This window comes from Triticum urartu, chromosome 7A, assembly GCF_056163025.1.
Source record: "Triticum urartu cultivar PI428250 chromosome 7A, HENAU_Tu73, whole genome shotgun sequence".
Taxonomy (NCBI): Eukaryota; Viridiplantae; Streptophyta; class Magnoliopsida; order Poales; family Poaceae; genus Triticum; species Triticum urartu.
In genome coordinates, this window is record NC_141879.1 from 205,275,926 (window position 1) to 205,348,014 (window position 72,089).

General features: G+C 44.2%; 2 protein-coding genes across 3 annotated transcripts; one reads left to right on the top strand and one right to left on the bottom strand.

Annotated features, from left to right (window-relative positions):
* Positions 1–24,922: 24,922 nt before the first annotated feature.
* On the top strand, positions 24,923–32,403 carry LOC125519020 (C2 calcium/lipid-binding and GRAM domain containing protein). The gene is made up of 9 exons (XM_048683903.2): positions 24,923–26,022; positions 26,790–28,061; positions 28,380–28,562; positions 28,937–29,220; positions 29,585–29,701; positions 30,259–30,521; positions 30,672–30,840; positions 30,951–31,223; positions 31,821–32,403. The coding sequence occupies exons 1-9, from the start codon at positions 25,674–25,676 to the stop codon at positions 32,013–32,015; spliced, it is 3,105 nt and encodes a 1,034-aa protein (XP_048539860.1). The 5' UTR covers positions 24,923–25,673; the 3' UTR covers positions 32,016–32,403.
* Positions 32,404–32,758: 355 nt separating this feature from the next.
* On the bottom strand, positions 32,759–38,089 carry LOC125519023 (zinc finger protein CONSTANS-LIKE 9-like). 2 transcript variants are annotated; one of them, XM_048683909.2, is made up of 5 exons: positions 37,779–38,089; positions 35,590–36,271; positions 34,285–34,479; positions 33,753–34,039; positions 32,759–33,538 (listed from the first exon to the last, which is right to left on the bottom strand). In XM_048683909.2, the coding sequence occupies exons 2-5, from the start codon at positions 36,166–36,168 to the stop codon at positions 33,412–33,414; spliced, it is 1,188 nt and encodes a 395-aa protein (XP_048539866.1). In that variant the 5' UTR covers positions 36,169–36,271; positions 37,779–38,089; the 3' UTR covers positions 32,759–33,411. The 2 variants fall into 2 exon arrangements, with proteins under 2 accessions (XP_048539866.1, XP_048539865.1); XM_048683908.2 differs by having other exon boundaries at positions 33,753–34,042; positions 37,779–38,087.
* Positions 38,090–72,089: the final 34,000 nt, after the last annotated feature.

Here is a 72,089-nt window from a genome sequence, read left to right on the forward strand (position 1 = left end):
CAGCGCGCCCGATGCCTCCTCCTGCCGGATCTAACGCGCCCCGTGTCCTCGGCCTCGTCCCCATCTCCAGGGCGTCGCGCCGCACCACCTGCGCCGCCCGCAAGCCCCTGCTTCGCCCCTGCATCCCCTTCTTCGAGCAGGAGGACGAATGCGCACCTCAGGCGTTGACTGCGACCACTCCATGCGCCTGGGCCGCCTCTTCTTTGCCTGGTTGACCAAGGCCCAGTCGCGCCAGATCCGGCCCAAAGCCTATAGTGAGCCTCAGCCCAGCCACTGATTGTCCCTGTGCACTGTTAGGCCGTGTTCAGTTTCAGCCCGATAGTGTTTTTTTCCTCTGTTGCGATTTTAGCTATTTATCCAGAGGTTTGGCAGTTTTACAGAAAAGACCCTCATGTTCATACATTTAATACCTCACAAACTATGCATCGCATGTAAAAACTTTATATATGAAATATGACTAGAATTTCATATAGTTTCATAATATCCAACTTTCATGCATGTTTAAAATGTTGTTTGATTAAATTTGCTCATATAGCATGCTAAAATGGTTTAATTCATAACTTAATAACCATAGCTCCTTTTTAAATAAACTTTATATGTAAATGGGGTAGAAAAATGCCTAGTTTAACATGGTGGCTTTAATTTGCATGTTTAAAAACTCTAAAATATGGTTTAGGGCAGAACAGTACCAAATCCATAAATATGCACATGAGGATTTTCCGGACTTGTTGCTTGTTGTTCCGGCCTCATTTAAACTTGCCTAGATGTGTAGTTTACTTATGCTTCACCTCTTGCCATGCTAACCAACATTTAATATTGTTGGGTAAATAAACAAGAGTGAACTGAATAAGTCATGTGGTGTTCCGTCAATATGCAACTCGTTGCATATTGAGCTCCACTTAATTTGTAGGATTGTTTGAGCACTTTGCCATGACATGCTTCATTAAACCGGACATGCATCATACTTGGTTGTGCATCATGCCATGTTGATGTGATGGTTGTTTACTATGTTGTTTGCTTCTTTCCGGTGTTGCTTCTTCGTGTTAGTTCCGATAACGTCGCGTTTGTGAGGATCCGTTCGACTTCGTCCGTTTGTCTTCTTCATGGACTCGTTCTTCTTCCTTGCGGGATCTTAGGCAAGATGACCATACCCTCGAAATCACTACTATCTTTGCTTGCTAGTTGCTCGCTCTATTGCTATGTCGCGATACCTACCACTTGCTTTATCATGCCTCCCATATTGCCATGTTAGGCCTCTAACCCACCTTTCCTAGCAAACCGTTGTTTGGCTATGTTACCGCTTTGCTCAGCCCCTCTTATAGCGTTGCTAGTTGCAGTTGAAGATGGAGTTTGTTCCTTGTTGGAACATGATTATTGTTGGGATATCATTATTATATCTTGTTTACTTTAATGCACCTATATACTTGGTAAAGGGTGGAAGGCTTGGCCTTATGCCTGGTGTTTTTTTCCACTCTTGCCGCCCTAGTTTCTGTTATACCGGTGTTATGTTCCTTGATTTTGCGTTCCTTACGCGGTTGGGTGTTATGGGAACCCCTTGACAGTTCGCTTTGAATAAAACTCCTCCAACAAGGCCCAACCTTGGTTTTATCATTTGCCTACCTACCACCATATACCTTCCCTTGGGTTCTGCAGACTCAAGGGTCATCTTATTTTAAACTCCCCCACCCCCGGGCCAGTGCTCCTCTGAGTGTTGGTCCGAACTGAGCTGCCTGCGGGGCTACCTCGGAGAAACTTGAGGTTTGGTTTTACTCGTAGCTAGTCTCATCCGGTGTGCCCTGAGAATGAGATATGTGCACCTCTTATCGGGATTTGTCAGCACATCCGGGTGGCTTTGCTGGTCTTGTTTTACCATTGTTGAAATGTCTTGTAACCGAGATTCTGAGTCTGATCGGGTCTTCCTGGGAGAAGGAATATCCTTCGTTAACCGTGAGAGCTTGTGATGGGCTAAGTTGGGACACCCCTGCAGGGTTTTGAATTTTTGAAAGCCATGCCCGCGGTTATGGACAGATGGGAATTTGTTAATGTCCGCTTGTAGAGAACTTGACACTTAACTTAATTAAAATGCATCAACCGCGTGTGTAGCCGTGATGGTCTCTTTCCGGCGGAGTCCGGGAAGTGAACACGGTTCTTGTGTTATGCTTGAACGTAAGTAGTTTCAGGATCACTACTTGATCACTTCTAGGTCACGACCGTGCTTTGCTTCTTGATAACCCACAAGTATAGGGGATCGCAACAGTTTTCGAGGGTAGAGTATTCAACCCAAATTTATTGATTCGACACAAGGGGAGCCAAAGGATACTCTCAAGTATTAGCAGCTGAGTTATCAATTCAACCACACCTAGAAACTTAATATCTGCAGCAAAGTGTTTAGTAGCAAAGGATTATATGATAGTAGTGATAACGGTAGCAAAAGGTAACGGTAGTAAAAGTAATGTTTTTGGTTTTTTGTAGTGATGATAGCAATAACAACGGAAAAGTAAATAAGCGAAGAACAATATATGGAAAGCTCGTAGGCAATGGATCGGTGATGGAGAATTATGCCTGATGCGGTTCATCATGTAACAATCATAACCTAGGGTGACACAGAACTAGCTCCAGTTCATTGATATAATGTAGGCATGTATTCCGAACATAGTCATACGTGCTTATGGAAAAGAACTTGCATGACATCTTTTGTCCTACCCTCCCATGGTAGCGGGGTCCTTATGGAAACTAAGGGATATTAAGGTCTCCTTTTAATAGAGAACCGGAACAAAGCATTAACACATAGTGAATACATGAACTCCTCAAACTACGGTCATCACCGGTAAGTATCCCGATTATTGTCACTTCGGAGTTAACGGATCATAACACATAATTGAAGGAAATATGCCCTAGAGGCAATAATAAAGTTATTATTTATTTCCTTATATCATGATAAATGTTTATTATTCATGCTAGAATTGTATTAACCGGAAACATAATACATGTGTGAATACATAGACAAACTTAGTGTCACTAGTATGACTCTACTTGACTAGCTCGTTAATCAAAGATGGTTATGTTTCCTAACCATGAACAAGGTGTTGTTATTTGATTAACGAGGTCACATCATTAGTTGAATGATCTGATTGAAATGACCCATTTCATTAGCTTAGCACCCGATCGTTTAGTATGTTGCTATTGCTTTCTTCATGACTTATACATGTTCCTATGACTATGAGATTATGCAACTCCCGTTTACCGGAGGAACACTTTGTGTGCTACCAAACGTCACAACGTTACTGGGTGATTATAAAGGAGCTCTATATGTGTCTCCAAAGGTAGATGTTGGGTTGGCGTATTTCGAGATTAGGATTTGTCACTCCGATTGTCGGAGAGGTATCTCTGGGCCCTCTCGGTAATGCACATCACATAAGCCTTGCAAGCATTACAACTAATGAGTTAGTTGCGAGATGATGTATTACGGAACGAGTAAAGAGACTTGCCGGTAACGAGATTGAACTAGGTATTGGATACCGACGATCGAATCTTGGGCAAGTAACATACCGATGACAAAGGGAACAACGTATGTTGTTATGCGGTCTGACCGATAAAGATCTTCGTAGAATATGTAGGAGCCAATATGGGCATCCAGGTCCCGCTATTGGTTATTGACCGGAGACGTGTCTCGGTCATGTCTACATTGTTCTCGAACCGTAGGGTCCGCACGCTTAACGTTACGATGACAGTTATTATGAGTTTATGCATTTTGATGTACCGAAGTTAGTTCGGAGTCCCGGATGTGATCACGGACATGACGAGGAGTCTCGAAATGGTCGAGACATAAAGATTGATATATTGAAAGCCTATGTTTGGATATCGGAAGTGTTCCGGGTGAAATCGAGATTTTACCGGAGTACCGGGAGGTTACCGGAACCCCCCAGGAGCTATATGGGCCTTAGTGGGCTTTAGTGGAAAGGAGAAAGGGGCAGCCCAAGGTGGCCGCGTGCCTCCCCCCTTCCCTAGTCCTATTAGGACTAGGAGAGGTGGTCGGCCCCCTCTCTCTCTTTCCCCCCTCAAGGAGTCCTATTCCAACTAGGATTGGGGGGGGGGGGAATCCTACTCCCAGAGGGAGTAGGACTCTCCTGGCGCGCCCCCCTTGGCCGGCCAGCCCCTCCCCTTGGATCCTTTATATACGGAGGCAGAGGGGCACCTCTAGACACACAAGTTGATCCTTGAGATCGTTCCTTAGCCGTGTGCGGTGCCCCCTGCCACCATATTCCACCTCGATCATATTGTAGCGGTGCTTAGGCGAAGCCCTGCGACAGTAGAACATCAAGATCGTCACCACGCCATCGTGCTGACGGAACTCCTCCCCGACGCTTTGCTGGATCGGAGCCCGGGGATCGTCACCGAGCTGTACGTGTGCTAAGAACTCGGAGGTGCCGTAGTAACGGTGCTTGGATCGGTCGGATCGGGAAGACGTACGACTACTTCCTCTACGTTGCGTCAACGCTTCCGCAGTCGGTCTGCGTGGGTACGTAGACAACACTCTCCCCTCTCGTTGCAATGCATCACCATGGTCTTGCGTGTGCGTAGGAAAATTTTGAAATTACTGCGTTCCCCAACAGTGGCATCCGAGCCTAGGTTTTATGGTTTGATGTTATATGCACGAGTAGAACACAAGTGAGTTGTGGGCGATATAAGTCATACTACCTACCAGCATGTCATACTTTGGTTCGGCGGTATTGTTGGACGAGACGACCCGGACCGACATTACGCGTACGCTTACGCGAGACCGGTTCTCCCGACGTGCTTTGCACATAGGTGGCTTGCGGGCGACAGTCTCTCCAACTTTAGTTGAACCAAGTGTGGCTACGCTCGGTCCTTGCGAAGGTTAAAACGGAGTCTATTTGACAAACTATCGTTGTGGTTTTGATGCGTAGGTGAGATTGGTTCTTGCTTAAGCCTGTTGCAGCCACGTAAAACTTGCAACAACAAAGTAGAGGACGTCTAACTTGTTTTTGCAGGGCATGTTGTGATGTGATATGGTCAAGGCATGATGATGAATTTTATTGTATGAGATGATCATGTTTTGTAACCGAGTTATCGGCAACTGGTAGGAGCCATATGGTTGTCACTTTATTGTATGCAATGCAATCGCGATGTAATGCTTTACTTTATCACTAAGCGGTAGCGATAGTCGTGGAAGCATAAGATTGGCGAGACGACAACGATGCTACGATGGAGATCAAGGTGTCGCGCCGGTGACGATGGTGATCATGACGGTGCTCCGGAGATGGAGATCACAAGCACAAGATGATGATGGCCATATCATATCACTTATATTGATTGCATGTGATGTTTATCTTTTTATGCATCTTATCTTGCTTTGATTGACGGTAGCATTATAAGATGATCTCTCACCAAATTATCAAGAAGTGTTCTCCCTGAGTATGCACCGTTGCCAAAGTTCGTCGTGCCCAGACACCACGTGATGATCGGGTGTGATAAGCTCTACGTCCATCTACAACGGGTGCAAGCCAGTTTTGCACACGCAGAATACTCAGGTTAAACTTGACGAGCCTAGCATATGCAGATATGGCCTCGGAACACAGAGACCGAAAGGTCGAGCGTGAATCATATAGTAGATATGGTCAACATAACGATGTTCACCATTGAAAACTACTCCATCTCACGTGATGATCGGTTATGGGTTAGTTGATTTGGATCACGTGATCACTTAGAGGATTAGAGGGATGTCTATCTAAGTGGGAGTTCTTAAGTAATTTGATTAATTGAACTTAAACTTATCATGAACTTAGTACCTGATAGTATCTTGCTTGTTTATGTTGATTGTAGATAGATGGCTCGTGCTGTTGTTCCGTTGAATTTTAATGCGTTCCTTGAGAAAGCAAAGTTGAAAGATGATGGTAGCAATTACACGGACTGGGTCCGTAACTTGAGGATTATCCTCATTGCTGCTCAGAAGAATTACGTCCTGGAAGCACCGCTGGGTGCCAGGCCTGCTGCTGGAGCAACACCAGATGTTATGAACGTCTGGCAGAGCAAAGCTGATGACTACTCGATAGTTCAGTGTGCCATGCTTTACGGCTTAGAATCGGGACTTCAACGACGTTTTGAACGTCATGGAGCATATGAGATGTTTCAGGAGTTGAAGTTAATATTTCAAGCAAATGCCCGAATTGAGAGATATGAAGTCTCCAATAAGTTCTATAGCTGCAAGATGGAGGAGAACAGTTATGTCAGTGAGCATATACTCAAAATGTCTGGGTATAATAATCACTTGATTCAGATGGGAGTTAATCTTCCAGATGATTGTGTCATTGACAGAATTCTCCAATCACTGCCACCAAGCTACAAGAGCTTCGTGATGAACTATAATATGCAAGGGATGAACAAGACTATTCCCGAGCTCTTCGCAATGCTGAAAGCTGCGGAGGTAGAAATCAAGAAGGAGCATCAAGTGTTGATGGTTAACAAGACCAGTAGTTTCAAGAAAAGGGGCAAAGGGAAAAAGAAGGGAAACTTCAAAAAGAACAGCAAGCAAGTTGCTGCTCAGGAGAAGAAACCCAAGTCTGGACCTAAGCCTGAAACTGAGTGCTTCTACTGCAGGCAGACTGGTCACTGGAAGCGGAACTGCCCCAAGTATTTGGCGGATAAGAAGGATGGCAAGGTGAACAAAGGTATATGTGATATACATGTTATTGATGTGTACCTTACTAGAGCTCGCAGTAGCACCTGGGTATTTGATACTGGTTCTGTTGCTAATATTTGCAACTCGAAATAGGGACTACGGATTAAGCGAACACTGGCGAAGGACGAGGTGACGATGCGCGTGGGAAACGGTTCCAAAGTCGATGTGATCGCGGTCGGCACGCTACCTTTACATCTACCTTCGGGATTAATATTAGACCTAAATAATTGTTATTTGGTGCCAGCGTTGAGCATGAACATTATATCTGGATCTTGTTTAATGCGAGACGGTTATTCATTTAAATCAGAGAATAATGGTTGTTCTATTTATATGAGTAATATCTTTTATGGTCATGCACCCTTGAAGAGTGGTCTATTCTTATTGAATCTCGATAGTAGTAATACACATATTCATAATGTTGAAGCCAAAAGATGTAGAGTTGATAATGATAGTGCAACTTATTTGTGGCACTGCCGTTTAGGTCATATCAATGTAAAGCGCATGAAGAAACTCCATACTGATGGACTTTTGGAACCACTTGATTATGAATCACTTGGTACTTGCGAACCGTGCCTCATGGGCAAGATGACTAAAACACCGTTCTCCGGTACTATGGAGAGAGCAACAGATTTGTTGGAAATCATACATACAGATGTATGTGGTCCGATGAATATTGAGGCTCGTGGCGGATATCGTTATTTTCTCACCTTCACAGATGACTTAAGCAGATATGGGTATATCTACTTAATGAAACATAAGTCTGAAACATTTGAAAAGTTCAAAGAATTTCAGACTGAAGTTGAAAATCATCGTAACAAGAAAATAAAGTTTCTACGATCTGATCGTGGAGGAGAATATTTGAGTTACGAGTTTGGTGTACATTTGAAAAATTGTGGAATAGTTTCGCAACTCACGCCACCCGGAACACCACAGCGCAATGGTGTTTCCGAACATCGTAATCGTACTTTACTAGATATGGTGCGATCTATGATGTCTCTTACTGATTTACCGCTATCGTTTTGGGGTTATGCTTTAGAGACGGCCGCATTCACGTTAAATAGGGCACCATCAAAATCCGTTGAGACGACGCCTTATGAACTGTGGTTTGGCAAGAAACCAAAGTTGTCGTTTCTTAAAGTTTGGGGCTGCGATGCTTATGTGAAAAAGCTTCAACCTGATAAGCTCGAACCCAAATCGGAGAAATGTGTCTTCATAGGATACCCAAAGGAGACTGTTGGGTACACCTTCTATCACAGATCCGAAGGCAAGACATTCGTTGCTAAGAATGGATCCTTTCTAGAGAAGGAGTTTCTCTCGAAAGAAGTGAGTGGGAGGAAAGTAGAACTTGACGAGGTAACTGTACCTGCTCCCTTATTGGAAAGTAGTACATCACAGAAAACTGTTTCTGCGACACCTATACCAATTAGTGAGGAAGCTAATGATGATGATCATGAAACTTCAGGACAAGATACTACTGAACCTCGTAGATCAACCAGAGCGAGATCCGCACCAGAGTGGTACGGTAATCCTGTTCTGGAAATCATGCTACTAGATCATGATGAACCTACGAACTATGAAGAAGCGATGGTGAGCCCAGATTCCGCAAAGTGGCTTGAAGCCATGAAATCTGAGATGGGATCCATGTATGAGAACAAAGTATGGACTTTGGTTGACTTGCCCGATGATCGGCAAGCAACTGAGAATAAATGGATCTTCAAGAAGAAGACTGACGCTGATGGTAATGTTACTGTCTACAAAGCTCGACTTGTCGCAAAAGGTTTTCGACAAGTTCAAGGGGTTGACTACGATGAGACCTTCTCACCCGTAGCGATGCTTAAGTCTGTCCGAATCATGTTAGCAATTGCCGCATTTTATGATTATGAAATTTGGCAGATGGATGTCAAAACTGCATTCCTGAATGGATTTCTGGAAGAAGAGTTGTATATGATGCAACCAGAAGGTTTTGTCAATCCAAAGGGAGCTAACAAAGTGTGCAAGCTCCAGCGATCCATTTATGGACTGGTGCAAGCCTCTCAGAGTTGGAATAAACGCTTTGATAGTGTGATCAAAGCATTTGGTTTTATACAGACTTTTGGAGAAGCCTATATTTACAAGAAAGTGAGTGAGAGCTCTGTAGCATTTCTGATATTATATGTGGATGACATATTACTAATTGGAAATGATATGGAATTTCTGGATAGCATAAAGGGATACTTGAATAAAAGTTTTTCAATGAAAGACCTCGGTGAAGCTGCTTACATATTAGGCATTAAGATCTATAGAGATAGATCAAGACGCTTAATTGGACTTTCACAAAGCACATACCTTGACAAAGTTTTGAAGAAGTTCAAAATGGATCAAGCAAAGAAAGGGTTCTTGCCTGTGTTACAAGGTGTGAAGTTGAGTAAGACTCAATGCCCGACCACTGCAGAAGATAGAGAGAAAATGAAAGATGTTCCCTATGCTTCAGCCATAGGCTCTATCATGTATGCAATGCTGTGTACCAGACCTGATGTGTGCCTTGCTATAAGTTTAGCAGGGAGGTACCAAAGTAATCCAGGAGTGGATCACTGGACAGCGGTCAAGAACATCCTGAAATACCTGAAAAGGACTAAGGATATGTTTCTCGTATATGGAGGTGACAAAGAGCTCATCGTAAAAGGTTACGTTGATGCGAGCTTTGACACTGATCCGGATGATTCTAAATCGCAAACCGGATACGTGTTTACATTAAACGGTGGAGCTGTCAGTTGGTGCAGTTCTAAACAAAGCGTCGTAGCGGGATCTACATGTGAAGCAGAGTACATAGCTGCTTCGGAAGCAACAAACGAAGGAGTCTAGATGAAGGAGTTCATATCCGATCTAGGTGTCATACCTAGTGCATCGGGTCCAATGAAAATCTTTTGTGACAATACTGGTGCAATTGCCTTGGAAAAGGAATCCAGATTTCACAAGAGGACCAAGCACATCAAGAGACGCTTCAATTCCATCCGGGATCTAGTCCAGGTGGGAGACATAGAGATTTGCAAGATACATACGGATCTGAATGTTGCAGACCCGTTGACTAAGCCTCTTCCACGAGCAAAACATGATCAGCACCAAGGCTCCATGGGTGTTAGAATCATTACTGTGTAATCTAGATTATTGACTCTAGTGCAAGTGGGAGACTGAAGGAAATATGCCCTAGAGGCAATAATAAAGTTATTATTTATTTCCTTATATCATGATAAATGTTTATTATTCATGCTAGAATTGTATTAACCGGAAACATAATACATGTGTGAATACATAGACAAACTTAGTGTCACTAGTATGCCTCTACTTGACTAGCTCGTTAATCAAAGATGGTTATGTTTCCTAACCATGAACAAGGTGTTGTTATTTGATTAACGAGGTCACATCATTAGTTGAATGATCTGATTGACATGACCCATTTCATTAGCTTAGCACCCGATCGTTTAGTATGTTGCTATTGCTTTCTTCATGACTTATACATGTTCCTATGACTATGAGATTATGCAACTCCCGTTTACCGGAGGAACACTTTGTGTGCTACCAAACGTCACAACGTTACTGGGTGATTATAAAGGAGCTCTATAGGTGTCTCCAAAGGTAGATGTTGGGTTGGCGTATTTCGAGATTAGGATTTGTCACTCCGATTGTCGGAGAGGTATCTCTGGGCCCTCTCGGTAATGCACATCACATAAGCCTTGCAAGCATTACAACTAATGAGTTAGTTGCGAGATGATGTATTACGGAACGAGCAAAGAGACTTGCCGGTAACGAGATTGAACTAGGTATTGGATACCGACGATCGAATCTCGGGCAAGTAACATACCGATGACAAAGGGAACAACGTATGTTGTTATGCGGTCTGACCGATAAAGATCTTCGTAGAATATGTAGGAGCCAATATGGGCATCCAGGTCCCGCTATTGGTTATTGACCGGAGACGTGTCTCGGTCATGTCTACATTGTTCTCGAACCGTAGGGTCCGCACGCTTAACGTTACGATGACAGTTATTATGAGTTTATGCATTTTGATGTACCGAAGTTAGTTCGGAGTCCCGGATGTGATCACGGACATGACGAGGAGTCTCGAAATGGTCGAGACATAAAGATTGATATATTGGAAGCCTATGTTTGGATATCGGAAGTGTTCCGGGTGAAATCGAGATTTTACCGGAGTACCGGGAGGTTACCGGAACCCCCCGGGAGCTATATGGGCCTTAGTGGGCTTTAGTGGAAAGGAGAAAGGGGCAGCCCAAGGTGGCCGCGTGCCTCCCCCCTTCCCTATTCCTATTAGGACTAGGAGAGGTGGCCGGCCCCCCTCTCTCTCTTTCCCCCCCTCAAGGAGTCCTATTCCAACTAGGATTGGGGGGGGGGGGGGAATCCTACTCCCAGAGGGAGTAGGACTCTCCTGGCGCGCCCCCCTTGGCCGGCCAGCCCCTCCCCTTGGATCCTTTATATACGGAGGCAGAGGGGAACCTCTAGACACACAAGTTGATCCTTGAGATCGTTCCTTAGCCGTGTGCGGTGCCCCCTGCCACCATATTCCACCTCGATCATATTGTAGCGGTGCTTAGGCGAAGCCCTGCGACAGTAGAACATCAAGATCGTCACCACGCCGTCGTGCTGACGGAACTCCTCCCTGACGCTTTGCTGGATCGGAGCCCGGGGATCGTCATCGAGCTGTACGTGTGCTAAGAACTCGGAGGTGCCGGAGTAACGGTGCTTGGATCAGTCGGATCGGGAAGACGTACGACTACTTCCTCTACGTTGCGTCAACGCTTCCGCAGTCGGTCTGCGTGGGTACGTAGACAACACTCTCCCCTCTCTTTGCAATGCATCACCATGGTCTTGCGTGTGCGTAGGAAAATTTTGAAATTACTGCGTTCCCCAACAATAATAGGTGACTATAGACTTGCAAGATAGGATCAAGAACACTCATATATTGATGAAAACATAATAGGTTCAGATCTGAAATCATGTCACTCGGGCCCTAGTGACAAGCATTAAGCATAGCAAAGTCATAGCAACATCAATCTCTGAACATAGTGGACACTAGGGATCAAACCCTAACAAAACTAACTCGATTACATGATAGATCCCATCCAACCCATCACCGTCCAGCAAGCCTACGATGGAATTACTCATGCACGGCGGTGAGCATCATGAAATTGGTGATGGACGATGGTTGATGATGACGATGGCAATGGATTCCCCTCTCCGGGGCCCCGAACGGACTCGAGATCAGCCCTCCCGAGAGGTTTTAGGGCTTGGCGGCGGCTCCGTATCGTAAAACGTGATGATTTCTTCTCCTTGATTTTTTTCTCCCCAAAACTCAATATATGGAGGTGGAGTTGGAGTCGGAGAGGCAACAGGGGGCCCACGAGGTAGGGGGCGCGCCCTAAGGGGGCAGACGCGCCCCCCACCCTCATGGCAAGGTGGTGCCCCCCTGGCTTTCATCTTTGGCAGGTATTTTTCTTATTTTCTGAAAAGTGTCTCCGTGAAGTTTCAGGTCATTCCGAGAACGTTTGCTCCTGCACATAAATAACACCATGGTAATTCTGCTGAAAACAGCGTCAGTCCGGGTTAGTTCCATTCAAATCATGCAAGTTAGAGTCCAAAACAAGGGCAAAAGTGTTTGGAAAAGTAGATACGTTGGAGACGTATCAACTCCCCCAAGCTAAACCTTTGTTTGTCCTCAAGCAATTCAGTTGACAAACTGAAAGTGATAAAGAAAAACTTTTACAAACTCTGTTTGCTCATGTTGTTGTAAATATGTAAAGCTAGCATTCAAGTTTTCAGCAAAGATTATAGCTAACCACATTCGCAATAACGCATAGGTCTCAAGTTTACTCATATCAATGGCATAATCAACTAACGAGCCATAATAATAAAACTTGGATGACAACACTTTCTCAAAACAATCACAATATGATATAACAGGATGGTATCTCGCTAGCCCTTTCTGAGACCGCAAAACATAAATGCAGAGCACCTTTAAAGACCAGGGACTCACTAGACATTGTAATTCATGGTAAAAGAGATCCAGTCAAGTCATACTCAATGTAAACTAACAGTAATGAATGCAAATGACAGCGGTGCTCTTCAACTGGTGTTTTTTAAATAGAGGATGATGACTCAGCATAAAAGTAAATAGATAGGCCCTTCGCAGAGGGAAGCAGGGATTTGTAGAGGTGCCAGAGATCGGTTTTGAAACAGAGGTGAATAATATTTTGAGCGGTATACTTTCATTGTCAACATAACAACCAAGAGATGGCGATATCTTACATGCTACACACATTATATGCGGTTCCCAAACAGAATGGTAAAGTTTATACTCCCCCTTCCACCAACAAGCATCAATCCATGGCTTGCTCGAAAAAACGAGTGCCTCCAACTAACAAGAGTCCCAGGGGGAGTTTTGTTTGCAATTATTTTGATTTAGTTTGCATAAAGCATGGGACTGGGCATCCCGGTGACCAACCATTTATCTCGTGAGTGAGGAGCGGAGTCCACTCCTCTTGAGAATAACCCGCCTAACATGGAAGATACAGACAGCCCTAGTTGATACATGAGCTATTCGAGCATACAAACAGGATATTTATTTGAAGGTTTAGAGTTTGGCACATACAAATTTACTTGGAACGGCAGGTAGATACCGTATGTAGGTAGGTATAGTGGACTCATGTGGAATAACTTTGGGGTTTAAGGAGTTTGGATGCACAAGCAGTATTCTCGCTTAGTACAGGTGAAGGCTAGCAAAAGACTGGGAAGCGACCAGCTAGAGAGCGACAACAGTCATGAACATGCATTAAAATTAATCAACACTGAATGCAAGCATGAGTAGGATATAATCCACCATGAACATAAATATCGTGAAGGCTATGTTGATTTTGTTTTAACTACATGCATGAACATGTGCCAAGTCAAGTCACTTAAATCATTCAGAGGAGGATACCACCCTATCATACCACATCATAACCATTTTAATAGCATGTTGGCACGCAAGGTAAACCATTATAACTCATAGCTAATCAAGCATGGCGTAAGAAACTATGATCTCTAGTTGTCATTGCAAACATGTTTATTCATAATAGGTTGAATCAAGAATGATGAACTAATCATATTTACAAAAACAAAAGAGGTCGAGTTCATACCAGCTTTTCTCATCTCAGCCAGTGAATGATGTGAATAATAATAATAATGCACGTGCATTGGACTAAGCTGGAATCTGCAGGCATTCAATAAATAGGAGAAGACAAGGTAATATGGGCTCTTTTGTCAGATCAACAATAATGCATATAAGAGCCACTTCAACAATTTAATTATGGTCATCTCCTATTGACCCCCAAAGAAAAGAAAAGAAATAAAACTATTTACACGGGAAAGCTCCCAACAAGCAAAAGAAGAAAATAAAATCTTTTTGGGTTTTCTTTTTAATTACTACTGCAAGCATGGAAATTAAACTGATTAAAAGCTACAAATAATTTTTTTGGTTTTTCTTAAGGTTTATTAAACACACAAGACGAAAGCATAAAAAAAAGGAAAATAAACTAGCATGGATGATACAATGAAAAAGTATAAGCACCGACATCTAGCAATGAGTGTGTGAGCATAAATGTAATGTTGGTGAGAAATATGTACTCCCCCAAGCTTAGGCTTTGGCCTAAGTTGGTCTATGGCCACGGCTGGCCTGGCTGATATCCATAATAATAGTTGGGGTCGTATTGTGGTGCAGACGAGGAAGACTCCGATTGCCACTGGCTGACAATCATCTCCGGATCCCACTAATAATTAGACTGTCGTGAAAGATCAAATTGTGGTTCCGGCTCTGGCTCCTCGGCTGGTGCAGGGTTCCGGTAGGTGTGAATAGCCGTCAACGGAACAAGGTACATGCCTACAGTCAAATCAAACAAAGAAGGAGCATGCAAGGTAATAGTCTCATGATGATGTTTATTAAAGAACAATTGATATTTAAGCTCTCCTTCCCTATTCTTAACAATAAAATCATGTGCTACCATACTTTTATAATCTAAATAAACACGAGGCAGCACCTTTTCTTTCTTCTCATAATGCTTAATAGGTATGTTAAAATGTGCAGCTAGGCGTGTGGCATAGATGCCTCCAAAGATGGGGCCCTTGGTACGGTTCAGACTTAACCGTTTGGCAATAATGCCGCCCATACTAAAAGAGTTATCACCGTATAAACCGTGGTGCAAAATAATAATATCAGGGATACTCAGGTTTCCACAGTTTATGCGACCAATTAAGCAACGACTAGCAAATAATGCAAAATAACGTAAAACAGGAAAGTGAATGCTAGTGATTCGTGCATCGGAAACCTTCCTTGTTTCCCCTACAGTGATAGTGTCAATAAATCCCTCCACATCATCACGATGTGGTTCTTCTGTATTGCCCTCAAAAGGGACTAAACAAATCCGACAGAAATCATAAAATGACATCTCCTTATGCTCATCATATAAATGAAACTCCACCGTAGGTGGTGAGTTCCTAGAATGAAAATGAAAGATTTGCACAAAGGTATTTGTGAGCAAGAGATACTGATCGCATTGGTCGTGGAGGAAAGCGGTAAGGCCCGCAGTCTGAGCCAACTCATGAAAATCTTCATAAATCCCGGCTGCTCTTAAGAAATCCTCGGAAGGCCATTCACACGCCCGAACCTCCGCGGTGCGAGGCATATACTTAGGCTTCGGTGCCTTTTCCTTCGAGCTTTGGCTCGATGAGCCACTCAAAAGTCTCCTCATCATTTTCTGAAAAATTCTGAAATTTTTAGTAACTTCAAAATAAAAGTAAATCAAACTCAATAATATTGATAACAACTGCTCCTACAAGTGTCTAGGGCCTATATCATGCATCAAAACTACTTTTGACCATATAAATTTGACATGCAAGCTCAAGAACAGGGTCACCTAAGCAGCAAAAATTTGCAATGAATAAAGCACTAGAACAAAAACTAATTAGACCAATGGATGAGTCACATACCAAGGAACAATCTCCCCAAGCAGTTTTGTGAGAGGTGCTTTGAGCAAGGAGATCGAAAATGGCAGCAAAACGAGCTTGGACTCGGGTTTGAGCTGGTTATTCATGTTTAGGGGAGGAAGAAGGAGTGTATGGGTGAAAGGATAAGTGGAAGAGGGCCACCATGGGCCCACGAGGCAGGGGGCGCGCCCTAGAGGGGTGGGCGCGCCCTCCACCCTCGTGGGCAGGTGGTTGGCCCCCTGGTGTGTTCTCAGTTCCATAAATCCTCAATTATTCTAGAAAAAATCATATTTAATTTTCAGGGCATTTGGAGAACTTTTATTTTCGAGGTATTTTTATATTGCACGGATAATCAGATAAAAGACAGACAAATATTTATTTTTATTTTATTTAATATAAATAACAGAAATTAAAAGTGGGGTATAGAAGGTTGTGCCTTCTAATTTCATCCATCTCATGATCATCAAAAGGAATCCACTAACAAGGTTGATCAAGTCTTGTTAACGAACTCATTCCGAATAACATGGAATAGGAGAAATTTCGAATAACACTATGTTACCTCAACGGGGATATGCACATCCCCAATAATAAGAATATCATATTTCTTCTTGACAGTAGGAAGAGGAAATTCAAAACGTCCAAATATAATCGATGGCATTTTTCCAATAGAGTTGATACTATGAACTTGAGGTTGTTTCCTCGGGAAGTGTACCGTATGCTCATTACCATTAACATGAAAAGTGACATTGCCTTTAGTGCAATCAATAACAGCCCCTGCAGTATTCAAAAAGGTTCTTCCAAAAATAATATACATACTATAGTCCTCGGGAATATCAAGAATAACAAAGTCCGTTAAAATAGTAACATTTGCAACTACAACAGGCACATCCTCACAAATACCGACAGGTATAGCAGTTGATTTATCAGCCATTTGCAAAGATATTTCAGTAGGTGTCAACTTATTCAAATCAAGTCTACGATATAAAGAGAGAGGCATAACACTAACACCGGCTCCAAGATCACATAAAACAGATTTAACATAGTTTCTGTTAATGGAGCATGGTATAGTGGGTACTCCTGGATCTTCAAGTTTCTTTGGTATTCCACCCTTAAAAGTATAATTAGCAAGCATGGTGGAAATTTCAGCTTTCGGTATCTTTCTTTTATTTGTAATAATATCTTTCATGTACTTAGCATAAGGATTGGTTTTGAGCATATCAGTTAATCACATACGTAAAAAGATAGGTCTAATCATTTCAGCAAAGCGCTCAAAATCCTCATCATCCTTTTTCTTGGATGGTTTTGGAGGAAAGGGCATGGGTTTCTGAACCCAAGGTTCTCTTTCTTTACCATGTTTCCTAGCAACAAAATCTTTCTTATCATAACATTGATTCTTTGATCGTGGGTTATCAAGATCAACAACAGGTTCAATTTCTATAACATTATCATTACTAGGTGGAGCATCATCATGAACATTATTATTAGCATTATCACTAGTTTCAGGTTCATTACCAGGTTGTGTTTCAGCATCAGAAATAGAAATATCATTCGGATTCTCAGGTGTTTCAACAATAGGATCACTAGGAGCATGCAAAGTCCTATCATTTTTCTTTTTCTTCCTTTTAGAAGGACTAGGTGCATCTATATTATTTCTCTGAGAATCTTGCTCAATTCTCTTAGGATGGCCTTCTGGATACAAAGGTTCCTGAGTCATTCTACCAGTTCTAGTAGCCACTCTAACATCATTATCATTATCTTTACTATTCAATTCATTGAGCAAATCATTTTGAGCTTTAAGTACTTGTTCTACTTGAGTGGTAACCATAGAAGCATGTTTACTAATAAGTTTAAGTTCACCTTTGACATTAGCCATATAATCACCCAAGTGTCCAAGCATATTTGAATTGTATTTCAATTGTCTACCAAAATAAGCATTAAAATCTTCTTGCTTAACCATAAATTTATCAAACTCATCTAAGCATGGGCTAGCAATTTTAGTAAATGGGATTACAACTTTATCATATCTATAGAGAGATTTTACCTTTACTACCTGTGTCAGGTTATCAAGACCATGAGTTTCTTCAATAGGTAAAGGATTTGGATTATATGTTTCTTCAACAGGCGGTAAAATTAAGACCGTGTATTTCTTCAATAGGAGGTAAATTCTTGACATCTTCAGCTTTAATACCCTTTTCTTTCATAGATTTCTTTGACTCTTGCATATCTTCAGGACTGAGAAATAGAATACCCCTCTTCTTTGGAGTTGGTTTAGAAATAGGCTCAGGAATTGGCTCCGGAGGTGTCCAATTATTTTCATTTGTCAACATATTATTCAACAGAATTTCAGCTTCATCCGGTGTTCTTTCCCTGAAAACAGAACCAGCACAACTATCCAGGTAATCTCTGGAGGCATCGGTTAGTCCATTATAAAAGATATCAAGTATTTCATTTTTCTTAAGAGGATGATCAGGCAAAGCATTAAGTAATTGGAGAAGCCCCCCCCAAGCTTGTGGGAGACTCTCTTCTTCAATTTGCACAAAATTATATATATCCCTTAAAGCAGCTTGTTTCTTATGAGCAGGGAAATATTTAGCAGAGAAGTAATAAATCATATCCTGGGGACTACGCACACTACCAGGATCAAGAGAATTAAATCATATCTTAGCATCACCCTTTAATGAGAACGGAAATATTTTAAGGATATAAAAGTAGTGAGTTCTCTCATCTTTAGTGAATAGGGTAGCTATATCATTCAATTTAATAAGATGTGCCACAACAGTTTCAGATTCATAACCATGAAAAGGATCAGATTCAACCAAAGTAATTATATCAGGATCAACAGAGAATTCATAATCCTTATCAGTAACAAAGATAGGTGAAGTAGCAAAAGCAGGGTCAGGTTTCATTCTAGCATTTAGAGATTGCTTACTCCATTTAGCTAATAATTTTTTAATTTCAGTTCTATTTCTGCAAGCTAAAATAGCTAAAGAAGCATCTTGATCAAAAACATAACCCTTAGGATTGGCAAGTGGTTCTTCATCATCACTTTCATCAGTATCATCAGATTCAATATTTTCTATCTCTCTAGCCCTAGCAAGTTGTTCATCAAGAAAAGCACTAAGTGGCATAGTAGTATCAGGCATAGAGGTAGTTTCATCATAAGTGTCATGCATAGAAGAAGTGGCATCATCAATAACATGCGGCATATCAGAACGAATAGCAGAAGCAGGTGTAGGTGTCGCAAGCTTACTCAAAACAGAAGGTGAATCAAGTGCAGAGCTAGATGGCAGTTCCTTACCTCCCCTCGTAGTTGAGGGATAGATCTTGGTTTTTGGATCTCTCAAGTTCTTCATAATGATAAGCAGATATATATCCCAAGTGACTCAAAGAATAGAGCTATGCTCCCCGGCAACGGCGCCAGAAAATAGTCTTGATAACCCACAAGTATAGGGGATCGCAACAGTTTTCAAGGGTAGAGTATTCAACCCAAATTTATTGATTCGACACAAGGGAAGCTAAAGAATACTCTCAAGTATTAGCAACTGAGTTGTCAATTCAACCATACCTAGAAACTTAATATCTGCAGCAAAGTGTTTAGTAGCAAAGTAATATGATAGTAGCGATAACGGTAGCAAAAGGTAACAGTAGTAAAAGTAATGTTTTTGGTATTTTATAGTGATGATAGCAATAGCAACGGAAAAGTAAAAAAGGGAAGAACAATATATGGAAAGCTCGTAGGCAATGGATCGGTGATGGAGAATTATGCCAGATGTGGTTCATCATGTAACAGTCATAACCTAGGGTGACACAGAACTAGCTCCAGTTCATTGATATAATGTAGGCATGTATTCCGAACATAGTCATACGTGCTTATGGAAAAGAACTTGCATGACATCTTTTGTCCTACCCTCCCGTGGCAGCGGGGTCCTTACGCAAACTAAGGGATATTAAGGTCTCCTTTTAATAGAGAACCGGAACAAAGCATTAACACATAGTGAATACATGAACTCCTCAAACTACGGTCATCACCGGTAAGTATCCCGATTATTGTCACTTCGGGGTTAACGGATCATAACACATAATAGGTGACTATAGACTTGCAAGATAGGATCAAGAACACTCATATATTGATGAAAACATAATATGTTCAGATCTAAAATCATGGCACTCGGGCCCTAGTGACAAGCATTAAGCATAGCAAAGTCATAGCAACATCAATCTCAGAACATAGTGGACACCAGGGATCAAACCCTAACAAAACTAACTCGATTGCATGATTGATCCCATCCAACCCATCACCGTCCAGCAAGCCTACGATGGAATTACTCATGCACGGCGGTGAGCATCATGAAATTGGTGATGGAGGATGGTTGATGATGACGATGGCGACGGATTCCCCTCTTCGGGGCCCCGAACGGACTCCAGATCAGCCCTCCCGAGAGATTTTAGGGCTTGGCGGCGGCTCCGTATCGTAAAACGCGATGATTTCTTCTCCTTGATTTTTTCTCCCCGAAACTCAATATATAGAGGTGGAGTTGGAGTCGGAGAGGCAACAGGGGGCCCACGAGGTAGGGGGGCGCGCCCTAGGGGGGCAGGCATGCCCCCCACCCTCGTGGCAAGGTGGTGGCCCCCCTGGCCTTCATCTTTGGCAGTTATTTTTTTATTTTCCGAAAAGTGTCTCCGTGAAGTTTCGGGTCATTCCGAGAACGTTTGCTCCTGCACATAAATAACACCATGGTAATTCTGCTGAAAACAGCGTCAGTCCGGGTTAGTTCCATTCAAATCATGCAAGTTAGAGTCCAAAACAAGGGCAAAAGTGTTTGGAAAAGTAGATACGTTGGAGATGTATCACTTCTCTTCTCGCTCTCATTTGCGTAAGTTAGCCACCATATATGCTAGTGCTTGTTGCAGCTCCACCTCACTACCTTTTCTTATCCATAAGCTTAAATAGTCTTGATCGCGAGGGTGTGAGATTGTTGTGTCCCCGTGACTCACAGATTACTTCCAAAACCAGTTGCAGGTGCCGATGATACCAGTGCAGGTGACGCAACCCAACTCAAGTGGGAGCCCGATGAAGATCGTGTTCGTAGTCTTGTTTCGTTTCCAGTTGATCAGTAGTGGAGCCCAGTCGGGGCGATCGGGGATCTAGCATTAGGAGTTGTCTTTCTTTATTTGGTTCCGTAGTCGGACCTTGATTCTGGATGATGTAATGCTATATTTATGTATTGTGTGAAGTGGCGATTGTAAGCCAACTCTTTATCCCTTTCATATTCAGTACATGGGATGTGTAAAGATTACCCCTCTTGCGACATGCTCTATGTGGTTATGCCTCTAAGTCATGCTCCGACACGTGGGAGATATAGCCGCATCATGTGTGTTGCACTTACTTTTAAAGAAGATGCAAGGTCAGAGCACATCATCAAATTTATAGGTGTACGGTAGGGATCGTCTGGTGTCTTTGAATTGATTCATATGTTTGTTATGTCAAACTTTGTTGAATAATTTAATAAAGATGAACCTATATGCAGAGGCGACGGGTTTCAACCTCTTTTAAAAAAACTAATGATGAATAGCTGTTTTGAGAAGCGTTATTTTTATCCTATTCGGATCATGATTAGAGATTTCAAGGGAAGAAAAACATAGTGGTTCTTCCTTCGGAATAAATGTACTTTAAGCCAATCCTCTTTGTCTTCGAGCCAATCAAGTGTCGCTAGGACTTGTGTATCTTGTCATGAATCTAGATTAGTCAAATTAAGTTGTGGTCAAACAGAAGGTATCCATTTTAACATGGCATTGATCTCTTTTCTTGAAAGTGAAAGGAACTGAGCAAGGTTGGCGGCTTGAGTACACCGTTCAGTATAATATTAGCTGTCAGCACAATAATTAAGTATTTTCACCCTCATCATTTTTGTTAGGCATACGCGGCTTACTGTGCCGCCGATAAGCTCACATGTTCTACTACATGTCATGGTGCCATGTTTGTTTACATGCTAGAGCTCCTTTGATCAATTTCATAGTAGAATGTTTTGGATGATGGATACTTAGGAATATTTCATACGTAGCTCGTTTGATTCGCGGGATTGGCTATCCTAAGTATTGCTTTGCACCCTATTTTAGAGAAAAGGGATTGTTTGGACGGGAGCCATCGCTGCCCTGCCAATAAATTGGCGTTGACTGAGGCGTCGCTGCTTGTTTGGTTGCATGCCAAAATTTTGGCACACCAGCAGGCTTCAGCCATTTCTCTCTGCCTTTTACGCCAAATCACGGGCGGAACAAGGACCAAATCGGCCGCCAATCATTTGGCGTACCCATGACACCAATTATTTGGAAGGGCGAGGCTAGGGTAGAAACCAAACAACCCCAAAGTTTCATCCATCCAAAACTCAGTTTTTGTTTTCTTGTGGGGTAAACACTATTTGATCAAACATAAAGTGGTTTTCTAACCCTATAGCATTTGAGTGAGAGGACGTGCCGCTCAAATCTTATCATGTATTATCTCTTAATAGTCATGGAGAACAAAGATGCATATGTTGCGTGATATGAATGAGAATTTAGGTTTGAGATTGAAAAAGCTAAGCCAACTTTTTGAGATGACAATGAAAGCTTTTATTGCCCCCCAACCACTACACTGCATCATAGATGAATCTAGACATACTTATCGCAATATTCGTCACAAAATTATCTATCAAGATATGGCCTCGAATAAAAAGGAAAGCCGGACACCGACAAAAAGCGATAGAGATAGGAAGAGGGAGGAGAAAAGAAATGGTTGTAATTAGACAACCCTTGCGTTATAGTGAATGCATCAACAACGTGATTTGTTTGTACAATGATACCGGGAGAGATTTATATGTGTACGGGCCTACGGTCGAGGAAGTCAAATGTTTTATTCTCATCCACGGAAGGCTATAGGATTGGTTGGTTTAGATGTGTTCTACTAATGGGAGTAGTTCATGCGTTTAGCTTAATGATGTAGATCATGCTTTAGCTAAGAAAGGTAGCCGAAATGAGCCGTGCAAAAGATGGTTCGAGGTCCCCCAGTTGTGTATTATGAATACTTAACCGATTTTTTTGGGCGGCTTAAAAGATAAGTTGTCACTCTCAGTTAGAAAAATAAATAAATAGTCATCTAAATTTGTTGAGACTTTTAAATCAATTATTTCATAAATAGTTTTTTTAAGGAATATTTCATAACTAGTTTGGAAGCCCCAATAAATAAAAACGACGTCTCATATAAAGAAACTATGGAGACGGCTTATTTTTTAAGCCCCTAAAAGAACTGAGCAAATCTCGAATTTAGCCCAGCACCATGGATAGGGGACAACAATTTCAACTCGGAAAAAAGAGATAATAATCATCATGTATTTTTTTTGAATTCTCAAGGGAGGACTCCCCCACCTGAATTGTATTCATTTGCCTATAAGGCTTTGCAGCCTGTCGCAAGATAGGTTCAAGTGAACCAGAGGTACATGGGATACAAGGGAGGAGAGATAAAATAAAACAACACAACATACCGACGACACACAAGACGCCACACACAACAGGAGAGAACAAGGAGGGAAACACAACACAACACAACAAAGAGCACCGCCGGTGTAATCGAATGGCATCGGCCAGCCGAGACTAAACCAAGACACTGCACCGTCGATGTAATCGAAAGGCTCCACACAACCGAGACTGCACAACGCCGTGACACCACCTGCGTCACGGGGCACATTCGAAGGGTCACACGAGGCCGAGACGACGCCACACCACCTGTGTGCCACCGGCGTCGTCAGGGGGCATCACCAAGCAGACCAAACCACGGCACTGCACCGTCGACACAATCGAAAGGCACCGCGCATCCGAGACTGCACAACGCCACAACACCACCTGTGTCGGGGGTACATTCGAAAGGACACGTGAGGCCGAGACGACGCCACGGCACCTGTGTGCCACCGGCGAAATCGCAGGACGCCGCCTAGCAGAGACACACCAAGAAGCACTCGAGCACGAACATCACCGAAGACACAAACCCACCGTCGACCCCCAAGCCGGCCGCAACACCATCAACATCAACCACACCCCACCGACAACTGCCACCCACGCAAGCCGTCGGATATCACCAATAGCCATGGTCTTCAAGACGACGCCTCCAAGGAGGTAGCGACGAAGCTGACGCCGTCGTCATCCGATCTAGCAAAACAAGATCTTGGGCTTTCACCCGGAGACACTCTCGAGGGACTTGGGTGAACTGGACTCCTCAGTAACGCCTCCAAGAAGGTGAACGACACCAAAAATGGCGCCGCCGTCACCGGCATCAACAACAGTTTTTGCAAGGATTTCTCCAGGAGCCAATCATGACCAAATCGCCTGAGATCCAAGACCTGACACACCTAAGGCCGCCGACGCATGCCACGAGAGGGGAGCAGAGCACCCCCAACTTACCATGAAAAGGAGCAGAGCCCATCGCCGTGGATCCTGGGACTCCCTCCACCTTCCCTTCCCCCGTACAAGCAAGACTGGCCAGAACAAGAAGCTTGCCATAAGGATCAACACGACACAGTCACGAACGAGGGAAGGGATGTAGGAGAAACGCCGCCGCCCGCCAGATCTGGAGCAACACGGGGCAGCAGGGCCAGCACCGGCCGCGCACGGCGCGTCACCCGGTCAGCCGCGCGCGCCCCAGCGTCCACACCAGCGCAGCCAGCCACGGGACGCCGCAGCCGAGCCAGCGAGCAGCCCCGCGCCCGAGGCACCGCGCCCCAAGCCGCCGCCCAAATCCACCCACTCGCAGCTCCGCGCCCGCGTGCGTAGCCCCACGACGTCGCCGCTGAAGCCGGAAGCCGCCGGGACCAGGCCCCGCTCGCAGATCGACGCGCCGGCCAACAAGTGACCACCGCCGTGCCCGAGAGCCGCCCATTGACGCGAGGAGGATCCCTGCCGCTGCCGTCAGCCGCGCGGCTTTGCCCCACGACGTCCTCCGGCAGCGGCAGAGTGAGGATGGACGGGCGGCGGCGGCGCTAGCTAGGGTTGGGGGGGGGGGGGCGCCCGAGTCGCCCGCACAGGGAGCGACGCGGGCGTGGGGGGATCTCAGGGTCGATTTTACATTGTTCATCATGCATTTTTAGAAGAATATAATAATCGTACTTGGTAAAGGGTACACTTTATGGGCTGTTTTTTGCATACCGGTGATGATGAGCGTGGTAAAACGGGCGTGAGGGAAGCAATTTCGAGGGCAGAAAGAAGAAGGGCGGCGGTGCGCGCACGACCTTCACCTGCGGCTGCGGGGGCTGCGGCCGTTTGAAAGTCAGCAGCAGACTCAGCAGAGGGAGGGAGGCGACGCGGGCAGTGAAGTCACTCCTTTTCTCCAAAAATTCTCCCTCATTTTCCATCTCCTCTTCTCCCTCCCCAAATCAAAGTCTTCAATGCCCCAAACCCACCGCCCATTCCCCCTCCCTCCCTCCCCCAAGAAACCCTCCTCCCGCCGCCGGAAACCCGCCCCGCTCTCCGCCAGGCCCCGAGCCCTACTCGACTCGCCGTGCATCCTCCTCCAGTCCGCGCGGCGCTCATCGCTGTTCCTTTTCTCGAATCTTCTATTTCCTGGCCTTTCGGGGGATCCCCTTCCTTTTTGTTGCTTCATTCTGGAAAGCGCCCGGTCGTTTCCCCCGGATTCGCCGCGCTTCAATCTGGATTGTTTGTTTCGTTTTGCTCGCTTGCTTGCTTCCAACTTTATGTGGTCTCAGCTCTCTCCCGCGTTTCCTCGACCCAGCAAGCGAACAACTTCTTCTGGTACTTCTCGCTGATTTGATTCGATCCCAACCGCCACCATGGTTTCCTTCTGAATTACTTCCCCAAGAACCTGGCTTCAGTCTGAAGAAAGAAAAGGTTAAAGAAGAGGTCGAAGCTTCTTGATTTGATTTGAACCACGCAGACCGCCCAAATCAATCTTGACAACAACAACAGAAAAAGGAAAGAAAAGGAAATGAGGCTTGTGGTGCATGTCATCGAGGCCCGCAACCTCCCGGCGGCGGAGGCGCAGGGGCTGGGCGACCCGTACGCCAAGCTGCAGCTGGGGAGGCAGCGGGCCAAGACCAAGGTGATCAGGAAGTCGGCCAACCCCGTGTGGGACGAGGAGTTCGCCTTCCGGGTCGGGGACCTCAAGGAGGAGCTCCTCATACGCATCACCGACGAGGACAAGTACTTCTCCGACGATTTCCTCGGCCAGGTCAAGGTGCCCCTCTCCGCCGTGCTCGACGCCGACAACCGCTCCCTCGGGACGCGCTGGTACCCGCTGCAGCCCAAGAGCAAGAAGTCCAAGATCAGAGATTGCGGTAACCATCTTCTTTCCACACATCATTTTTTTCCCTGTTCTTTTCTTAGTTAAATATAATTGTTTCATGGTGATAATAATGTGGTGTTGATTTTTCTGAATTCGTGTAGTTGGACAGTGACCGACCCAGTGTTGTGATAGATGGGGTTGTGCTAGTTTAACCCTCCTTGGTGCATCCTCTTTTCGGCAATAGCTTCTGTCCGTGACCTTCCATACATCATGTTGTTCATATTCTTTTCTTAGTTAATTGTGTACTCATCTGAAGGCTTGCAAGCAACAGGTCTAGGGAGAATTCATACGATAACCCACCAGCCGCAGTTGCTATGAATCAATCTATAGTTGGTTCCCGAGGAACAGGGTGCCACGCCGTTGGGCTATGAAACAATTAGCAGCTCCTTATCATTTCTGGGAACATATTGCTTCCCAGATTATCCAAAACTTCTGACATAATCAATACAGTAGTGGATGTATGCCTGTCATAGCTTTACTGCCTTTTTTATACTTATCCTTAGCTTCCAACCCACTATCAGCTGTTTATCCCTTGAATGATGTATTTAATGACTTAATCTGTTAGGAATTATAGAAAACTAGACTATGGGGACTCTTTTTCTATTAGCATCAAATATTCACTATTTTGGCTTGTAATGAGGTGAATAAGAATGGTGCCTATCTCACCGACATGATTATCCTCTTTGGTTATTTGTGCATAGACTGCAGCCTATTTTTCAGTGTGGGCAACTATTTACACGCTGCTAAAATATTCTGTAGGAGAAATTCATCTTACCATATCTCTATCTCAAAGTTACCCTGAAGAGACAGCGACACTTGCACATTGGGCTTCAGACGACTTTGCATCAAGTTCAGACAAATCAAGTGAATTAAGGAAGGGATCTTCTTTGCCAAATATTCCTATAGAACTATCCACGTCGCCACCAGTTACTGATGAAGCAGAAATTACTAAGCAGGATAAATCAAATGCTGGTCCATCATTTGTCAACCGGCTAAATCAATTTTTTTCAGTAAAACCAAAAGACACAGAAGCTTCTGTTCCACCTGTGTTCAAGCATGACCGTGGTTTGGACACTCTTGAAGAAATGCCATTAACAAGCTCACAACTTTCTGATGAGCAGGATTTTGAAACTAGTGCAAATATGTCATTTGATGAACTACTAAAAGCCTTTGCATCTAAGCATGAAGGGAATGATATGCCTGGAAATTTGTCAGGTGGAATTCTTATTGATCAGGTTTATGCCGTTGCACCCAATGACTTGAATACACTTCTTTTCTCACCAAGTTCAGACTTTCTGCAATCACTAGCGAAGATGCAAGGGACTACCGGTCTGGATATTCAACAATGGAGACTTGAAAATGATGGTGAGATCTTGAAGAGGGTTATAACCTACACAAAAGCTGCTACTAAACTAGTTAAGGCCGTGAAAGCAACAGAAGACGTGACATATCTCAAGGCAGATGGAGATATGTATGCAGTTTTAGCAGATGTCAGTACTCCTGAAGTCCCTTTTGGCAATAATTTTAGGGTGGAGATTTTAACCTGTATAATGCCAGGGCCTGAACTAAGAGATGATGAAAGATCTTCACGGCTTGTAATCTCGTGGCGCTTAAATTTCATGCAAAGTACCATGATGAAGGGCATGATAGAAAATGGTGCAAAACAAGGACTGAAGGACAACTTCAGTCAGTTCTCTGAACTTCTGGCTCAAAATGTCAGACCAGTTGATGCAAAAGATACAACAACAAATAATGAAAGCTTGTCTTCAGTGCAACCGGAAACAGAATCCGATTGGAAACTAGCATTCCGAATCTTTGGAAATTTTACTGTTGTATCCTCCGTTGTTGCATTTATCTATGTTTTTGCACACATCATCCTTGCAAGTCCTAGTATAATTCAAGGTCTCGAGTTCCCTGGCCTGGACTTGCCAGATTCTGTTGGTGAAGTTGTGGTTTGTGGAGTCCTTGTTCTGCAAGGACAACGTGTCCTTAATATGATTGCACGGTTTGTCCAGGCAAGGAGGCAAAGAGGTAGCTCATATTTCCTTTCTGGTTTTACTCCCGTTCTTTTTCCTAGTAGGAATAGAAGCATTATGCATGAACTCATGTGTTATTTAACAGAACACTGCGAATAATTTCAGTGACAAGATAAAAATGCTTCTTTACGAATATTCTGATGCAAAAAAGGGTTACTGTTACTTTTTATTTTTCTTCAACAGAATCTTCAGTTATTATTATGGACATATACTCTTATTTTTTCAAAGAGGGAATGCCCCCGGTCTGGACATATACTCTCATAATCTGCACTTATCAGCAAACTTTGCTTACATGGTCTTTTGGAATGTGTAGGCGGTGATCATGGTGTCAAAGCAAAAGGCGATGGCTGGTTGCTGACTGTTGCTTTGATAGATGGGACCAACTTATCAGCAACAAAGTCATCTGGTTACTCTGATCCATATGTTGTATTTACTTGCAATGGACAGACAAAGACAAGCTCGATTAAGTTTCACACTCTTGAGCCTCAGTGGAATGGTAAAGCTATAATTTAATTTGTTTGCAATATTTACTAGCCATCTCATAACTCGTTAGAAATGCATTTGAATCCAGCTTATAATTTATTTATTTTGCAATATTTACTAGCTACTCCCTCTGTTCCAAAATAAATGTCATGGCACTTATTTTGGAACGGAGGGAGTATTGATAACTCGCTAGAACGTATTTGAAGCCATCTTTATTTGACCTATTTACATTTGCTAGCATTTTGCTTTAATTCACATAGTGCTAAACTGTAGAACTCCCAATAACCAAAATGTATTAACGTGCTCAAAGAAACCTCTATTTATTTGTAAGTATTTTTAGGTCTTTCGAGTGGCAAGGTTTCATTATAACCTTTTCAAAATTTGCAGAAATTTTTGAATTTGATGCCATGGAAGACCCACCCTCAGTGATGGAAATAAACGTATATGATTTTGATGGACCCTTTGATGAAGTTGCCTCCCTTGGTCACGTTGAAGTAAATTTCTTGAAATATAGTATATCTGAGCTTGCCGACATTTGGATTCCTCTCAAAGGAAAGCTGGCTCAAGCATGTCAATCAAAATTACATTTGAGAATTTTCTTGAACAATTCAAGGGGTACAGAAGTTGTGAAGGATTACCTGGACAGGATGGAGAAAGAGGTTGGCAGAAAGGTAAGGTCTCTATTCTCTATCATCAAGTGATAAAACCAAATCATACTCTTAGGACCATATGTGCCTATCACTCAAATACTACAATTGTGTACATTCATAGAATTTATAAATGTAGAGCATATTAGAACTTGGAAAATGTTCACTTGCTAAAAGTTCTAGAAGAATATAATCATTTGCACTGTTACCAAGAAGACCAAAGTTTGCATGCTTATTTGTCATTAAGTATGTTTCTTTTATCACATGCAACACCTGTCTACAATTTTAGTGAGAAATTTTGAAATGCACAAGTGTGCAGAACAAATAAAGGTGTATACGGTACATATAATCAGTCCATGACTTGATTGATGCCAATCTCATTATGCAGATTGCTATGCGATCACCTCACACGAACCTAGAGTTCCAGAAGATCTTTTCTTTGCCACCAGAAGAATTCCTTATCAATGATTTTACCTGCCATTTAAAGCGCAAGATGCTCACACAGGTAAATTTATTTGCTTCTGCTGTGTTTCTGTTGTACTGCAAGCAAATCCTCATTCATTTTGTAATACAGTACCATGTGCTGAGAAAGTGGATTCAGTATCCTCAAATTAAAGAGTCAGCTATAGGCACAACTGTCATTCCAGATTACAAAAGTATGCAAATCTACAATGGTGGTCACTATTTTCAGCCAGTATGATGTAGTACAAAGATTCTGTTCAAACTTATTCAGTTTCTGAACCCAGTTAAAACAATATAATTATTCATCTTTCTGCCTTGTTTCGATTTTCCTGCTCTACTATAAAAAGGTACTCCCTCTGTCCCATAATGTAAGTTGTTTTCTGACACTACATTATTAGTGTCAAAAAACGTCTTACATTATGGGACGGAGGGACTATCAAATATTGTCTGTTAACCACTTAAGCATACTTATGATTACCAGTAATCAGTGTCATATTTCACATGGTCATGCTACTGTTAATCTGAATTAACACCTTAATTAGACATAAACATCTGTTTCGTATGACTGCTCGGCTGCTTAGTCTTATGGCTGTCTTGCAGGGTCGCTTGTTTTTATCCCCAAGAATTATTGGGTTCTACACAAATCTTTTTGGCCACAAAACAAAATTCTTCTTTCTTTGGGAAGATATTGAAGAGATTCAATTGCTCCCTGCAACTCTATCTTCGATGGGAAGCCCATCTCTGCTGATTACTCTTCGCAAGGGCAGAGGAATGGATGCAAGGCATGGAGCAAAGCAACTGGACGATGAAGGGAGACTCAAGTTTCATCTCCAATCCTTTGTGTCATTCAACGCGGCACATAAGTAAGTTAGTTTCGTGGATGATAAACATTAACTCGTCATATGTGGCTGGCCATCACAATAAACTACTTAAAGGACACCAATTTATTGTCCGGTTTATTTTTCTCTCTTCATGAGCATGTTCTTAAAAAATGTGAATTGCGTACTTTGCAGAACAATAATGGCACTGTGGAAGGCGAGGTCTTTGACCCCTGAAGAAAAAATTCAGCTGGTAGAAGAGGAATCAGAAACGAAAGACCTCCAAAATGAGGAAGGTGGATCTTTCTTAGGCATAGAGGATGTCAAAATGTCGGAAGTATTCTCATCTACAATACCTTTTGATGTAAGATTTCCTTATCTCATTCTGATAATGATGTACAATCCACTATGTGATGTATAACAAGTGAAACAGTTACAATTTTAGATTGAAAGCAACTACTATGTTTCATCCAGGTTCCAGTACTCATGGGCATATTTGAGGGTGGCCCTGTGGAGCGTCGAATTATGGAGAAAGTTGGCTGTATGGACTACTCTGTGACAGCATGGGAACCAGTCAGGGCCGATGTGCACCAGAGACAAGTCCACTGCAGGCTTGACAAGAAAGTGGCACGCCGTGAGGGGGAAGTAATGAGCACCCAACAGAAGTCCCCGTTGCCTGATAAGAATGGATGGCTCGTTGAAGAAGTGATGACACTTGAAGGTATCCCACTCGGCGAATTTTTCAATGTAAGAAATGACTTTCTGGCATTGTAATGTTTATTTTTATTTTTATTAAACATCTTAGTATTAGCTATATATTTCAATTGTGCATGATATTATATCTTGTTAATCTTGTCGTATTCTTGCCTGCTCTTCTTATGTTGCTTTCTTGGTCACACCTTCCTCTTGATGGTTGTCATGACATCTTTGTAGCCAAACAAATGACCTTTTGTTAACTTGATAATCTTGAATTTGTATGTCCTCTTTTTTTGTTCTATGTATTTCCTCATTTTGGTTAACCGAACACAGTACATATATCTTGGTTGCTTTGTTCGTGACTCTCAATAAGATTATCCTTTTGAATTGAAAACCTTTCAATAAGATTTCTGTGGTCATTGTGGTGAAGTGGCTATCCTGAATTTAGAAAGTTGTCGGTACACAATATACAAAACAATCACATTGTTTACCCATGTATGCATTACACCTAAGCATGAGAAAGGTAGTCTCTGTTCAGTTCATTAGCTTTGTCAAAGGCAACAACTACTGTCTATGTTCTCGTCATTTTGTCACAACTGAGATTTCAGATTTTTTGACTCTGACATAGTTATTACATAACTTCCACAGCTCCATATTCGATACCAGTTGGAGCAGACTTCGTCCAAGCAGAAGTCATCCAGTGTCCAAGTATTTATTGGTATGGCATGGTTAAAGAGCTGCAAGAATCGAAAGAAGATCACGCAGGAGGTGGCATCCAAGTTGTCTTCTCGCCTCAAGAAGATATTCAGCCAACTTGAGAAGGAACTTATACCAGCTAACTAGGAGCCATTTTTCGCATCCTACTTTCGCTGCTGCACATTCAGCCAACTTGAGAAGGAACTCATACCAGCTAACTAGGAGCCATTTTTGCTGGTGCACATAGATATATGGATCACCAGAAAGCATCTTCTGGTCTGTGATGACCAATTTTGAGTTTTGGCAAGGATTGTACATAGTGAGGATGATTCCACGCAGGGCCGATTGGAGAACTAAAAGAAGGGCCAAGAAGGTAGATTGATTAGTATTCAGATAGGTAAATCATGTTAGATGACCAGCACCGGCAAGTGTCCCTGGAGTTGTAAACTCCCTGTAGGTAAATCACCATTCTTTTCAACACTGTACTCAAGGAAAATCGACAGGTCTCTTCGGCCATGTGTGCTGAACCTTTATACCTGTTGTTCTGGGAAACCAGTTTCATAGTTAGGCCAAATCGTCAGGTCTCTTCGGCCATGTGTGCTGAACCTTTATACCTGGAGTTCTGGGAAACCAGTTTCATAGTTAAGCCAAATCGTCAGGTCTCTTCGGCCATGTGTGCTGTTATGAAGCTTGATATCAGGCGTGTACATACACTTTTGTTGAGACTTTCAATACATCGAAACACAATAGTGAGAATCATGCCTGATAGGATGGTACATCAGTAACAAGCATGCCTGATACAATTACATTTCTACTCTTTGAGCACCTTGGCTCAGTGAAATTGTGCGAGGATAAATGTGACATTTTTCAGAGCAACTAGAGGCCAATCAGATGATCAAAAATGACATATCCGAGCATATATATATGCTCAAGTACAAATAGTAGCATTGACTAGGTCTGAAGGTTTCCTTATTTGGGCAGGGTGAGCACACAAAATTGGTGGCAAGTTTACATGGGCTCCATCACCACCACCAGCTTGAAACAACAAACTTTACAAGCACCGGCTTATTTCCTACCTGGTATTTACACATGCATAATTGCACACAAAACTCCGGATTGCAGCAGAATTCGCATAAAAATATAACGCAGCAGGATACTTCACAACTACAGCCATCTTTCACCTAAGAGAACACAATCTGGAAGCATACCGCCGAAAACACCGCAGCCAGGGTAGGTGGATGCCACATAGTCAATAGAAAGGGAGAAAAACGCAGGAAGTCCATCTAGTTGCGTTGTCTTCGTTCACCAAAACTGCTCTGGAAGCAATAGAAGACGCGAGTTCCATCCGCTGTACAGAAGGAACAGGAGAAACGGCGTTGAAAACTTGCACAACTTTCAAATCTTTTTGCCTCGTTGGTTGCTTTCTGTTCTTTTCTTTCCAGAGGTGGGTATGCCATGATTGCTTCAGCGTCTGATTTATCGATTTATCCCAGCTGCAATAGGCACTGGTTTAAGCTAACCTAAGCACAATGCTTTTCTGCATTCAGTAGCTCCTTGTGTCGAGCGGATCATAGTCATACGCTTCACCGGCCTTAACAAACCGTCCCTTGACTCTCTTTCTCACATCCGCCCTAGCCTTGCGAGATTCATACCTGATCTTGTGGTCAAACCTATCAAAAGAGCCACAACAGATGAAGAATAGTCAGCTAACTATCAAGGAAAAATAGGAGATAGAGCTACATAGGCAGTAGCATGTCAGAAAATATACAAGCTACAGAATATTTTTGTTGTATATGATTAAAAATTACCACATGGTTACAAGTAAATATGCAACGCCTTCCAGAAATAAAAAGACATAGGAAGTTTAATAATAAAGGCACTTACTTTCTTCTTTTCTTCTTCTCCTTGTACCGTGTGATAGCACTGTCTCTAATTCCAGCAAATGAGCCATCAGGACCAGGAGGAAGCCATGGAGGCTCGCCCATAAGGAGCATTGGTGATACACCACAATCCTGGTATTCTTCAGGAATGCTCTCACCAGTAAAGCCAGAATAGGAAATAGCTTGCCTCACAGGAATACAAAGACTGGAATCATCTTCTTTTACTGCTGGATTTGACATCCCAGAGTCAGCAGATAACGCATTGCTAGCAGCCGGCTGCTTTGGCTTGGGCTGCTGAAACCAAGTAATCTTGAGGTCAGCCAAAAAAAAGAAAAGAAAGAAAAAGCAATGCAATATGACAAAGAAAAAAGTGACAGCTGATGCTTTTCCAACAATGATTGTAATTCAAAAGTGACAGCTGATGCTTTTCTTAGCAATGATTGTAATTCAAAAGGGAAACCATAACAATCAGTTGTGAACACCTATAAAACATCTTTTCTAACTAAATAAATGGCTAGTGGGAATAAGCTACAAACCTCATCAGAATTCACAGCAGTCGCTTCCTTAACTTCAAAGTAACTGTCAATGCCAGCATCATCAAAGAGTTCCTCAGTCTGAATATGAGAGTTACCAAATAGTTCTTCATAATTTTCGTAACTCAGATCAATATCATCCATAGAAAAATCTTCATATATGCTGTCCTTGCTGAACATATGTTTGTCTGGCGTATACTGCACAAGGAAATCATAAGCACACATTAGTGAAAAATTAATATCTGAAGAAGCACGGGGCAGGGTAAGAACTTAAAGAGAGAAAGCCTATAGATGTTGCATATGCCAGTCCACAGAAAGAAATATATGAGAGAAAATCAAATGCAAATGAGGGAAGATCCTGTTAAGTCTTTTATCTGTACGCATCTGCAAATTTTCCCATTCATTCTTGCTGCCAAAACGAAGGCAGAGAAGGAATAGACAATATACAATTCCCAACTTAGAACTCACTAAGGAGATGCTTACGGTACGCTAACTTACATGTAGACCATTCATTACTCATATTGAATGGCCAATAGTTTACAACTTTACATGGTTAGCTATTTACCCCATAGGTGGTAGTAGACCACCAATAGTTATAAATATGGCAGGTATTCATTCCAATTAAGCACAGCATTAGTTTGTGTGATACGCACAGCTTTCCTATCATCTGGCTTGTGTTAATATTCACTTACATATGCTAATTATAACAAAAGTGCATCCTAATTTGTTCCCCAAAACAAAGATTTTAAAAAAATATTCTAAAAGAAACTCACCCTAATTTGTTTCTGAAAATGAATCTTACATATCACTCCACTGGTGGGATGCCATGTAACCTTGTCATGCTCACATTTCCAAAAATGTCCTGAATGACCCATGACATGGCAAGAATCAAGATTCATTTGTAATCCCACCAATGCTAGCATATTGTAGGCAGCGTTTATTTTTGGAAAAAATTCCAGTAGGGGTATATATTTTTACTAAGTTGCAATAAATTCTGTATCCAGTAGGGGTATATATTTTTACCAAGTTGCAATAAATTCTGTATCCAGTAGGGGTATATATTTTTACTAAGTTGCAATAAATTCTGTATAGTAAGTAACAAAAAATATACAATTGCAGTGTGCGTGCACAAAATGAAATAAAATCATGACATATGGTGCAAGTGAAGAACTCGCCAACTGTAGGGAGGAAAGCTGCTGGCTATCTTAAAACGATGGCATAGCGGGATAGTACTGTAGTAGTATATGCAACAGCATAAGTTTATTAATAGTTCTACATGTGGAAGGATATGTGAAAATCTTAATGCACCTTAGCTGTCGTCGAATCCACAGATACAGCTGTCTGATTATTAGCAGGTGGAAGAAGGTTCAGACCAGCTTCAGAAGATGAGCCTATCACAGACTTTTGCTTGTCTTCTTCATCAAGTGTTGCGCAAGCCATATCTAACAAACTGTTGTCCCCTTGAGCATTGTCTCCATTACTGACAGCACTGTCACTGATGCTCATCATGCTTATTACTTGCTCACAATTCAGCTCATGAGCCACATTAGGAATATCCAAAATGAATGACCACATTCTCGAAAGCTCTGCAGATGATGGGCACCCCGAATAGCAGTTTATGTTCTGTCTTTTGTGTCCAGCAGCAGAGGATCCAGCACTATGCCCATTCCAGTCACAATTTTGGCAAAGTGAGGTGTTCTCTTCTAGGCAGCGGACCATGGCAGGCTGTGAAGCACACCGGTCACACAGAAGTGTTCTCGTATGGCGCCGAGAAAGAGCATTAGCTGAATGCACATTGCGATCGCATGACAAGCACAAAGAAGCCGCATCGGATCGGCAGTAAACCATGGACCTATGCTCCCCACAGTAATCGCAGAGAGCACCCATGATTTTTTTTATGGACAACACCCTAAGCCAGCTCCAGGATCTTTTACTTGGCCAACAACCCCTTCTTCACGAGCTTTCAAGATCACCCAAATTTGCAAGAAACCTGTGTAGTTGTGACAAGCAATTATTAAAAATGTGTGCTAGTAGAACTCATTAGGACGGAGAAGGATATAAAACCATAAACCAGCACCCAAGGAACCGCCTTTTCAATTCAAACAAAGAAAAGCTTTCAAAACATGCAGCAACAATCATGCTGCGCCACATAGACGTCTTGCATCAACGTAACAATAATATAAAACCATGGATAATATATATCTACTTCCTAATTGGGACATCTTGCCGCCATCTACATTAAGAAGATTTTTAGGTTTCGATGGGCACGTAGGCCCGTGGACTCCGCCTCAATTTACCGACCAGCATAAAGAAGTAGGAGTCCCACTACAAAAGTACAAACCACTAGTCTTGGGATCTTCTGCTCTCGGTACCTTCTATAATTCACAATGGTTGCTTGCAAGTATATATTCCCCACTGGTCAATAGGTACTGCAAGCATATCATTGTTTACATTTGAATGAACTATATTCTATCACAACTTTGCGAATCATCTACGGACAATATGCGGTTTGCAACAAGCATCGTAAATGCGGGGAATAATATCAAACAGGAGTTATAAAAATGAAGGGAACAAAGACATCACAATATTGATTTTGTCGGGCTGAAACTACTAGGAAACATTAGGAGGTGCTTATTTTTAATGTGAAAACTTAAAATGATCGATTTCTAGTACTAAAAAATGGCATTAGATAGCCCATTAGGAAAATGGAAATGGAAAAGAAAAAGCAAAGGAAACGAAATGGACTATTTGTTCGTGCGAAGAAAGTGGTACAAAAAGTTGTTTTATATGAAAGTTATATATTTTTTGAAAGTTGAGATATTTTCAGTTCGTGCGCACCTAAGCACGCTTTAGCGGATAAAGCTAAAATACATAGATTTTGACATCTCCTTAGCGAATAAATATATAATTTATTTTATTAAACTCTATTTAAATACTGAGCGTTCCTTTTTTTGCCTATTTAATAAGGGAAGCCTATTAGTAAAAAAATCTATAATCGAAAACATGGTGACAATTAAATTAAGGAAAATTATGTTATTTTCATTAAAAAAATCCATCTGAAAAAAACGTGTATGCAGAAGGAATCATTTCACGCTTGCTGCTAAAAACGGAGGATGGCTCCTGGAGGAAAACCGATAATTGAAATTGAACTAGACGACAAAGACTGCTGTAGAAGGGTCACGAGCCACAGTGAAATCCACCGAAAGTCGCCGGCCCAATCGTGAAAACCCGAACCAAATCAACAGAAAAGTAAAACACCCCGGATCAAAGCAATCCGCGTGATCAGCATAAGAAAACGGCAGCCGTGGAAAATAAAGTAAAATCAAATCCAGCGACACCGCAGCTTCCCGAGCATAAAAAAATGGATCCAAACCACCGGACGCTGTGCTGGGACCGACACAAATCATCAGATTCGCGCTACCGGAGTTCCCAAATCCAAAGCTCCAAACAGAGACATGAACAAGCTACGTACGAAAGAAGGGAGAGGCGGCGCGCACCTTGAAGGAAGAAGCGAGCGAACCGCGGCTCGTCCTCAGATCCAGCCGGCGCCGGGAGACCCCAGGCGGTGGGGCGCGGCCAGAAGCTCGCTCCGGCGGCCCAGGCCCGGGTAGAAACTATTTTTTTTTCTCGGCGAGAGGGGGAAAAAAAGAGGGGCTGGCTGGACGGAGAGGGAATTTTCTGGGAGAGATAAGAGAGAGATGTACAGCAGAGGAGGAGAGGAGCACAACAAAAGAGAGGAAGAGAGGGCGCGGCGCGGTACAAGTAGTAGTAGTGGTAAGAGGAGGAAGTGGTAGCGTAGGGGGGGAGACGGGGTGGCGCTTTTGCGCTTTTCCGAGGGCACCCTCGTCATTCCCGCCGCGGATAGGCGCGCCACGTGTGCCCGGCCCCCGCCGGTGCGGTCCACGCCACGCCGCCGGTCCGCTCCCTCCCTCACTGACACGCGGGCCGGGTCTCTACGGGAGGTCCGCCTTGTCAGTGACGTTCTTTGGTAAGGGGCGGCGTGCGTGGAGGGTGGCTTGGCGGGTATTGCTCGGGCGAAAAGTTCCGCTGCTGCGCCCGCCACTAGCAGGCTCTCACTCGCCCGCGCACTCGCGCAGGGCAGCGGTCCACACCGTGGAGGCGGGGTCGCTGGCGGGCGGGCCCGGGCTCACAGCGACGGCCCGTTTTGGTTAGCAGCTGAAAGGCGAGGCTTTCCGACTTTCGGACGGGCGGCTGTATTTTATGATTTTCGCGTGCGCTTTTGTGTGGCAGTGGTACTAGGATGGACGGACGGGAGCCGGGGGCGACTTGGATATTCCGTCGCCACTCGTCGCGCCCCCGGAGATATTTTCCAGATATTTCCGCTTCTCCGTGCATCGTCAACCTCGATATTTAAGACCGTCTGTCTGTGTGCGCCCTACTACGTCCAGTTTTATTCTGCTGCTATGATTGTGGTGTTGTGCGCGGGGAGATATTTCCTTCCTTCCTTCCTGCCCGCCCTGTGCTGCATGCAGAGAACTTTGTCTTTTCTAACTGGTCTAGCTGTGCAACCTCAAAATATCGGCAAAAGGGACCGACAGGCTATGAGGACTTGAGTTGCTATACTGCTCGAGGTGGTCAGGGCCGGTGCCCACTGCGTCCCCCCACCCCAAAAGGGGGTCTACGTTGGTACATATTTTGGAAAATCTATGATGCTCATGTTCTTTTTTGTTGGACCGGCTTAGACGTTCGCTCAAGACATGGCATGAACGTTTTTCCTGGCAAACAAAGGATTTACTATGAAAACTTCCGCCTGAAGGAATTGCCATACCCTGGCTATATAAATTGTTGTAAAAAACATTTGCTTTGCAACCTCAGCGGACGTTCGTCGGATAGCATTATCATTTTTATTTAACTTGATGTAAACTAAGGGATAAAATCCATCAATAAACTACGTGCATAACATGGACGTCTACATAAGAATTATTAGTGATTTCTTTTTGGGATAAGTATATTTTTCGTCCCTCGATTTTTTCAAAAGCATAGAAATGGTCCCTTAACTCCAAAACCAGCAAACTATAGTCCCTCAATTTTTAAAACCGGACAAGTTTAGTCCCTCATACCACTCCTTGGAGGCGTTGTGAACATTTGTTACATACATATACGATCATATACTCTACAACATGCGAAAGAAATTGACATATATTTTTTCAAACTGTTTAATCTATTTTATTAAAAAACAGTATTTTTTAGGACTAAATAGTATATATTTTTAAACTGTATGGAAGTGATTGTGTTGATTTTGCTGATTTTTAGGCATCGTAATTTTGCAATTCGTACTAGTAGTAGGTGTTTTGGTTATCTGTAAAGTGATCAAACTCGTAGTCAGCATTTACATGCCCCTTGCTTTGATTTGAGTGCTTGTCAGTTCACTTCCACTCCGGCAAAATCAACAGGTGTACAAAAGAGACGCTTTTGAGTCGCTATAAAATATCCAAGGATGGAGATGGTGACGATATTCTACCAAGTTTGACACACCTTAACATAGTCTATTTTTTTCCAACTAAAAAAACACCGGCTTATTCCTCACTTAAATTGATACACATCGTTTTTTCTTCTTCGCAGAAAACAATATATATAATACTTCCTCCGTTTCTAAATATTTGTCTTTTTAGACATTTCAACAAATGACTACATACGAAGCAAAATGAGTGAATCTACACTCTAAAATATATTTATATACATCCGTATGTGATAGTTCATTTGTAATATCTAAAAAAACAAATATTTAGAAACGGAGGGAGTACGTCATTTCCCTCCATAGAACTCCTTGATAATATTGTATGTAAAAAGTATGCTCAAGTGGTGTTTTCTTTTGTTCCTGATTGGTGGCCGCGCGGCCCACGTCGCCAAAAACCTCGTCCCCACGGCAGCAGGAGCAGGGCCGCGCTGACGACGAAAATATCTGCCTCCCCGCCGCTACCCACCTACTAATTCGACGATCGACCATGTGGTGATCTGGTCACCTTTCCAATAATCCGTCCAGATATTTATCGCGACGGCGACGGTAACATGCCTGCAGTGGCAACCGGAACATGAGCCCAATTTCGCCACTCCCTGTGCATGCCTCCCTCCCGTCCATCCAAAACGATGCTGCTAAACTGTATACTAGCAGCAGATAAGGAGCATGCAGCATCCATCCATGGAGCCATCGTGTGTTGAGCTGTATGCGACCGAGTCCCTTTCGGCGAGTGAAAAGGGCCGGCCTACCATCATTTGCGGACGTGGACGTGGAGCGAGCGCGAGAGCTTGTGCTAGCTGCTGCCTCTCTGCTTGGCTTGCTTTTCGTAATGGCTAATGATGATGATTTCGGCAACTAAACTAAGCGTGGCTTGGTTAACTATGTTATCTTATGGACCGAATTAGCTCGTGATGTCGAACTGCTTTGGAAGCCCTTGGGCCGAGCAACACGTTACACATTTTCTGTTAAACCACGTGTCCTTTTCCTTCCCGGGAAGAAAAAGGGGACGAACGAGGAATCGACAGTTAAAACCATCCCAGGTGATTACTCAAAACCGAGCAGATTACTAAACCGACACTTCAATGTAAAATAAATACTACAATAATAGTAAATTTTAGAGCAACTCCAACACACAGACCCAAATAGACACAGATTTTGTCCGTTTGAGTCGCTCGTCCGCCTAGTAGACATGCGGCAGACACGCGAGGACGATGGATATACCGAACGCAAAGACAACGGCGGACCCATTTGCTGCCTCTACGACTGGTTCCGCCGGCGAAGCAAGCGCCCCGTGCAGCTCGAGCAGGAAGCTGCGGGGCTAGAGTGATCGGGCGCGGCCAGGAGCACCCAGGAGCACGGCCAGGCGCGACCAGGCGTGGTCGAGTGCAGCCAGGAGCGCGGCCAGAAGCTCGAGAACGGGCGCAGCCAGGAGTGCCCAGGAGCGCAGGGGAGGCAAGACGCGAGGGGCAGGCCGGGCGCGGCGAGCTCCAACCCCGAGACACGATGACGGGGACGGCAGGCCGGACACGCGTGCATGGCTGGGCCACGCGTGGCGAGCTCCACGAGTTGGACTGCAGGACGCGCTGGCGGGGCCGGCAGGCTGGCGTTGCTCCAGCTCTCGAGCGGGGGTGGGCAGATGGGTGGGAGAAAAGAGGAAAAGGAGAAGAGAGATCGGATGAGACAGGTGGGTGGATGACAAGTGGACCAAGCGGCACATGCAGCCGGACAGAGGCGGATAAAGAAGGCACAAAGAATGTTCGCTTTGTGCCCGTCTTTAACCCAAATGTGATTTAAATTTGGGCCGGATATGGGTCCAAATGGACACAAAACAGACAGCGAACGAACATTATGTCTGTTTGATCGCTCCGTTGGGTCAAGTTTTGTATCCGAATGACTCAAATGGACAAAATGGATCATCCAGTAGGAGTTGCTCTTACGTTGCTGGAACCAAATGATTTGTATGTATTTTCTGTGATTTGAAATGGGTTTGCTCTTCTTCTGCTCCGCTAGAGAAAGGTGCTTTTCCCCCAAAAATCGAGGAGTGGTGCACGTATGCCCCTTGGAGCTTGGAGATGTCCAGAGGCCAGATGCACGGTCTGCTGGTGCGACGCAGCGCACGTGAATCACAACTTTCCGCCGTACGTCCAGCTCCCGCGTGGCCCTCTCCTCCCTACACCATTCACTCATGATCGCCCTCTCTCGTGGCCCCCACCAAGAGAATCAGTCATGCCGCTGTTTGCTGATAAATTATTACTCCCTCCATTTTTATTTATTCTGTATATTAGAGTTGACTGAAGTCAAACTTCATAAAGTTTGACCAAATTTATAGAAAACAATATATACATTTATCATAATAAATCTATACGATGTGAAAGTACATTTAATAATAAATCTAATGTTGTTGATTTGTTATTGTATATCTTAATATTTTTTATATAAACTTGGTCAAAGTTTGTAAAGCTTGATAAAAACGAAGGGAGTACTATGTGACTGGTGGTTTATCACCGTGCCTCCGAGGGAAAGAAATCTCATCTGGATGGATAATACCGCGCATCCTATCCCCCCCCCCCCCCCCCCCCCCCCCGAGGTGGCTCTCGGCCGGTACAACTCAAACAACGACGTCTGCCCTGCCGTGCGCTACAAAATTAGGCCGGGGAAGCCCGAGTGCTCCACGTAGTGGCAAACTGGCAAATGCGGCGGTGAGCATTCACGCGGCGACGTCTGGCCGGAGACGCCCGCCGAAACTGGACGGCGCCGCGTGTCGACGGATCGATCGACGCCGGGACGGAAGTGGCGATGGATAATAGCTTTGGCCGAATTTCTGGAGGAGGTAGTGGCTTCGGATCCGTTCCCTGGCGTCAGGCGCGATTTTCGTTCTTGATTTGACGGGAGGCCAACCTCTGGTTCGAACGGTCAGTCAAGCAAGTGTCGATGGATCATGGAATGGATCACGAGATCCACCTAACTGTCCCGCCTAGAGCTGATGCCGTCCGTGCTCGGAAGAAAAGAGACGCACCAAGTGATTCCATGTATAAGGATGTGGATACTGAACCGTATGCATCAATCAGTCCACCCTGGTGCTCAAAGCCTCAAACTGAATGCGATGACGAATAAGTTGGCCAAACCCTGTTCAACTAACTATTTTGGGAGGAGGAGAATGGTAACAGGATGGATGGTGTGGTGGCTCAATGGCTTATGCACTCAGAAATATCATCGCCGGCAGACGCGGCTAAGGAAATTTCAGAAACGGTAACCTTGGGCGGCAATGTTTTAGTTCAGCAAGGAGTACTCCCTTAACCATGGAAGAAGCAACTTGAGACAAGTCCACTCCACATGATGAGTTATGGTTCAGAAAGTTCAGACATGACTGCATAGTCAAGCACGTACGAAGCAGATGAATGGTGGCGATGGGGCGTGCCAAGAGGATAAGTGATATCGTGTAGTCTCAGTGACGAGATGCAAACCCGGTGCTTAAGTATGGTTCAATATATATAGCCAAAATATCCTCGTGTGGCAAGATATGGTTCAGTAGAATTTGCTTAAGAGCAACTCTAGCAGTCAGCATATTAGTAGCTTCCATAACACGCATGGAACACGCTCCATAATATTATGGTGGTTGCCGAGGGGACGCAAAAAAGCACAATTTCCGTAAACTGTGTCTTCAATTTATTTTTTCATGTGGGATCCGTTTGTCATTGAGTATCAAGACTTCTTCCCTCCTCATCTCAACAGTGGAAGCGTTTTTGTAGTGGATTACAATTACGGTTTTCTACTACAATTTCGGCTATGGGATTTTCTGTTTGAAAATGACCCCACACGCGAAGGATGCCTAGGCTGCGACGACTTCTGTAGTCACGCGGTCGCTCCTTGATGCGGGACAAGGCCACATTTCTTAAGCCCGCCATCCATTTCTGCCAAGAAGGCCACCGATACGCGGGCCAAGATAGTGTTTGACCGCGGGAAGACACTCCAAGATGGCAACTAGTTCAGTTTTACAGAGTGCGTCCACCTCGACCCACTTGTAGTGATTCCATGCCCTTTCTCAGAACTATCTCTCTATGCATTCCTCTTCGGTCTTGTTGGGGAAAGGTCCGTGAAGAGGGTTGGCGACATGGCCGATTGGGGTAAGGGTGGCGACCACATGGAAGGGGGATGATAGGTGAGGACTGGCGCTAGCAACAGGGGTAGATAAGTGCGGAGTGGCATCGTCGAGCAGGGTGGCCTGGTTCGTATACCCACGAATTCGGCGCTTCGGCGGGAACAAATGTTGGATCACGGGTAGGAAATGGGTGTGAAACGCACTGGCCGTCATTAATGAACACTCTTCCCAATGGAAAAACGGTTGTGCTAATGGCAAGGGTGGAAGTGGCAGTTGTACAGACGACAATCTCTAATATATCTATATTTTTTTATTATTTCATGTTATTATATTATCATTTTTGTATGCTTTACCTGTCATTTCTTTTTTATTTTTTTCCTGAACTAACCTATTAATTTAGTGCCCTGTGTCAGTTCATGTTTTCTTTTGCATGTTTTTTGTTTCTGAGGAAAACTGTACCACAGAAGTCCAAACATGATGAAACCTTACAGTGATTTTTCCTAGAACATAAAAGACACTAGAAGCTTCGGGGGAGGACGAGAAGGCCCATGATGGGCCCACAAGCCAGGGTGGTGCGCACAGGGGGTAGGTGCGCCCCCTGACTTGTGGGCTCCTCATAGCTCTTTTTGACCTCATTCATGGCCTATAAATTCACATATGTTCTGAGACCTTTAGAGCGAGACCCAAAACAATTTTATCGATGTTGGAGTGGTAATCATTAGGGAGGCTATCTTCATCAACCTAGCTTCCTCCATGATGATGTGTGAGTAGTTCCTTGAGGACCTACGGGTTCATAGTAGTAGCTATATGGCTTTCTCACTCTCTTTTGATCTTCAATACAATGATCTTCTTTAAGATCAATCCATGTAATCTTTAGGGGGTCGTAGCACCTTCGATGCCTGGTTCCAGCTCTAGGTGGTGCCAATCATACACTAGTAGAAAGTAGGGCTTTGCTTCGGGCCTGGCTAGCCCATTAGTCCCGGTTCAGCCACGAACCGGGACCCATGGGGCATACGTCCTGGTTTGTGAGCCCAGGGGGCCGGCCGGGGCCTCGTGGGCATTGGTCCCGGTTCGTCTGGACACATTTGTCCCGGTTCCTGTCACGAACCGGGACCAATGGGCCTCGCTCCTGGCCCACATACATTGGTCCCGGTTAGTGGCTCGAACCGGGACAGAAGGGGGAGCTTTAGTCCCGGTTCCAGCCACGAACCGGGACAAATGAGTTGCCTATATATACCCCATCACCGCAGCAGAGCACTCCACAGTGCTCTGTTTTTTTTGTCCGGTGAGGAGAGGGTATTTGGGTGCTCTAGCTCACCTCCTATGCACATGAGGTGTTCGATGAAATGCCCCAGCCACGCTAGTTAAGCTTTCTCCTCTCGAAGCTCGACCTCCAAGCTCCATTTCCCCCGAGATTTGTCTAGGTTTAGCGGTCCGCCACGTCCCGTCTCCGTCTTCACCGCCGTCGATCACCCGCGCCGATCTCGTCGCCTGCACCACCGTGGTGAGCCTCTTGTTCTTATCTTCTTCCGAAAGAAAAAATTCTTACTTTAGATAGATACTTGTCTAATCTTCTTACTTTTATTATTGCTTGTTATTATATAGTGCGATGGTTTTGGTATCTACCCCCGTTGGCCCTCGTCCTGGCTATGATTCAGATGTGGTATATATATTATCTTTTATAACTATTTGGTTCATTTATTGTTTATGACAATTATGCCCATCAAGTTGACATATATTTTATTTATGTAGGAGGTAGTTGAACCGGAAATACCAACCGACCCTATTGTCGAGAGGTTAAATTTAGTTGAAGAAGAAACCAATTACTTGAAGGAAGAAATAAAAAAAATTGAGGAGGAGGAGATGATATTGGAGTTGCATGTTGCGGATGTCGTCGATGATCACAAGATCAAGATGGATGCAATGCGGTTGAAGATTAGAAAGATTAGAAAATATGCCATTCATACCGAGGCTTGGTATCATTATACCGTTGGATCAATTTTTACCTTGGTTGTGATTATAATCGCATTTGTTGTTGCATTGAAAGGTTTTACATAGTTTCAATGTATGGTTTAACTAGATGCTCTGGATAGCTATATGTTGTTCAATGAGAATTATGTATGTATTTTGTTTTTAATGTGATGATGAACTTCTATTAATTTGGTCACTTATCTATTCATTAGAGCTATATGTACTAAATTGACGATGTGGCTTTGAATGGTGCATTTTGAATACAGAAAAACTATGGAGTTTAAACAAGTTCAAAAAAATGAAATCCCTTTTTAACAGACGAGTTTCCGTATGAAACCCTCATACTTCGAAAGAGATTGTCCGTTTTGTACACGAAGTGCATACAGTTTTTCCCGTAACCCTCTCTACTTTCTTGCACATGCTATGTGGGTGAAATGATGATACCATGCCAACTTTCAACCTTTTCAGAGTGCATTTGAAATGCTTTTCAATTTCAGGGTCTTATACCTCAAAATAATCAGTTAATGCATGAAAAATAACAAATGAAGTCAGAAAGGGTTGAAAATTGATGATGTGACTTTGAATGGTGCATTTTGAACACAGAAAAACTCTGGAGTTCAAATAAGTTCAAAAAAATGAAATCCCTTTGTAACAGACGAGTTTCCGTATGAAACCCTCATACTTCGAAAGAGATTGTCTGTTTTGTACATGCAGTGCATCCAGTTTTTGCCGTAACCCTCTCTACTTTCTTGCACATGCTATGTGATGAAATGATAATACCATGCCAACTTTCAACCTTTTCAGAGTTCATTTGAAATGCTTTTCAATTTCAGGGTCTTATAGCTTAAAATAATCAGTAAATGCATGAAAAATAACAAATGAAGTCATAAAGGGTTGAAAATTGATGATGTGGCTTTGAATGGTGCATTTTGAACACAAAAAAACTCTGGAGTTCAAATAAGTTTTAAAAAATGAAATCCCTTTGTAAGAGATGAGTTTCCGTATGAAACCCTCATACTTCGAAAGAGATTGTCCGTTTTGTACACGAAGTGCATCCAGTTTTTGCCGTAACCCTCTCTACTTTCTTGCACATGCTATGTGGATGAAATGATGATACCATGCCAACTTTCAACCTTTTCAGAGTTTATTTGAAATGCTTTTCAATTTCAGGGTCTTATAGCTCAAAATAATCAGTAAATGCATGAAAAATAACAAATGAAGTCAGAAAGGGTTGAAAATTGATGATGTGGCTTTGAATGGTGCATTTTGAACACAGAAAAACTCTGAAGTTCAAATAAGTTCAAAAAATGAAATCACTTTGTAACAGACGAGTTTCCTTATGAAACCCTCATACTTCGAAAGAGATTGTCCATTTTGTACACGAAGTGCATCCAGTTTTTGCCGTAACCCTCTCTACTTTCTTGCACATTCTATGTGGGTGAAATGATGATACCATGCCAACTTTCAACCTTTTCAGAGTTCATTTGATATGCTTTTCAATTTCAGGGTCTTATAGCTCAAAATAATCAGTAAATGCATGAAAAATAATAAATGAAGTCAAAAAGGGTTGAAAATTGATGATGTGACTTTGAATAATGCATTTTGAACACAGAAAAACTCTGGAGTTCAAATAAGTTCAAAAAAATGAAATCCCTTTGTAACAGACGAGTTTCCGTATGAAACCCTCATACTTCGAAAGAGATTGTCCGTTTTGTACACGAAGTGCATCCAGTTTGCCGTAACCGTCTCTACTTTCTTGCACATGCTATATGGATTGAATGATGATACCATGCCAACTTTCAACCTTTTCAGAGTTCATTTGAAATGCTTTTCAATTTTAGGGTCTTATAGCTCAAAATAATCAGTAAATGCATGAAAAATAACAAATGAAGTGAGAAAGGGTTGAAAATTGATGATGTGGCTTTGAATGGTGCATTTTGAATACAGAAAAAGTCTGGAGTTCAAATAAGTTAAAAAAATGAAATCCCTTTGTAACAGACGAGTTTCCGTATGAAACCCTCATACTTCGAAAGAGATTGTCCGTTTTGTACACGAAGTGCATCCAGTTTTTGCCGTAATCCTCTCTACTTTCTTGCACATGCTATGTGGATGAAATGATGATACCATGCAAAAACAAAATTAACTCAAAAACTTTTATAAAACTCTAATAGCAATAGGAATGAACTAAAAATCTTTTTATAAACCTCTAGTATTTTTTAAACAAAAAATATATAAAATTCATGCCACTGAAATTATCAAAGTATTTTTCTGTTCAAAACATGAAAAGCAGAAAGAAACAAACTAAACTTTAATAAAAAGTAGAAACAAAATTAAATAAATTAAAATTTAATAAAATAAATAAATAGAAACAAAATAAACTTTATAAAAGTAAAATAAATAAACTTTAATAAAATAAACTTTATAAAATAAAACAAATTTAAATTTAATACAATAAATAAGTAGAAACAAAATAAAAGAAAATAAAATAAACTTTTATAAAATAAAGAAGTAGAAACAAAATAAACTTTATAAAAGTAAAATAAATAAACTTTAATAAAATAAATAAAAATAGCAACATTAGTTTTTTGTTGTAAGTAGAAACAAAATAAAATAGATAAATAAAAAAAAAGAAAATAGAAAAGTGCCAACTACTGGGCCACCACGACGTGAATACGACTAGAAACCTTATCATGGGCCAGGATTCAGGTCCGCAAAAGGCCCAGTAGGCCCATCTGGCATAGGAGTGACAATTAGGCCTGTAAGTTTGCAATCAAGAGGAGTTCGAGAGGGGTGCGGCAGTGGAGCTTATAAACCACTGCGCGCCCCTCTCAACTAGCGAGGTGGGACTAAAGTTTTGACCACAGGGAGCAGTAGGCCTTTGGTCCTGGTTGGTGGCACCAACCGGTACCAAAGGATGGTATTCGTACCGGTTTGTGCCACCAACCGGTACGAATGCCACCCTTTGGTACCGGTTGGTGCCACCAACCGGAACCAAAGGCCTCCGCTTCCCGCCCTTTGGGCTGCTGAAAAGAGACCTTTGGTTCCGGTTGGTGGCACCAACCGGGACTAAAGGGGGCATTGGCACCAACTGGGTATATAAGAAAACACTTAGCAGTTTCGATGAAATCCATCACTTCTTCTCCCCCGACGCCCCTGCTCCTCCTCGTCGCCGTCGCCGCCCGACGCCCCTGCTCCACCTTGCTGTCGCCACCGCCACCGACGCTGTCAGGCTGCTCAACATCGCCGTCGCCACCGCCACCGCCATCGACACCGCCAGGCTGCTCAACGTCGCCGTCGCCGCCGCCACCGACGCCGTCAGGCTGCTCAACGTCGTCGCCGCCGCCGCTGACGCCCTCTGCCCCGATGACGGCGTCGACCCTCGCGCCCCTGCCGGCCCCGACGCGCCGCCTACCGTGCCCCGCCGCCCCCTGTGAGCACCAGCCTGCTCCCGCGCCCCTCCCCTGTCCCGCGCCCCTGCGCCCCTACCCTGCCCCGCCGGTGCCAGCCCCGGCCCCTCCACTGTTGTAACACCCCGGATGTAATTTACCTTATCTGTACTCCAACTCTTGCCGTTTCCGGCGCTAAGTTATTTTATTTCCTCGTTGTCGGGTTTTTGTTTTCGTGTGTTGTTGCCTTTGTCATGCATCTCATATCATGTCATCATGTGCATTGCATTTGCATACGTGTTCGTCTCATGCATCCGAGCATTTTTCCTGTTGTCCGTTTTGCATTCCGGCGCTCCTATGTTCCCCGATGGTCCTTTCTACCTCTTTTCGTGTTTGGGGGTTAAACATTTCCGGATTGGACCAAGACTTGTCATGCGGCCTTGGTTTACTACCGGTAGACCACCTGTCAAGTTTCGTGCCATTTGGACTTCGTTTGATACTCCAACGGTTAACCGAGGGACCGAAAAGGCCTCGTTTGTGTTGCAGCCCAACACCCTTCCAATTTGATCAAAAACCCACCTAAGCCTCCTCCATCATCTCGGTCGTTCGATCATGATCGCGTGGCCGCAAACCGCACCTCATTTGGAGCTTCCTAGCTCCCTCTATGCCTATAAATAGATCCCTTAACAAAAATCCCGGATCCCCTCCTTCCAAACCCTAGCTTTCCACCTCGCGCGCCGCCGGACATGTCCGAAGCCGCGCCGGACAGATCCCCACCGCCAACCGCCGCCTGACACGTGGCGTCCGCCGCCCCACATCGCCGCCAGCCGCGCCGGCCCGCGAAGCCCGCTGGGAGCTCCCGCGGCCCATCTCCGCCGACCCGTGCCCGAGGCGCCAGGGGCTCGCCGCGCCGCCCGCCTACCTCAGCGCGCCGCCGCCGCCAAGACGCCGCCCCGCCGCCTCGCTCGTCTCCGGCGAGCGCCGCCCGAGACCGCCGCGCCTCCTCACCGCGGCCACCTCGTCGCCAGGTCCGGCGACGACCTCCTCTGGCCAGCCAAGCTCCGGCGATGACGAACTCCGGCAACCCCGAACTGCTACAGTGTCGAGTCCCGATCCAGATCTGAAAACCTCGGTTGATTTTTATCCCCGAACCCTAATTTTTTGCAAACTTTGGCATGTCATAACTCTCTCATCGTAGATCCAATTTGTGCGTGTAGCATATCAAAATGTTCGTCCCGACGAGTACATCATTTCATCTCATTGCATCATTTTCATTTGAGCTCATGTTGATGCCCGAAATGTTGTTGGAAGAGGGCTATGTGATGAATTTGTCAGATCTGTTTTAGCAAATGGCATTTTGTCATTTTTGCCATATTTAACGTGTGCATGCTATGTTCCTGAGCTCTACATGTGTTTTGTTATATGCCATGCCATCTTTACAGAGGTGCTTGCCATGTATTTTTGTGATATTTGTGGTGACTAGCACAAGCTTGCAAAGTAGCGTAATCGGTAATGCTGATTTCAGCGATTTAGAATTTCACTAAGTCCTTGTTCTGTTTTTGTCGTTATGCCTTATGTTCATGTTGTTTCCTAGTGGTCCGTGCCTCTTTTGAGGATGATCAGTAATGATGTTTTTTTAACATTATGGTGCTCTATCCATCCATGTCTTTGTTTGCATTTATGGAGCACCCTGCTTGAGTCAATCGAGCTCTACTTTTGCTATAAAATGATCCTGGCAGATTGTTGACATGTTTAGCGATTTTGCCGAGGATGTTGCTATTGATCCGTGCATGCTATGTTGTTGTTCTTGCCATGTCTAGCTTCCATGGCATGTATTCTTGATGGGTGTATGCTTAGTTTGTCATGCCATGCTCTGTAGTGAGTGCATCGAGTTCGTAAACATGCCTACTCGTTAACTGTTTTGCATGCTCCAGTTTTTCACTAAGTCTGAATCTGTTTATGTTTTTGCCATGTTCACATGCTTGCAATGGTATTGTCTGTTCCCTTTTGGCTCAAGGTCACTAAGGGACTTTTGTTAAGTGCTTTGAGTAGCTTCATTTCATGCCTTGCTTTGCCATGTTAAGTTCCTGTAGCTTGTAGTTTTCATGCTCTAAAATGTGCTTCCTGATGATAAATTCCAGACTTGTGTTAATTTCACCAAGTCTGAAACCTGTTATCATTTGCACTTTTGCCATGCTTGTTTGAACCTGTTAATGGATGAATTAGCCGTAGCTCAGTGTTCATCCTTTGTCAAGCTTCATGATTGGATCCCTGCTATGTATTTTGTTGTTATGTTTGAGTGCTGTAGCATATTTATCTTGATGCATTTAGTTGGTCACTTGCGGATTATCGCAGACTGGTGCCATATTTGTTTTGCTTGCCATTTCCAAACCATGCATCCGATTCCGGTGATCTTTACATCGATTTCAACCGAAATCACCTCACCTTTCTAGTGGCACTCTTGGATTTACAAGTTGAGGCCAGGTTCAATCATTCCTTGTCAAATCTTGTATATGCATCACATACCGCATCCCGCATATCATACCATGTTTGCATCATGTTGTTTGAGCATTGCATGTGGTTGATTGTGTTCCGTTTGCTTGTTGTTCTTGTTTGGGTAGAGCCGGGAGACGAGTTCATGAACGAGGAGCCCGTTGAGTTCGCTTACGAGGATCAAGTCAACTCTGACAACTTTGCAGGCAAGATGATCATACCCTCGAAATCACTTCTATCTTTGCTTGCTAGATGCTCGCTCTTTTGCTATGCCTATGCTACGATACCTACCACTTGCTTATCATGCCTCCCAAATTGCCATGTCAAACCTCTAACCCACCATGTCCTAGCAAACCGTTGATTGGCTATGTTACCGCTTTGCTCAGCCCCTCTTATAGCGTTGCTAGTTGCAGGTGAAGATTGGAGATCGTTCCTTGTTGGAACATTGTTTATTGTTGGGATATCACTATATTATCTTGTTATCTTAATGCACCTATATACTTGGTAAAGGGTGGAAGGCTCGGCCTTATGCCTGGTGTTTTGTTCCATTCTTTCCGCCCTAGTTTCCGTCATATCAGTGTTATGTTCCCGGATTTTGCGTTCCTTACGCGGTTGGGTTATAATGGGAACCCTTGACAGTTCGCCTTGAATAAAACTCCTCCAGCAATTCCCAACCTTGGTTTTACCATTCGCCACCTAGCCTTTTTCCCTTGGGTTTCGCGGACTCAAGGGTCATCTTTATTTTAACCCCCCCGGGCCAGTGCTTCTCTAAGTGTTGGTCCAACTAAGCGATGTCCGGGGCTACCAGGGGCAACTCTGGGCTGGCCTACCCGACGTCTGGCTCATCTGAGTGTGCCCTGAGAACGAGATATGTGTAGCTCCTATCGGGATTTGTCGGCACATTCGGGCGGTGTTGCTGGACTAGTTTTACCATTGTCGAGGATGTCTTGTAATCGGGACGCCGAGTCTGATCGGATTGTCTTGGGAGAAGGAATATCCTTCGTTGACCATGAGAGCTTGTGATGGGCTAAGTTGGGACTCCCCTACAGGGATTTGAACTTTCGAAAGCTGTGCCCGCGGTTATGGGCAGATGGGAATTTGTTAATGTCCGGTTGTAGATAACCTGAAACTTAACTTAATTAAAATGAATCAACCGCGTGTGTAACCGTGATGGTCTCTTCTCGGCGGAGTCCAGGAAGTGAACACGGTGTTGGAGTAATGCTTGACGTAGGTTGTTCTAAGATCACTTCTTGATCATAGTTGTTCGCCAGTGCTTTTGCCTTCTCTTCTCGCTCTCATTTGCGTATGTTAGCCACCATATATGCTAGTCGCTTGCTGCAGCTCCACATCATACCTTGCCTTACCTTTAAGCTTAAATAGTCTTGATCGCGAGGGTGCGAGATTGCTGAGTCCCCGTGACTCACAGTTTACTTCCAAAACCAGATGCAGGGACCGATGATACCGCTCCAGACGATGCGCTTGAGCTCAAGTGGGAGTTCAATGAAGACTCTCGTCGTTACTATGTGTCTTTCCCAGATGATCAGTAGTGGTGCCCAGTTGGGGCGATCGGGGACTTTGTCGCATGTGGGGGTTGATCTTTATTTTGGTACCGTAGTCGGAGCATGAGTGTATTGGATGATTGTAATGTTATTCATGTATTTGTGTGACGTGGTGAGTGTAAGCCAACTATGTATCCTTTCCCCTTTTATCTATTTACATGGGTTGTTGTGAAGATTACCTTACTTGCGACATTGCTTTCAATGCGGTTATGCCTCTAAGTCGTGCTTCGACACGTAGGAGATATAGCCGCATCGAGGGCGGTACAAGTTGGTAATCAGAGCCTTCCCCGACCTTAGGAGCCCCCTGCTTGATCGAATCGTTGGCGTTGTTGAGTCTAGAAAAATGTTTTGAGTCATTTAGGAATTATATATCGAAGAGTTAGGAATTCTTTTTACTCCCCAGTCCCTTCATCGCTCTGGTGAGGTATCCTGACGTAGAGTTTTGACTCTTCTCTTCTCAAATTTCACTAAATTTTTTTTAGGATCACGCGGGTATCTTGGAATCATTCCGATCGATTTGTGACGAGAACATTGTTCTTGGTGCCTCCCGTCATTTAGGGGTTGTGGCAGTGTCCCGGGGAGTTGAGCTCCGAGGTGTTGTCGTCACAATTTTATCGTTGAGATTCTGGAATACCTGAGTTTCGCCGACATGGAAAATCTCTTTTATGCAGTTGTTGGTGAGATAACCTCGACGCCACCCAGTACTGGGGCGGGAGTTCGAGAGTATTACCATAACTCATACAACGGATGCTTTTCGAAGGTTGAGGTAGATGATTTCCGAAGTTTTTCTCGGTTATGTGTTGAAGGATGGGTGCAACTGGATGTAGGATTTGCTAGATTTGGGTGAGATATTATGCTTCCCCTGTATCCCCAACACCCGATTGCATAACCGGAATGGTTCGGGAGTTTCATAGGTGGGAATTATTGTAGCTCTAGTTCTTCTTCCGCGGATATTTGGTTTGGGATTGGGTAATCCTCACCAAGTATTTGTTCTTGTTCCGTACCTTGTTGTTTTTCTTCTACCTCAATTCTAAGTGGCTTCTCAATTTATGGATATGTGACCATTTCAATTGGAATGCATTCGTTCATTTGGTTCGGATGTGAAGACTTTATGTCGCAATTTCAATCCGTTTGATTCAGCTCAAATATATGTCTGTCAAGTTGCTAACGGATGTCAACCTCTTCAGGATGGCTCCTCCAACGCGCACGACTCCGAATCCTGATCCGCCACCACCACCTCCACCTCTGGAGGCATGGCAAGCTGTGATGGCCGCTACCAATGCAAACACGTAGCTGATCATGCAACTTCTTCAAGAGCGCAACCAAGGGAACCAGGGCCATGGCAACAATCAGAATCAGTTTGCTACACTCAACCAGTTCCTCGCTAATCAGCCAAAGACCTTCAACAATTGTGTTGAGGCAACAGACGCTGATGATTGGCTCGTGGACATATGCAAGCATTTCGAGTGCAGTAACATCAGGCCTGAGGACTTTGTCAAGTTCGCCTCCTTCCAACTCAAAGACCAAGCTGCAGAATGGTTTCAGCAGTACAAACATTCCAGAGGAGGCCGTGTGATTACCTGGGATGAATTCCGTCAAGACTTCAAAGCTCATCATATTCCTCAGAGTGTGGCTGAGAGCAAGCGTGAGGAATTCCGCAACCTGAAGCAAGGCACTATGTCTGTTTACCAGTACAACATCATGTTTCAGAAGCTCGCCTGTTTTGCTAAGCAGGATGTCCCTGACGAGAAGAGCATGGTATATCAGTTCAGGGGTGGTCTTAGAGAAGAAATCCAGCTAGCTCTCGTCCTCTTTGAGCCCAAGAAGTACGATGAGTTTTACAACATGGCAATGAAGCAAGAGACTGCTCAACTGAAGTTCGATGCTTCCAAGAAGCGAGTCAGAGATGCAACTCCTTCTTCCTCAACTCAAGTGGCTAAGCAGCAAAAGTATTGGCTTCCTCCTCCTCCGTTCTGTCAGCCTTATCAGCAGAAGAGCAATGGTGGCAGTGGATCTTCCCACCCACCCAACCCTGGCTTTCAGAACAAGACTTTGTCTACAGCTCCAAGATCAAGTGCTCCGTATCACCGTCCTCTCTCGGAGGTCACGTGCAACAAGTGCCAACAGAAGGTGCACTATGCCAACAAATGCTTCAATTAGAGGCGTCTCCCTCCTCCTCCTCCTGTGAGATCGGCAAGTATAGCTGTGGTCAAGCATAACCCCAAGTCTGCTAAGGTCAACTTGATGAATGCAGCTCAGGCAGAGGACTCATCAGATGTCATCATGGGTAACCTTCCTGTTAACGATATTCCTGCAAAAGTTCTTTTTGACATTGGTGCATCGCATTGTTTCATCTCGAGACCATTTGTTTCTAAGCATGAGTTGCCTTTACAAGATTTACCTAGGCAGTTATCAGTTGTTTCTCCGGGTAAATTCATGAATGCAAGCGCTATAGCCCCGGATGTTACTATCACGTTGGGCGACTACAAGTTTCTATCCTCTCCAGTGGTCCTTGGTAACTCGGATATTGATCTTATTCTTGGTATGGATTGGCTTTCTAAGCACAAGGCTCAGCTTGATTGTGCTGCCAGGCAGATTCAATTGACTCATTCGTCTGAGGATGTAATTGTCTTTGCCGCAAGGGATGATACCATTCGTCTGTTTTCTCTCAATGAGAAGGATGAGATGGAGGCCATCTCGCAAATTCTAGTCGTTTGCGAATATCAAGACGTCTTTCCAGAAGAGCTTCCAGGAATGCCTCCGCACCGGCAAGTTGAATTTGTCATCGATCTTGAGCCTGGCACGGAACCTGTTTGCAAACGTCCTTACAAGCTGGGACCCAAAGAGTTGAAGGAGCTGAAGAAACAACTCGATGAACAAGAGCGAATGGGTCTCATCCGACCTAGTTCTTCTCCGTGGGGCTGTGGAGTTCTTTTTGTGAAGAAGAAGGATGGAACGGACCAACTTTGTGTTGACTACCGTCCATTGAACAAGAAGACTATAAAGAACAAGTACCCACTTCCCAACATCAACGAGCTGTTTGAACAACTCAAAGGTGCTCAAGTGTTCTCCAAGCTTGATCTCCATATGGGCTATCACCAGATTCGAATTCGTGAGCAAGATATCCCCAAGACAGCATTCAGAACAAGCTATGGTTCATATGAATACACTGTCATGTCTTTTGGCCTCATCAACGCTCCTCCGACTTTCTCTCGCATGATGAACTTCATCTTCAACGCCTACACAAATGACTTCGTCTTGGTCTACCTCGATGACATTTTGGTCTTTTCCAAGAACAAGGAAGATCATGCCAAGCACTTGCGTTTGGTGCTCGATAAGCTCAGAGAACATCAGTTCTACGCCAAGTTTTCAAAGTGCGAGTTTTGGCTCGATGAGGTTCTCTATCTTGGGCATATCATCTCTGACAAGGGCATAGCGGTGAATCCTGAGAAGGTGTCTGCAATTGTGAATTGGGAACCACCTCAGAACGTGAAGAAACTCCGCAGCTTCCTTGGTCTCGCAAGCTATTGTCGAAGATTCGTTGAGAACCTCTCAAAGATCGCGAAGCCTCTTTCCAACCTTCTCCAGAAGCATGTCAAGTACGTTTGGTCTCCTGAATGTGACATCGCTTTCAACATCCTGAAAGAGAGATTAGTCACTGCTCCAGTTCTGACTCCTCCTGATGAATCCAAACCGTTCGAGGTCTTCTGTGATGCCTCTCTTCAAGGTCTTGGTGCAGTGTTGATGCAAGAGAAAAAAGCTGTGGCTTATACCTTGTTGGAAATATGCCCTAGAGGCAATAATAAATTGGTTATTATTATATTTCCTTATTCATGATAATCGTTTATTATCCATGCTAGAATTGTATTGATAGGAAACTCAGATACATGTGTGGATACATAGACAACACCATGTCCCTAGTAAACCTCTAGTTGACTAGCTCATTGATCAATAGATGGTTACAGTTTCCTGACCATGGACATTGGATGTCGTTGATAACGGGATCACATCATTAGGAGAATGATGTGATGGACAAGACCCAATCCTAAGCCTAGCACAAAGATCGTGTAGTTTGTATGCTAAAGCTTTTCTAATGTCAAGTATCATTTCCTTAGACCATGAGATTGTGCAAATCCCGGATACCGTAGGAGTACTTTGGGTGTGCCAAACATCACAACTTAACTGGGTGGTTATAAAGGTACACTACAGGTATCTCCGAAAGTGTCTGTTGGGTTGGCACGAATCGAGACTGGGATTTGTCACTCTGTGTAAACGGAGAGGTATCTCTGGGCCCACTCGGTAGGAAATCATCATAATGTGCACAATGTGATCAAGGAGTTGATCACGGGATGATGTGTTACGGAACGAGTAAAAGAGACTTGCCAATAACGAGATTGAACAAGGTATCGGGATACCGACGATCGAATCTCGGGCAAGTATCGTACCGCTAGACAAAGGGAATTGTATACGGGATTGATTAAGTCCTTGACATCGTGGTTCATCTGATGAGATCATCGTGGAACATGTGGGAGCCAACATGGGTATCCAGATCCCGCTGTTGGTTATTGACCGGAGAGTTATCTTGGTCATGTCTGCATGGTTCCCGAACCCGTAGGGTCTACACACTTAAGGTTCGATGATGCTAGGGTTATAGGGAATAGATATATGTGGTTACCGAATGTTGTTCGGAGTCCCGGATGAGATCTTGGATGTCACGAGGAGTTCCGGAATGGTCTGGAGGTAAAGATTTATATACGGGAAGTCCTGTTTTGGTCGCCGGAAAAGTTTCGGGTTTTATCGGTAATGTACCGGGACCACCGGGAGGGTCCCGGTGGTCCACCAAGTGGGGCCACCAGCCCCGGAGGGTTGCATGGGTCAAGTGTGGGAGGGGACCAGCCCCAGGTGGGCTGGTGGGCCCCCCCACCAAGGCCCAAGGCGCAAGGGAGAGTGGAAGGGGGCAAACCCTAGGCTCAGATGGGCCTAAGGCCCACCTAGTGGTGCGCCCCCCTCTCTCCCCCCCTTGGCCACCCCCCTAGATGGGATCTAGGGCTGGCCGCCACCCCTAGGGGTGGAAACCTAGGTGGGGGCACAGCCCCTCCCCTCCCCCTATATATACTTGAGGTTTTGGGCTGCCATAGATGATTCAATCTTCTTCTTGGCGCAGCCCTACCCCTCTCCCTCCTCGTCTCTTGCGGTGCTTGGCGAAGCCCTGCTGGAGTACCACGCTCCTCCACCACCACCACGCCATCGTGCTGCTGCTGGATGGAGTCTTCCCCAACCTCTCCTTCTCCCCTTGATGGATCAAGGCGTAGGAGACATCACCGGGCTGTACGTGTGTTGAACACGGAGGTCCCGTCCGTTCGGCACTAGGATCATCGGTGATTTGGATCACGACGAGTACGACTCCATCAACCCCATTCACTTGAACGCTTCCGCGTAGCGATCTACAAGGGTATGTAGATGCACTCTCCTTCCCCTCGTTGCTAGATTACTCCATAGATTGATCTTGGTGATGCGTAGAAAATTTTGAATTTCTGCTACGTTCCCCAACAGTGGCATCATGAGCTAGGTCTATGCGTAGTTTCTATGCACGAGTAGAACACAAAGTAGTTGTGGGCGTCGATTTTGTCAATTTACTTGCCGTTACTAGTCTTATCTTGATTCGGTGGCATCGTGGGATGAAGCGGCCCGGACCGACCTTACACGTACACTTACGTGAGACAGGTTCCACCGACTGACATGCACTAGTTGCATAAGGTGGCTAGCGGGTGTCTGTCTCTCCCACTTTAGTCGGATCGGATTCGATGAAAAGGGTCCTTATGAAGGGTAAATAGCAATTGGCATATCACGTTGTGGTTTTTGCGTAGGTAAGAAATGTTCTTGCTAGAAACTCATAGCAGCCACGTAAAACATGCAAACAACAATTAGAGGACGTCTAACTTGTTTTTGCAGGGTATGCTATGTGATGTGATATGGCCAAAGGATGTGATGAATGATATATGTGATGTATGAGATGATCATGTTCTTGTAATAGGAATCACGACTTGCATGTCGATGAGTATGACAACCGGCAGGAGCCATAGGAGTTGTCTTAATTTATTTATGACCTGCGTGTCAACATAAACGTCATGTAATTACTTTACTTTATTGCTAATCATTAGCTGTAGTAGTAGAAGTAATAGTTGGCGAGACAACTTCATTAAGACACGATGATGGAGATCATGGTGTCATGCCGGTGACGATGATGATCATGGAGCCCCGAAGATGGAGATCAAAAGGAGCAATATGATATTGGCCATATCATGTCACTATTTGATTGCATGTGATGTTTATCATGTTTATACATCTTATTTGCTTAGAATGACGGTAGTAAATAAGATGATCCCTCATTAAAATTTCAAGAAAGTGCCCCCCCTAACTGTGCACCGTTGCGAAAGTTCGTCGTTTCGAAGCACCACGTGATGATCGGGTGTGATAGATTCTTCCGTTCGAATACAACGGGTGTTGACGAGCCTAGCATGTACAGACATGGCCTCGGAACACATGCAAAACACTTAGGTTGACTTGACGAGCCTAGCATGTACAGACATGGCCTCGGAACACAAGAGACCGAAAGGTCGAGCATGAGTCGTATGGTAGATACGATCAACATGAAGATGTTCACCGATGTTGACTAGTCCGTCTCACGTGATGATCGGACACGGCCTAGTTGACTCGGATCATGTAATCACTTAGATGACTAGAGGGATGTCTATCTGAGTGGGAGTTCATAAGATGAACTTAATTATCCTGAACATAGTCAAAAGGTCTTCGCAAATTATGTCGTAGCTCGCGCTTCAGTTCTACTGTTTAGATATGTTCCTAGAGAAAATTTAGTTGAAAGTTGATAGTAGCAATTATGCGGACTAGGTCCGTAAACTGAGGATTGTCCTCATTGCTTCATAGAAGGCTTATGTCCTTAATGCACCGCTCAGTGTGCTGAACCTCGAACATCGTCTGTGGATGTTGCGAACATCTGACATACACATTTTGATAACTACGTGATAGTTCAGTTAAACGGTTTAGAGTTGAGGCACCGAAGACGTTTTGAAACGTCGCGAAACATATGAGATGTTTTGAGGGCTGAAATTGGGATTTCAGGCTCGTGCCCACGTCAAGAGGTATAAGACCTCCGACGATTTTCTTAGCCTGCAAACTAAGGGAGAAAAGCTCAATTGTTGAGCTTGTGCTCAGATTGTCTGAGTACAACAATCATTTGAATCGAGTGGGAGTTGATCTTCCAGATGAGATAGTGTTGTTTCTCCGAGGTCATTACCACCAAGCTGCTAGAGCTTCGTGATGAACTATAATATATCAGGGACATATATGATGATCCTTGAGATATTCGCGATGTTTGACACCACAAAAGTAGAAATCAAGAAGGAGCATCAATTGTTGATGGTTGGTGAAACCACTAGTTTCAAGAAGGGCAAGGGCAAGAAGGGATACTTCATGAAACGGCAAATCAGCTGCTGCTCTAGTGAAGAAACCCAAGGTTGAACCTAAACCCGAGACTAAGTGCTTCTGTAATAAGGGGAACAGCCACTGGAGCAGAATTACCCTAGATACTTGGTAGATGAGAAGGCTGGCAAGGTCGATAGAAGTATATTGGATATACATTGTGTTAATGTGTACTTTACTAGTACTCCTAGTAGCACCATGGTATTAGATACCGGTTTGGTTGCTAAGTGTTAGTAAACTCGAAATAAAAGGCTGCGGAGTAAACGGAGACTAGCTAAAGGTGAGCTGGCGATATGTGTTGGAAGTTTTTCCCAAGCTTGATGTGATCAAGCATCGCACGCTCCCTCTACCATCGAGATAGGTGTTTGCGTTGAGCATAGACATGATTGGATTATGTCTATCGCAATACGGTTATTCATTTAAGGAGAATAATGGTTACTCTGTTTATTTGAATAATGCCTTCAATGGTCTTGCACCTAAATGAATGGTTTATTGAATCTCGATCGTAGTGATACACATGTTCATACCAAAAGATATAAGATAGTACCACCTACTTGTGGCACTGCCACGTAAGTCATATCGGTATAAAACGCATGAAGAAGCTCCATGTTGATGGATCTTTGGGCTCACTCGTTTTTGAAAAGTTTGAGACATGCGAACCATGTCTATTGGTGTATATGCATGAAGAAACTCCATGCAAATGGACCGTTTGGACTCACTTGATTTTGAATCACTTGAGACATGCAAATCATACCACATGGGCAAGATGACTGAAAGCCTCGTTTTCAGTAAAATGGAACTAGAAAGCAACTTGTTGGAAGTAATACATTTTGATGTGTGCAGTCCAATGAGTGCTGAGGCGTGTAGTGGATATCATTATGTTCTTACTTCACAGATGATTTGAGTAGATGTTGAGTATATTTACTTGATGAATCACGAGTCTGAATTATTGAAAGGTTCAAGTAATTTCAGGGTGAAGTTGAAAGATCGTCGTGACAAGACGATAAAATATCTATGATATGATCATAGAGATGAATATCTGAATTACGAGTTTGGCACAGAATTAAGACATTGTGGAAATCGTTTCACAACTAATACAGCCTGGAACACCATAGTGTGATGGTGTGTCCGAACATCATAACTGCACCCTATTGGATATGATGCATACCATGATGTCTCTTATCGAATTACCACGATAGTTTATGGGTTAGGCATTAGAGACAACCACATTCACTTTAAATAGGGCACCACGTAATTCCGATAAGATGACACCGTATGAACTATGGTTTAGAGAAACCTAAGCTGTCATTTCTTAAAAGTTTGGGGCTGCGACGCTTATGTGAAAAGTTTCAGGCTGATAAGCTCGAACCCAAAGCGGATAAATGCATCTTCATAGGACACCCAAAACAGTTGGGTATACTTCCTAATTCAGATCCGAAAGCAATAGGGATTGTTTCTAGAATCGGGTCCTTTCTCGAGGAAAAGTTTCTCTCGAAAGAATTGAGTGGGAGGATGGTGGAGACTTGATGAGGTTATTGAACCGTCACTTCAACTAGTGTATAGCAGGGCACAAAGAGTTGTTCCTGTGGCACCTACACCAACTGAAGTGGAAGCTTATGATATTGATCATGAGACTTCGGATCAAGTCACTCCCAAACCTCGTAGGATGACAAGGATGCGTACTACTTCAGAGTGGTACGTAATCCTGTCTTGGAAGTCATGTTGCTAGACAACAATGAACCTACGAGCTATGGAGAAGCGATGGTGGGCCTGGATTCCAAAATGGCTCGAGGCCATATAATCCGAGAAAGGATCCATATATAAAAACAAAGTGTAGACTTTGGAAGAACTACTTGATGGTTGTAAGGCTGTTAGGTACATATGGATTTTAAAAGGAAGACGAACAATGATGGTAAGTATCACCATTAAGAAAGCTCGACTTGTCATTAAGATGTTTTCCGACAAGTTCAAGGAGTTGACTACGATGAGACTTTCTCACTCGTAGCGATGCTAAGAGTCTGTTGGAATTATATTAGCGATTACTGCATTATTTATGAAATCTTGCAGATAGGATGTCAAAACATTGTTTCCTCAACGATTTTCTTGAGGAAAGGTTGTATGTGATACAACCGGAAGGTTTTGTCAATCCTGAAAGATGCTAATAAGTATGCAAAGCTCCAGCAATCCTTCTAAGGACTGGAGTAAGCATCTCGGAGTTGGAATGTATGCTTTGATGAGATGATCAAAGATTTTGGGTGTATACAAAGTTTATGAGAAACTTGTATTTCCAAAGAAGTGAGTGGGAGCACTATAGAATTTCTGATGAATATATGTTGTTGATCAGAAATGACGTAGAATTTCTGGAAAGCATATAGGGTTATTTTGAAAGTGTTTTTCAATGGAAAGCCTGGATTAAGCTACTTGAACATTGAGCATCAAGATCTATAAGGATAGATCAAAACGCTTAATGGTACTTTCAAATGAGCACATACCTTGACATGATCTTGAAGGTGTTCAAGATGGATCAGTCAAAGAAGGAGTTCTTGCCTGAGTTGTAAGGTATGAAGTTAAGACTTAAAGCTCGACCACGGCAGAAGAAAGAGGAAGGACGAAGGTCGTCCCCTATGCTTTTGTCATAGGCTCTATACGGTATGCCATGTTGAGTACCGCACCTGATGTGTGCCTTGCCACATATCTGGCAAGAGGGTACAAAGGTAATCTAGGAGTAGATCACCAGATAGCGGTCTAAATTATCCTTAGAGGAATAAGGATATGTTTCTCGGTTATGGAGGTGATAAAGAGTTCGACGTAAAGAGTTACGTCGATGCAAGCTTAACACCTATCCGGATAGCTCTGAGTAGAGATACCGGGATACGTATAATGGAGCAACAATTTAGAATAGCTCCAAGTAGAACAGTTATTTGAAATGGCTCCAAATGTAGCGTAGTAGTTGCATCTACAAGATGACATAGAAATTTGCGAAGTACATACGGATCTGAATGTTGCAGACCCGTTGACTGAAACCTCTCTCACAAGCATAACATGATCAAACCCGGAACTCTTTGGGTGTTAGTCACATGGGGATGTGACCTTGAGTGTTAATCACATATCGATGTGAACTGGATTATTGACTCTAGTGCAAGTGGGAGACTGTTGGAAATATGCCCTAGAGGCAATAATAAATTGGTTATTATTATATTTCCTTGTTCATGATAATCGTTTATTATCCATGCTGGAATTGTATTGATAGGAAACTCAGATACATGTGTGGATACATAGACAACACCATGTCCCTAGTAAACCTCTAGTTGACTAGCTCGTTGATCAATAGATGGTTACAGTTTCCTGACCATGGACATTGGATGTCGTTCACATCATTAGGAGAATGATGTGATGGACAAGACCCAATCCTAAGCCTAGCACAAAGATCGTGTAGTTCGTATGCTAAAGCTTTTCTAATGTCAAGTATCATTTCCTTAGACCGTGAGATTGTGCAACTCCCGGCTACCGTAGGAGTACTTTGGGTGTGCCAAACGTCACAACGTAACTGGGTGGCTATAAAGGTACACTACAGGTATCTCCGAAAGTGTCTGTTGGGTTGGCACGAATCGAGACTGGGATTTGTCACTCTGTGTAAACGGAGAGGTATCTCTAGGCCCACTCGGTAGGACATCATCATAATGTGCACAATGTGATCAAGGAGTTGATCACGGGATGATGTGTTACGGAACGAGTAAAAGAGACTTGCCAATAACGAGATTGAACAAGGTATCGGGATACCGACGATCGAATCTCGGGCAAGTATCGTACCGCTAGACAAAGGGAATTGTATACGGGATTGATTAAGTCCTTGAAATCGTGGTTCATCCAATGAGATCATCGTGGAACATGTGGGAGCCAACATGGGTATCCAGATCCGGCTGTTGGTTATTGACCGGAGAGTTATCTCGGTCATGTCTGCATGGTTCCCGAACCCGTAGGGTCTACACACTTAAGGTTCCATGACGCTAGGGTTATAGGGAATAGATATATGTGGTTACCGAATGTTGTTCGGAGTCCCGGATGAGATCCCGGACGTCACGAGGAGTTCCGGAATGGTCCGGAGGTAAAGATTTATATATGGGAAGTCCTGTTTTGGTCGCCGGAAAAGTTTCGGGTTTTATCGGTAATGTACCGGGACCATCGGGAGGGTCCCGGTGGTCCACCAAGTGGGGCCACCAGCCCCGGAGGGCTGCATGGGTCAAGTGTGGGAGGGGACCAGCCCCAGGTGGGCTGGTGCGCCCCCCCACCAAGGCCCAAGGCGCAAGGGAGAGTGGAAGGGGGCAAACCCTAGGCTCAGATGGGCCTAAGGCCCACCTAGTGGTGCGCCCCCTCTCTCCCCCCTTGGTCGCCCCCCTAGATGGGATCTAGGGCTGGCCGCCACCCCTAGGGGTGGAAACCTAGGTGGGGGCGCAGCCCCTCCCCTCCCCCTATATATACTTGAGGTTTTGGGCTGCCATAGACGATTCAATCTTCTTCTTGGCGCAGCCCTACCCCTCTCCCTCCTCATCTCTTGCGGTGCTTGGCGAAGCCCTGCTGGAGTACCACGCTCCTCCACCACCACCACGCCATCGTGCTGCTGCTGGATGGAGTCTTCCCCAACCTCTCCTTCTCCCCTTGCTGGATCAAGGCGTAAGAGACGTCACCGGGCTGTACGTGTGTTGAACACGGAGGTGCCGTCCGTTCGGCACTAGGATCATCGGTGATTTGGATCACGACGAGTACGACTCCATCAACCCCGTTCACTTGAACGCTTCCGCGTAGCGATCTACAAGGGTATGTAGATGCACTCTCCTTCCCCTCGTTGCTAGATTACTCCATAGATTGATCTTGGTGATGCGTAGAAAATTTTGAATTTCTGCTACGTTCCCCAACATACCTCTCTCCAGTTGAGCCCAATGAAAAGAACCACCCCACTCATGACCTCGAGTTGGCGGCAGTTGTTCATGCTCTTTTGACTTGGAGGCATCTCTTATTGGGAAGAAAAGTGGACATCTTCACTGACCACAAGAGTCTCAAGTACATCTTCACCGAGCCTAATCTCAACCTCAGGCAGACTCGTTGGGTCGAAATGATTCAAGAGTATAATCCAAGTATCGAATATACTCTAGGCAAGGCCAATGTAATTGCTGACGCTTTGAGCAGAAAGGCTTACTGCAAAAGTTTGATTCTCAAGCCTTACCAACCCAAGCTTTGTGAAGCTTTCCGCAAACTCAATCTGCAAGTTGTTCCTCAAGGTTTCCTCGCCAACCTCCAAGTCTCTCCTACTTTGGAAGATCAGATTCGTGAGGCTCAACTTCTTGATGCTATGGTGAAGAAGGTGAAGATTGGGATTGCCAAGAGTCAATCCAAGTACAAATGCTATCGCCTTGATGACAAGGATACTCTCTTCTTCGAGGATCGCATTGTTGTGCCTAAAGGTGACCTTCGTAAAGTCATTATGAACGAGGCTCACAATTCACTCCTCTCTATCCACCCTGGAAGTACAAAGATGTACCAGGACCTCAAGCAGGCGTATTGGTGGACTCGAATGAAACGCGAGATTGCTCAGTTCGTGAATGAATGTGATGTCTGCAGAAGAGTGAAGGTAGAACACCAACGACCAGCTGGTCTCCTCCAACCTCTTGCCATTCCAGAATGGAAGTTTGACCACATTGAGATGGACTTCGTGACAGGATTTCCAAAGTCCAAGCGTGGCAATGATGCTATATTCGTTGTCATCGACAAACTCACTAAAGTGGCTCATTTCCTTCCTATCAAAGAGTCTATCACAACAGCTCAATTGGCGGAGCTTTATACCTCTCGGATTGTCTCTCTGCATGGCATTCCGCAGTTGATTTCTTCAGATCGTGGCAGCATCTTTACCTCCAAGTTTTGGGATTCTTTTCAGAAGGCCATGGGCACGAACATCCGTTTCAGTATAGCTTTTCATCCTCAAACTAGCAGCCAAGTCAAGTGTGTCAATCAAATTCTTGAAGATATGCTCATGGCTTGCGTTATCTCTTTCGGTATGAAGTGGGAAGATTTTCTTCCATATGCCGAGTTTTCCTACAACAACAGCTTTCAAGCGAGTTCGGGCAAGGCCCCATTTGAAATTCTCTACGGCAGGAAGTGCCGTACTCCTCTTAACTGGTCAGAGACTGGTGACCGTCAACTTCTTGGAAATGACTTGATCACAGAGGCAGAGGAGATGTGCAAAGTCATTCGTGATAACCTCAAAGCAGCGCAATCGCGCCAGAAGAGCTACTATGATAGTAAGCATCATGATTCGGCTTTCGAGATCGGAGACCATGTTTACCTCCGCGTCTCTCCAATGAAGGGTACTCGTCACTTCGGTATCAAAGGGAAGCTTGCCCCTAGATACGTGGGTCTTTTCAAGACCGTCAGCAAGAGAGGCGATCTCGCCTATCAACTCGAGCTTCCCTCCAACTTTGCAAATGTGCATGATGTGTTCCATGTCTCTCAGCTCCGCAAGTGCTTCAAGACTCCTGAACGCACCGTGGACTTCGAAGACATTGATCTCCAAGAAGACCTTTCTTATCGTGAGCACCCAGTTGCTATTCTTGAAGAGACTGAGCGCAAGACTCGCAACAAGTCAATCAAATTCCTCAAAGTCAAGTGGTCACACCATTCTGACCGTGAAGCCACCTGGGAACGCGAGGATCACCTCCGTTCTGAGTACCCGGCGTTTTTCCAGTCCTAGATCTCGGGACGAGATCCTTTCGTAGTGGTGGAGTGTTGTAACACCCCGGATGTAATTTACCTTATCTGTACTCCAACTCTTGCCGTTTCCGGCGCTAAGTTATTTTATTTCCTCGTTGTCGGGTTTTTGTCTTCGTGTGTTGTTGCCTTTGTCATGCATCTCATATCATGTCATCATGTGCATTGCATTTGCATACATGTTCGTCTCATGCATCCGAGCATTTTTCCCGCTGTCCGTTTTGCATTCTGGCGCTCCTATGTTCCCCGGTGGTCCTTTCTACCTATTTTCGTGTGTGGGGGTTAAACATTTCCGGATTGGACCGAGACTTGTCATGCGGCCTTCGTTTACTACTGGTAGACCGCCTGTCAAGTTTCGTGCCATTTGGACTTCGTTTGATACTCCAACGGTTAACCGAGGGACCGAAAAGGCCTCGTTTGTGTTGCAGCCCAACACCCTTACAATTTGGTCCAAAACCCACCTAAGCCTCCTCCATCATCTCGGTCATTCGATCACGATCGTGTGGCCGCAAACCGCACCTCATTTGGAGCTTCCTAGCTCCCTCTATGCCTATAAATATATCCCTTAACAAAAATCCCGGATCCCCTCCTTCCAAACCCTAGCTTTCCACCTCGCGCGCCGCCGGACATGTCCGAAGCCGCGCCGGACAGATCCCCACTGCCAACCGCCGCCTGACACGTGGCGTCCGCCGCCCCACATCGCCGCCAGCCGCGCTGGCCCGCGAAGCCCGCGGGGAGCCCCCGCGGCCCATCTCCGCCGACCCGCGCCCGAGGCGCCAGGGGCTCGCCGCGCCGCTCGCCTACCTTAGTGTGCCGCCGCCTCCATCCAACTCCAGCGCCACCGCACGCCATTGCCGGAGGCCAACAGCCGCTGAAGCTCGCCGGCCGCCGCCGCCAAGACGCCGCCCCGCTGCCTCGCTTGTCTCCGGCGAGCGCCGCCCGAGACCGCCGCCCTCCGCCGCGCCTCCTCACCGCGGCCACCTCGTCGCCAGGTCCGACGACGACCTCCTCTGGCCGGCCAAGCTCTGGCGACGCTAAACTCTGGCGACCCCGAACTGCTACAGTGTCGAGTCCCGATCCAGATCTGAAAACCTTGGTTGATTTTTATCCCCAAACCCTAATTTTTTTGCAAACTTTGGCATGTCATAACTCTCTCATCGTAGATCCGATTTGTGCGTGTAGCATATCAAAATGTTCGTCTCGACGAGTACATCATTTCATCTCATTGCATCATTTTTAGTTGAGCTCATCTTGATGTCCTAAATGTTGTTGGAAGAGGGCTATGTGATGAATTTGTCAGATCTGTTTCAGCAAATGGCATTTTGTCATTTTTGCCATGTTTAATGTGTGCATGCTATGATCCTGAGCTCTACACGTGTTTTGTTATATGACATGCCATCTTTACAGAGGTGCTTGCCATGTATTTGTGTGATATTTGGGGTGACTAGCACAAGCTTGCAAAGTAGCGTAATCGATAATGCTGATTTCAGGGACTTAGAATTTCACTAAGTCCTTGTTTTGTTTTTGTCGTTATGCCTTATGTTCATGTTGTTTCCTAGTGGTCCGTGCCTCTCTTGAGGATGATCAGTAAGGATGTTTTGTTAACATTGTGGTGCTCTATCCATCCATGTCTTTGTTTGCATTTATGGAGCACCCTAGCTTGAGTCAATCGAGCTCTACTTCTGCTATAAAATGATCCTGGCAGATTGTTGACATGTTTAGCGATTTTGCCGAGGATGTTGCTATTTATCCATGCATGCTATGTTGTTGTTCTTGCCATGTCTAGCTTCCATTTCATGTATTCTTGATGGATGTATGCTTAGTTTGTCATGCCATGCTCTGTAGTGAGTGCATCGAGCTCGTAAACATCCCTACTCGTTAACTATTTTTGCATGCTCCAGTTTTTCACTAAGTCTGAATCTATTTATGTTTTTGCCATGTTCACATGCTTGCAATGGTATTGTCTGATCCCTTTTGGCTCAAGGTCACTAAGGGACTTTTGTTAAGTGCTTTGAGTATCTTCATTCCATGCCTTGCTTTGCCATGTTAAGTTCCTGTAGCTTGTAGTTTTCATGCTCTAAAGTGTGCTTCCTGATGATAAATTCCAGACTTGTGTTAATTTCACTAAATCTGAAACCTGTTATCATTTGCACTTTTGCCATGCTTGTTTGAACCTGTTAATGGATGTATTAGCCGTAGCTCAGTGTTCATCTTTTGTCAAGATTCATGAGTGGATCACTGCCATGTATTTTGTTGTTATGTTTGAGTGCTGTAGCATATTTATCTTGATGCATTTAGTTGGTCACTTGCTGATTATCGTAGGCCGGTGCCATATTTGTTTTGCTTGCCATTTCCAAACCGTGCATCCGATTCCGGTGATCTTTTGCTATGCCTATGCTACGATACCTACCACTTGCTTATCATGCCTCCTAAATTGCCATGTCAAACCTCTAAACCACCATGTCCTAGCAAATCGTTGATTGGCTATGTTACCGCTTTGCTCAGCCCCTCTTATAGCGTTGCTAGTTGCAGGTGAAGATTGGAGATCGTTCCTTGTTGGAACATTGTTTATTGTTGGGATATCACTATATTATCTTATTATCTCAATGCACCTATATACTTGGTAAAGGGTGGAAGGCTCGTCCTTATGCCTGGTGTTTTGTTCCACTCTTGCCGCCCTAGTTTCCGTCATATCGGTGTTACGTTCCCGGATTTTGCGTTCCTTACGCGGTTGGGTTATAATGGGAACCCCTTGACAGTTCGCCTTGAAAAAAACTCCTCCAGCAATTCCCAACCTTGGTTTTACCATTCGCCACCTAGCCTTTTTCCCTTGGGTTTCGCGGACTGAAGGGTCATCTTTATTTTAATCCCCTCGGGCTAGTGCTTCTCTAAGTGTTGGTCCAACTGAGCGATGTCCGGGGCTACCAGGGGCAACTCTGGGCTGGCCTACCCGACGTCTGGCTCATCTGAGTGTGCCCTGAGAACAAGATATGTGCAGCTCCTATCGGGATTTGTCGGCACATTCGGGCGGTGTTGCTGGACTAGTTTTACCATTGTCGAGGATGTCTTGTAACCGGGATGCCGAGTCTGATCGGATTGTCTTGGGAGAAGGAATATCCTTCGTTGACCGTGAGAGCTTGTGATGGGCTAAGTTGGGACTCCCCTGCAGGGATTTGAACTTTTGAAAGCCGTGCCCGCGGTTATGGGCAGATGGGAATTTGTTAATGTCCGGTTGTAGATAACCTGAAACTTAAACTTAATTAAAATGAATCAACCGCGTGTGTAACCGTGATGGTCTCTTCTCGGCGGAGTCCGGGAAGTGAACATAGTGTTGGAGTAATGCTTGACGTAGGTTGTTCTAGGATCACTTCTTGATCATAGTTATTTGTCTGTGCTTTTGCCTTCTCTTCTCGCTCTCATTTGCGTATGTTAGCCACCATATATGCTAGTCGCTTGCTGCAGCTCCACATCATACCTTGCCTTACCTTTAAGCTTAAATAGTCTTGATCGCGATGGTGCGAGATTGCTGAGTCCCCGTGACTCACAGTTTACTTCCAAAACCAGATGCAGGGACCGGTGATACCGCTCCAGACGATGCGCTTGAGATCAAGTGGGAGTTCGATGAAGACTCTCATCATACTATGTGTCTTTCCCAGATGATCAGTAGTGGTGCCCAGTTGGGGCGATCGGGGACTTTGTCGCATGTGGGGGTTGATCTTTATTTTGGTACCGTAGTCGGACCATGAGTGTATTGGATGATTGTAATGTTATTCATGTATTTGTGTGACGTGGCGAGTGTAAGCCAACTATGTATCCTTTCCCCTTTTATCTATTTACATGGGTTGTTGTGAAGATTACCTTACTTGCGACATTGCTTTCAATGCGGTTATGCCTCTAAGTCGTGCGTCGACACGTAGGAGATATAGCCGCATCGAGGGCGGTACAACTGCGCCCCTCCGCCCCTGCATGGTGCTATTATATTTGTAGATGTTTTTAGATGTTTTTAAATGCTATTCTTAGATGTTTTTACATGTTTTTAGATTATATTAGTTTATATTTAGTTTAGTTTTAAGATTAGGAAAATTTCGGATGTGTAGTTATATTTATTTAGATGTCTAGTTAATTTAAATGTTGTAATTTGTTCATAAAAATTGTGCACTTTTGTAGAGAAACTTTATTTTTTTCATATGTATGAAAATGTAGAGTGAAAAGTTTTATATATGCAAAAGTTACATTTTTAGAAAAGTTTTATATATCTAGCTAGGAAAAGAAGAAGAAAAAGAATGAGAGGAAAAAGGAAAATAAGAAGAGGAAGAAAGGAGAAGAAGAGGAGAGGAAGAAGAGGAGAAATAAATAAGAAGAGGAAAAAAGAAGAAAAAGAAGAGGAGAAGAAGAAAGTAATAGAGGAGAAGAAGAGAAAATAGATCTTTTTCTTTTTTTCTTCGTTGTCGATATACCCCGTCCTGATAACTTCGTTTAGTTTTAGGATTATTTTAGTTTATGTTTAGTTTAGGAAGAAGGAAAAGAAAAAGGAGAAGAAGAGGAGAGGAAGAAGAGAAGAA

Coding starts and splice junctions, on each gene's coding strand:
- LOC125519020 (XM_048683903.2), top strand. CDS start 25,674: ATGAGGCTTGTGGTGCATGTCATCGAGGCCCGCAACCTCCCGGCGGCG. Junction 30,522..30,671: donor TCATTCAACGCGGCACATAA/GTAAGTTAGTTT, acceptor CGTACTTTGCAG/AACAATAATGGCACTGTGGA. Junction 31,224..31,820: donor CACTCGGCGAATTTTTCAAT/GTAAGAAATGAC, acceptor TAACTTCCACAG/CTCCATATTCGATACCAGTT.
- LOC125519023 (XM_048683908.2), bottom strand. CDS start 36,168: ATGGGTGCTCTCTGCGATTACTGTGGGGAGCATAGGTCCATGGTTTAC. Junction 34,043..34,284: donor CTGCTGTGAATTCTGATGAG/GTTTGTAGCTTA, acceptor ACTTGGTTTCAG/CAGCCCAAGCCAAAGCAGCC. Junction 33,539..33,752: donor GAGAAGAAGAAAAGAAGAAA/GTAAGTGCCTTT, acceptor CTCTTTTGATAG/GTTTGACCACAAGATCAGGT.